We start from the raw sequence: 60,948 nt of genomic DNA, 5'->3' as shown, positions 1-60,948 counted from the left end.
GAGCACCGCTTACATTGTGCTTTTAAAAAATACTACTGCATTGTTCAAAAATTATTAATTGTGTCTCAAATTATTCTAGGGGGGTACAGCTTTATTGAAGGCGGAGTCATGTCCCCCCTGTCCCCCCCGGGATTTCCGCTCCTGCATCCAAGAGTAATGTGTGTGCAGAGCTGTATGAAAGCTCTGTTATACATCATTTTAGTGTAGGCTACCTTTATCATTTTTTTTTTTCACTGCAAAAACATTGGACTACCAACAAGTGCTTGGCCTTGTTGGAAAGCTACAATTCTGCTGTTTCGCATGATATGCGTGACTTCTTGCTATGACGCACAGTCGCGGAGAAAATCAGTAAAGAAGAACAGGTGTGAATTTGGACGAATTGGGGATTAAAGGTTCGTAATAATAATAATAATAACTAATAATAATAATAATAATAATAATAATAATAATAATAATAATAATAATGGGCGGCACGGTGGTGTGGTGGTTAGCACTCTCGCCTCACAGCAAGAGGGTTGCCGGTTTGATCCCGGGCGTGGGAGCCCTTCTGTGTGGAGTTTGCATGTTCTCCCCGTGTCAGCGTGGGTTCTCTCCGGGCACTCCGGCTTCATCCCACAGTCCAAAGACATGCAGATTGGGGACTAGGTTAATTGGTGACTCTAAATTGTCCGTAGGTGTGAATGTGAGCGTGAATGGTTGTTTGTCTCTATGTGTCAGCCCTGCGATAGTCTGGTGACCTGTCCAGGGTGTACCCTGCCTCTCGCCCGATGTCAGCTGGGATAGGCTCCAGCCCCCCCGCGACCCTCAAGAGGATGAAGCGGTTAGAAGATGAATGAATGAATGAATAATAATAAACAGCGCGATTACAATAGGGTCCTCATGGACGACTTCGTCATCGCTCGGGCCCTAATAAGAGCAACATTATGATAGTTAGAAGTAAAGAAGACAGAAAATTAGTATTTCCTGAATTCTTTTTATCTGGTGTTGCTCTTAAAGTGTGTAATGAGATTAAATATCTTTATCATTATATTGTAAATAATTTATCTGATCATAGAGATATCTACAGACAGTGTCGCAAGTTGTATGCACAAGCTAATGCTTCACGTAATGATTTACGTGTGTTTAGTTGATGTAAAGATCGCTGTTTTTAGAGCATTTTGCACTCCGCTGTATACTGCTCACTTTTGGCTCTCCTATAGGAAGAGTAATTTGCAAAGACTCAGCTTGGCCTATAATGATGGCATGAAACTGCAGTGCCAGCCAAATGTTTGTAAATGTTGGTGTGCTTACTTGTCCTGCTATAATACGTAATCTTATATATTGGTATATGTGCCGTCTCTCTGTATCAGAAAATAGTATCATCCAGGCCTTGGCCAACCTGGAGCTGAGCTCAGTCAGGTTTTAGTTAAGTTAATGCAAGTTGCTGTGTTATGGCAGACTGTTGACCTTTGCCATGCTGTCATGGCAACACCATTCGGTGAAATTTCACATTCTCCACAATATAACATAACCAAGGTCTTAAGAGCTTTCTGACAGGAGGAGCACATCAAGGTCTAAAAAATGGAATTTCCTGTCACCATTAGGTGGCCCTATGACAATTACAGAATATTGTCACATAGATGTGTTCAGGGTGGGTCTGTTATGAATCATGTAAAGTTGGTGGTGATCGGACCATTTACCCCAAAGTTATAGCAATATCAGATTTCATGGCGAGACATCAAAATTTGATGCTCCGCAGTGGGCGTGCCCTTTGATGCAAGGTAGATCTTTTAACAACTTTTGATACCAAAGTAGCCAAGCTCGCACAACCAATTTTGAAGTCAATCTGATGAATTCTGTAGGAGGAGTTCGTTAAAATACAACATGTGGGAAACGCCAAAAATGGCATCCTGTTGGGTTTAGGCAGTGGGTCCAAGAGACTTTTTTTTGTGCATCTGGGCATGATAGACATGTGTACTGATTTTCATGTATTTTGAAACATGTAGTCCCTGCTCATGTTGGGAAGGTGTGGGCAAGCCATTTTGTCCCATAAGTAAGTGTAAGTGACCTGTGGAAAACTTCCCCACATCTTATCAGTGCCCAGATCTTCCTGCTTGTCTCCCAGCAAAAATATGCTGTCTGTAGTGCTGGTGCCCAAACTATGATTGCACTTTCACATTTTTCCAGCCACCATGGACACAAAGAGATGGATTGGGAGAGAGAACCGCCCCTCTCTCTCAAACTCAAACCAGTTTTTACTCTCATGTGCTCCACTGTAAATAAATATAGTAATAATTAAAGCCTTGTGTTAACAAATTAATGTCCACAAAAACACTGGACAGCTTTTCATTTGAAATTGGATAAAAAAAGATGTTGATAATATTTATATATTTTTAATGTTAATTACATACTCTATATAAACATCTAAACTACAGTGAAAGCTGAGATGTTGCTGTGAAGACAATGGAGTAGAAGCACTGCTGGGTCTGTATGGTGATCACATATGGGTGCTCTTTGGATACTTAGGTCATACTGTGCTTATATCATATCGTGAAGAGCTTATTGCATGGCTGAAATATGGTCTCAGTAAAAATATATATAATGCATATGCAGTATTTTATTTACCATATGCCATAGATTTTTGTTTCAATGCAAGACAGTACAAAACACTAACAACAAGAAGAACCGTAAAAAAAAGTGAATACAGCCCATTAAATTAGGTGTTGTCAAGGGATAAGGGGACAAGGTCGTGTTAGCTGTTGTGCGTGTGTGTGTCTATACTATACAGGTTTGGTGAGGGAATGGCTGGCGGAATAGGAAAAAAGGGAAGAATGTATATTAAAACGAATCCTATCTTTACCTTGTTACCACCAATACCCAAACTTAAATAACAATTAATAATTATAAAGTCAGGGGGAGTGTCCCCCTGTCTGCCGGCAGTGAGGCAGTACTGGGGCATAATCAGACAATTCCAGAACAGGTCAGCAGGGAGAGTCCAGCAGGATCAACCAGATTATGTTGCATCTTATGGTTACTGATATGAAGTTTTTATATTGTTACAACTGTGATCTCCATAATATTTTGTCTACAGACAATTTATTTTTGTTATGACTGTAATTATTCCAGGTTGGTTGTTTTTCTTTATTATAGCCCCGTTTCCACCAAACACTTTCAGTATGATACCTTTGGAAACAAAAGTAACCCTTTAGACATGGTACCTTGACCCCAGGTCTGTTTAACGTTTACACCGCAAACAGTACTCTTAAATGTGGGCGAAGTTATCACTCACTGCTCCATCCAGCACTTGCTGTATTTCCTTATCACCGGTGACACAGATAGAAGTCTGCACCTAGTTTATCATCCACAGAATGAGGCTGCACGCCGACATTTTCAGAACAAAATAGAACAGGCTGCAGTGAGAGTCTCTCTCCGTTGGATAATTAGAAATAACAGGTTTGTGCATTTGGTCCTTCTCAGGCAAGCTTGGGGTTTTAGTGTTGCCATAGCCCACAGGAACGATGCTTTTTTTTCCTTCATGTGACAATTAGAATATATGAAGTTAACATAACCCGGTCGAAATTAATATATATAAACCATAGGTGTTTCTAGCCCATTTTTGGGGGTGCTGAAGCACCCCTAAACTGAATCCCAGCACCCCTAAAATTTGAGAGATTTTTAATTTTTTTTTACTGTATGTCCCTTTTTAACAAGCTAGAAAAGTGTCAAAACCATACAGTACTTGGTTGAAACGTAATATTTTAACAACAAAAATACAGCAGCAACACCCCCCGGCACCCTGCCTCAAAAATGGTTTGATCCACCCCATCTCTCCCACCTTTCCCCGACTTGGGCTAAGTACCTGGCTTAAACCAGGATATGTGGCACATTTCTTAACTTCTACCACACAATACCAACACATTAATATCATTACCAGTCCTCATTTTTGCTGCATTTAATCATAGGTCACTGTTTATGTTGTTAGGTAGGAGTTAGCTGACGTTTTTTCTAGCTAGGAAACGTTACAGGTGGTCAGTACCACTGTCTTCTGTTTGAATTGGAATGAGAGAAGCTAGCTGTTGTGTCATGTGCATGTGTTAATATTAAAGCCAGGGTGCTACTGACTAGCTAACTGACTGGATGCCCATTAACATTATAACTCCTGTTATATGTGTGTGTGTGTGTGTGTGTGTGTGTGTGTGTGTGTGTGTGTGTACAGACAGACAGACTCATCATGGATATAAGATTGTTTTTCCAAAAAAAGAGCCAGGTTCAGGTAAGAGTGTCAGATCAAATTGTCTGTCTATCTACAATGATGATGTAAATTGGATCAATGTATCAGTTTATCTCTTATTAGATATAAAACACATTGTTTGGTTATTTGCCTTTTGGTTGACAGTACAAAGAGAGAGAGAGGAGCAGAGAGAGGATTTCATTTATTAGTATTCTTATTAGTATTTTTTCATATTTATGTAATTTTTCATCTAGTTGAATACAATCTATTTGTGTATGATTGTCAGTCCAAAGAGGGAGAGATGAAAAAGGGGAAGGAGAGAAGAGAGTGCAAGATCAGGAAGAACCAGGTAAGAAAACAAACAGAGAATAGTGAAGGAGCTGCTGTATCAAAATGAGTTGTCTTCCCCCAGAAATTAGGGTTACGATATGTTTCTTTTATGATTCCAATCCATTCCTCTTTTGCTGTGGCTCAGCATTTAAATAACCTTTATCAGATTTGATGGTTTAGTCACAGACTTTCCCAAAAAGTGTTGTGCTTTTCTTTCACAAATGTGGGAATGAAACTGCGTTAAAATGTACAAAACAGTGAACTTTATCTTGCCTGGCCGGGCAGCTCTCTGGGCGCTCAGCACCCCTAAACCGCTGATCCTAGAATTGCCCCTGATATAAACGCTTGAAGATCCACTCATTACTAAAAGTGTATCTCATCCAAGAGAGACAATAAAAACTAATGGAACGACCAAAGTTGTCACACTGAAATTTAGGTGTGCTGATGGATTCACGCCGTCAACTCATGCATCGAGTAACATTACAAGTAAACATTCCACTTTAAAAGTTAGTGGCAGTCGGACCAGTGAATTAAGATATTTTTTCTCAGTCTACAGATGCTGCAAGAGGCAGCAAAACATCCTTTTATTTCATAGTTAGTGTTTACCAATATATGTAAAACTCTCCATGGTATAAACAGTGGTTACATAAGCTCCAAATCCAGCCACAACTCAGCCCTGAGCCGAGTGACCATCCCCTAATGACCAATCAACAGACTACACCGTTTCTAGCTCCACCTTTAAGTACCAGGTCAGTGTGCTAAGTACTCCAACAGAGGGACCAAAAGTAGTCCCAAAAATGGGGATGGTACAAAACAGTTCTATTGGTACCATCCACAACTTTCCATGGTGGAAATGGGGCTTATGTGTTAGACCCACCCCTCACTCATCCACAGCTCCACCCTCTCCTCCAAAATGATCTCTTCTGGCTCCATAAATCCAAAATGGCAAACTCTAGGCTTCAAAATAGGAGTCTACAAACCAATGGGTGATGTCCTGGTGACTACATCCATTATTTTGTACATTCTATGGTTTCACCACACTCACAACACATTTCATTTGATATCAATTACAGGAACTTTTTCACAGAATTCATACAGACTGAGGCTGGGCTCTGTCCAATCATCATCACAGTCTCCAGTTCAGAAGTGTCTCCACGCTTGTTATCAGAAGCCAGTTAAACAGTTAAATGGTTTTTCAACAGTACTACATTTTCAAATCACTGACAGGGACATTATCAGTTTTCAAAGAATGAAAACCTGACAGAGGGTCTCTGGTCTCCCAATCGTCAGCACTGACTTCAGTCTCAGAAGAGTCCAGAGAGTCATCTTCACTAACTGGTTGTAAATGTGTATCTGGATCTGAGTTCCTGGATGGTTCTGCTCCTCCACAGTCCTCTAAATCAGCTTCTGTTTCCATCTGGCCAGTAGAGCCACTGGCTGAAGGGTCTGCCTCTCTGTTGTCCTCAGTTTGACTCTGAAGGTGTGAGGACTGGTGGCCAACACATTTATGTGTTTTGACCTGTGGACGCCAGGCAAATCTTTTGTGACAAACACTGCAGCTGAATCGTTTCTCTCCTGTGTGGATGCACATGTGTTGTGTCAAATGTCCCTTTCGTGAAAATCTTTTATCACAAACTGAGCAGCTAAATGGTCTCTCTCCTGTGTGGACTGCCATGTGAAACTGTAAACTTCCTCTATGTGTAAAAGATTTATTACACACTGAGCAGCTGAATGGTTTCTCTCCCGTGTGGATGCTCATGTGTTGCCTCAGACTTGAGACTTGGGTGAAAGTATTACCACAAACTGAGCAACTAAACGGTTTCTCTCCTGTGTGATTCCTCATGTGTCTGTTCAAATGTCCACTTCCTATGAAACACTTACCACACACTGAGCAGCTGAAAGGTTTCTCTCCTGTGTGGATGCTCATGTGTTGTTTCAGACTTGATGCTTGTGTGAAAGCTTTCCCACAAACTGAGCAGCAGAAAGGTTTCTCTCCCGTGTGGATTTTCATGTGTGTCTGTAAACTCCCACTCTGTATGAAAGATCTCTTACAGACCAAGCAACTAAAAGGTTTTTCTCCTGTGTGGATTTTCTCATGAGTGTGTAAACTTCCACTGTGAGCAAAGGATTTCTTACAAAATGTGCAGCTAAAAGGTTTCTCTCCTGTATGAGATCTCATGTGTACCTTCAGATGTTCACTGGTACCGTATCTTTTGTCACACTCAGAGCAACCAAATGGTTTCTCACCAGCATTACATTTCAAACCACTGACAGTGACCTCATCACTTTTCAGAGAGTTTAAGCTTAACTGAGGTTCTCTGGTCTCCTTCCAGTCACCACTGTCATCGGTCTCGGGTTCGGAAGAGACTCCAGTCTTGTCTTCAGGATCTGGTTGTAAATATGTATCTGGATCTGAGTTCCTGGCTGGTTCTGGTCCTCCACAGTCCTCTCCATCAGCTCCTGTTTTCATCTGTTCAGTTTGTCTTTTATGAAGCTGTGAGGACTGAGCTTTCTCTTCATCATCTTCTTCACTCTTCACAGGGACAGAAGTAAATGTGAACTTGATATCAGCCTTCTCTAGGCCTTGAAGCTGCTCTCCCTCCTGACTGCTCCAGAGTTCCTCCTGTTCCTCTTTAATGTGTGGGGGCTCTGGGTCCTCCTGGTCCAGACTGGAACGGGACTTCTGCTGCTCTTCTTCACCAACAATTACTTTCTGGACATCTGAAGGTAAAGCTGAAACAAACAAATAGCCATTAATGTGAATCTTGAAGAGGACCTATTCTGCTTTTGGGTTTTTTCCCTCTTCCTTAGTGTATTATATAGTATTTTTTATGAATCTATAAGGTCTGCAAAGTAAGAAAAGAGTCCTCGCTAAAGGGAACTCTCTCTCCCCACAGACACACAGCTCTTCATCTGCCTGAAAGGCCTCATTTGCATTCCTGCCTTTACTTCAAAACACCTTGATAATGCACACAATGCCCGCCTGCAGGCCACAGAGCCACGCCCCCAAACAAACCTAAGTTGAGTTGAAGGTGTGAGAAAGAATAGTATCAGTAACATTGTTAACGCTCTGCTACATTACAAAGAAATACAAAACTGTACTAATGAACCTTCATTAATGTAGGCCTATATTTTATCTACAAGTGCACGTCACACACTGAGCGAGCTGCCTGTTAATGACGCTGTCGGCAAAGCAGTAATGATTGTGCTAAGTGGCTAATGGGCATATAGCTACTTCCATGTTTCACATGATACATCATGTTTGTAGTCGCCGAATGAAGATGAGTTTACATATCACCTTGGATTCGTCCTTCACCTTCTCAAAATGATCCCACACTTTGGATTTCCTGCCTGACATGTTATTAACTAGCCTGTGTAATAACCATAGGTACCAGCCCTGGAAATTAGGGTCTGTACTAGGGCCGTAAAGGTACATGTATTTGTGTCGAACCGTTCGGTATGCGACTTTTGGTTCGGCACGACCCTGTACCGAATTATTGGGCGCAGGATATTGTTTTATTTTATTTTATTTTGTTTCATTTTAATTCCGTTTTTGCGTGCCAAACCAATCTCCACTTTCACTTTGTGCAGCGCATTCTCGCATTTTGACAACATGGCAAGTGAGCCTGACGAACCTGAAGACCCACCCGCAAACCTTAAGTCCTCCGTTTGGGAACACTTTGGTTTCAGGGTAAAATTCGAAGATGGAAATAAACATGTTGACAAGACAAAAGCAGTGTGACGACACTGCAGAACAGCGGTTGGTTGGGTATGTACTTGGAAACACATCTAACTTGCTAACGCATCTAAAGCGACACCACCCGAGTTTGAACGTTAACCAGCACGACTAGAAAAAGCAGTCTGGTGCAAACTATGGTATCGTCGTCGTTTAAAAAGAAAGAGCGTTTCCCTGACCATTGCGCTAAAGAAATAACCAACGCCATTGGAGTTGAGTAAAATTGTTTAAGCTGCACTTTAGATATAAGCATGTTTTGTTTACTGCACTTTAACAAAGTGGGAAAGCTAAGTAAGTTCCTTGTAAAACTGAATCTGAGCAGGCTTTAAAGCTGACCAGCTGCACTACACTTTTTATTTTAATTGAGTAAAACTGTTAAAGCAGAAATGTATATTTATATTTTTCATTCAGAAAATGTGTTAAAAAAACAGCAGGATTTTATTTTTCACTTTTATATTTCTATTTTCATTCAAACAATGTGAAAAAGCAGGATTTTACATATATTTGTTTCATTCAAAAATTGTGTAAAAAGAGTTAACTGCTGTGGTGTTATGTTTTAATAAGGTTACCAATAAGTAAAAGATATTTAATAGTTGTCTATTTTTTTCATTACTGTACCGAAAAAAACCGAACCGTGACTTGTGTACCGAGGTACATACCGAACTGAGATTTTTGTGTACCGTTACACCCCTAGTCTGTACACATAATGTCTTTAACCGCCTGGAAAACATGAGGCTGGGTGCTACTCCTGTGCCTTTTTAGTACCAGCTTTCAAGAGCGCGGCAGCAGGTTGCGTCTGCGGTTGCTAAGCAACCTTAACAAGCATCTTATAGCCTATTTACCTGAAATCCTGAGTGCAGAGCTGATCTTCTTCTAGATGCTGTTTATAAGTGTGTAGGCCTATCGACTGTGGGACAGATGTAAAGCTTTGGGTAGCCCTGCACGTTCATTAAACCAAACTAGTTCATTACAGCCGCTCTCCTGCTGGTCTGGGGTCAGTTTAAACAGAAAAGAAGTAGTGAGGGTAACAAACCTGCTCTGTGTAACTGAAGCTGAGGGTTGAAAACAGCGTCCAGTAGTTTCCGTTGTCGCTCGTTCTCCTGTTTTGATCTAGAAAGCCCCTCCTCGTACTCTGCTATCGTTCTTTCAAACAGCCCAAATATCTCTTCAGCAGCCGCAGTTAGTCGCTGCTTCACCAACGCTCTCAGCATTTGGGCTTTAGACATTTCAACACAACGACAGAAACTTTGTCTCCACGTCAAAAAACACCGTTAGCCCTCCGTCATTCACTCTAACAGGATGCTGTGTTGCTAACTTCCGTCCCCGTCAGTCTTATTTCTAGCTAGCATGCTAAGCTGTCTTTAGTAGCTTTGTAGGCTACCGGGTAATGAGTCAGTCAGTCCGTTCAGACATACAGAGGCCCTGTGGATCACGACTGCTGAAGGTGACAAACACTTTGTCACTAACAACAAACTGACTCTCTTACGAGCTGAACAAGTCAGACACCATTTTGCTGAGCAACAGCAAATGAAATCACTTCCGGGTCCTCTCGCTTTTCAAAATAAAGATTTTTCTGACATGATTTAACCAACGAGCATGGATACCAAGAGGCGAAGCTCAATAGAACGCTCCATAGCAACAGACTCGCCCATGGTTTCGTCTTACCGCCGCCATTTTGGACTGTCAGCAGACCGCAGCAGACCCGCTTGCATACAAAAACACACAGACAAACTGAAGTATATCGCCATTAATTATGCTTACAATGCTACTCACCTCGTGATAGCTTGGTCACAGCTGCTTTTTCACGTTTTTGTAAAGCAAAATATATACTTTAAAAAAAAAAACAAAACGAAGAAAAACGGCTGAGATGGCATCTCTACATATTACATCCACTTATGAAAAGATTAACTTACTAACTTAATTACTCCTTCAAAATCACCCCATGAGTCAATCTACCAAAAAAATAAATAAATAATAATAATAAAAAAATCAATATTTTAACTAGAAACACATTAATGGAGACGTCACACAGTCAGGAATAAACATTTATTTACAGTTTGTACAGTAAGGGGACAGTAATAATAATAATAATAATAATAATAATAATAATATATAGGCTATTTTAATATATATTTTAATGCTAAAGCAGTAATCAGTTCTGATATAAATGGTCCAAGAGGCCTATGTATATATATATATATATATATATACACATACATACGGTGTTATCTTCCCTCCAAAACTGGCATATTAAATTGATATTAAAACACTTTAAAACTTACACCTCAGGAGTTCTTACCTGTCAGGATCCTTCGGGAAACGGTGGAAGGCCAGGTGCGGGGTGTTCTACTTATAGTTGTTGCAGTTAATTGCGCTACACTGTTTTCTTTTACTTTTTTCCTCCTTTCTTCTTGACATCTTGCATGTTGTCTGGGCGCAACAGTCCAAGCTCAACAGTCCAAAATGGCGGCAGCGCTACCGCAGCGCCCCTAGTGGCTGTTGGCAAAAATTCAACGGAGTTTCGCCTCTTGGTATCCATGCTCTTTGATTTAACACGTTGACAATAAATATTGCATTCTCACAGAATTTAATTGTCTTTTCAAGGCAATTTCTCGTCTTAGCCAGAACACATTATTGCATGCTCAGTCCCCATCTCATCTACCCGCACTTTTTATGAAGGGGTTTCATTTTCTTGAAAAAAGATGTTCAAACAAATTAATTCGATCCATCTTAACAAACGATTATACCAATCTCCCAGAAATAATATTTTGAATCTATAAACCAATCAACAGTATCCAAGAACAAAGTTCTTCAAATACTCAGTTCTAGGGGCGAAAATCCCATTTCATAGTTGGGGGGACAATAAACAGTAAAATTTTAGAGAATAATTCCAGGGGGGGAAGGGGAAAAAAAGTTGTAGCCTGTCTTTTATACAGCATCTTTTACCGCAATTTGACGCTTTAATCTTTTCTCTATCTCTCCAACAGGCAGGCACAGGACCTTTCTCAGCACTGGCTGAGTCCACCTGCACATGTCCAGATTTAAAACAAAACGACTGAAATCAAATTAACATGTACACATTGACAACAGTCAGGTGCACCTTGCTGTCCAAGGTGCTGAGTGTGTCTGGAACACTGTCTGGAGCACTGTTTCCCGTGCGCAGTAGTGTGAATATTTATGCTATTAAGTAAATGGAGAAAACATGTCTCTTATTGTTTAATAGCAGCAAAACAATAAGGCTTCATTCATCAAAGACCGAAACTCGATCTCTCTCCTTCTCTCCCTCTTTTTCATTGGACTCAGGTGTGTGGAATGGATCCTTCTCTCTGGCTGGCTGCAGCAGCAAACCATTTTGTTTGTTTTTTTCGTTTTTTTACCGGCAGTGAGATAAACATTTCCTGCAATTAAACTGGTGAACTGGTTTATAAACAGTGTGCTGTGGGATCTGCTGCTGCGCACCTCAAAACCGTGCGTAATAGTCGCGCGTAAGGACCGCTCCTCATCAGTTAAACTGCACGTCTGTCATGTTTGTCTCACTGACAGGTGGAGAGCCTACAGATATTAACTACGAGCTGCTCCGTCACTGACTGCTCTTGTCCTGTCCTCTCTGACTATCACTAAACTCTGGCTTTTGAACAATGCAGGAGAAATGTTGCAGACAGTTTATATTATCAGCCTGGGCCTGGGGCTTGTTGTAACAGTAAATGGGATGTGTTGTAACTTGTGTAAGTTAAACTGTCAACTGCCAAGTACTAACGGCTGCTAGCCCCGCCCGTTGAAAAGAGTGTGGGATATACCACTACTAGGAATGGGAGGGGGGGACTAAATCTTTTAAGATTTAAATAGCACATTATTGCGCGATTATAATGAGCACTGCTTACATTGTGCTTTTAATAAATACTACTGCATTGTTCAAAAATTATTAATTGTGTCTCAAATTATTCTAGGGGGTACAGCTTTACTGAAGGGGGAGTCATGTCCCCCCTGTCCCCCCCCCGGGATTTCCGCCCCCGCCCAGTTCCACCCAAAACAAAAGAAACCCACTCCAAAATCATGAATGATTTTTACCCTTCCAATGAATTTTTAAGACTAAGATTAAGTTTAAAGAACAATGTATGTGTTTTCTACAATGGTGATATCGAAGCCTTATTTAATCTTTTAATTTTTGTTTACATTATGTTCAATAATGTTTAATTTATGGTTAATTTAAAGTTTATTATGCTTAATTTATTCTATTTTGTGACTTTTTTTGTTTGTTGTCTTTTGTTTTGTATCTCTGCTGTTGGGTTCACAACAGATGATAAGTATTCAATATTTGCCCTGTTATGTCATACATAGTCTGGCTCACCAGACCTTTCTCAAGAAAAGAAAGGTCTGGCTGGGCTGACTCTCACTTTAAGATTGGAGAAAAAAAAACGCCCCCCGGCTGCTTGTATTTCTTTCAACCAATCACAATCGTTCTTGGCGGTGCCACAGCAACGGCGCTTGCAAAAATATTGCCGGGGGGAAACAGGTTTTGGTGTAACACGCCCACAAAAATATCGCCTACAGGACGCGAACCATGGCAGAAAAATGGCTACATCCCCGCAAGATCAAACACCGCAAAAGTTAGTAAAGGACGTATTAAACGGTTGAAAATTGCTACACAACCGGAGGTGGTAGGGCAGGACTTCAGCGGGTGGCTCGTTCCGCCCAATGAGAGGCTGATCTTTGCAGTGAATTTCCACCCACTCAGACTATGTCATACATTGCCGACTTCAAAGCTTTTTAGCTCTGCATAATCACCTCACGTTCAGTGAGAGATCCTGCTTGGCTTCAGCATGTAATGTTACTAAGCAGAGATTGTTGATTGTCTTATTATTACTTTTATCTGGTAACGTGCAACCTAACCCTGGCCCTGAGCTGCAGTGTATCCAGACACCATCTGATTTTAAATCCTTGTCTGGTCTTAAAATTGTTCATCTTAATGTGCGCAGCTTGTTAACTAAGATGGACATGGTCAGGATTTGGGTTAAATCAACAGATGCAGATATTGTTATTATTTCGGAAACTTGGCTATCCAAATCTATTGCTAATGAAGATATTAATGGTTGGATACAATGTTTATCGAACAGACAGGCCAAAGAAAGGTGGCGGTGTTGCCATCTATATCAAATCAAAATTTGATGCTTGCATAGTTCTGTCTGAATCCATCTGCAAACAACTGGAATTTTTGGCATTGAATGTGGAAATCATTAAGGGCCTTTGTATAACTGTTGTTGGTTGCTACAGACCTCCATCTGCCTCCAAGGAAGCGTTACAATCTTTGAAGCATCTTTTGTCAAGACTGAATTATAGTGAACTTGTTTTAGCTGGTGATTTGAATTGGGATTGGCTTAAGCCAACTTCTGATGATTTTAAATCTTTGTGTGACTCTATTAATTTCACTCAGTTGGTCAATTCACCCACTCGGCCAAACCTCAAAAGCCCTGAGAAGTCCACCCTGATTGATTTAATTTTGACAAATGTTCCTCATAAATTCTCTTCTCTGGGTGTGTTCTGCAATGACTTAAGCGATCACTGTGCTGTTGCTGCTATTAGAAACACTAAGATGCCCAAATCAAAGTCTCGTATCATTTATAAGAGGAACCTTAAACTTTTTAATGAGCAAGCCTATCATCACGATTTGTCTAATTTTGACGGGAAAAAAATAGGTTTGATCCCTGATGTAGAGTTAGCTTGGACATTCTTTAGGGATGGTTTTATGCAAATTGTGAATAAACATGCCCCTATTAGGAGATTTAGGGTAAAGGGGCAGAAAACCCTGGTTCTCTCCAGAGCTGGCAGAAAATATTTATGAGCGTAACCTGGCTTGGGCCAAGGCAAGGAAAACAGGTTCTCCTAATGATTGGCTTGTTTTCAGACAATTGAGAAACAAATGCTCTTCTTCTATCAAGAAAGCCAAATCTGAATATTATTTGTCTGTCACCACTGAGAACCTAAATGATCCACGGAAATTTTGGAAAACTTTCTGTGAGTAAAAGCACTCAAACTCTACCTACATATGTTTTAAAGGATTCTCTCCCTGTCTGTGACAAATTGGAGGTATTGAATTGTTTTAACCAGCATTTTATATCTTCCGGTTCTCTATTTGATTTTGTGGGATCTGTCTCTGAGAGACCCCCCACCAACCTTCCAATGTATAGTGGTCAGCCTTTCAACTTTGTACCCTTCTCTGTTCAAGAAGTTCATAAAGCCCTTAAAGATTTAGATCCCAGAAAATCCTCTGGACCTGATTTAACTGATCCTTACTTTTTGAACCTGGCAGCTGATTTTGTAGCAGAGCCTCTTGCATTCCTTTTTAATCTTACAGTGGAGAAGAATTATAGACCAATATCTAATTTATCAGTGCTGGCCAAAGTTCTTGAAGCTCTTGTGAGTGAGCAAGTTAAGGTGTTTTTACAGTCTAACAACATTTTATCGAAATATCAATCAGGCTTCAGGAAAAAGCATAGTACCATTACAGCTGCAATGAAGGTGGTAAATGACATTTCTGTTGCACTTGACAAGAAACAACATTGTGCATCTCTTTTTATTGATTTGTCGAAAGCGTTTGACACAGTTGACCACGATATTTTAAAACTTAGACTCTTGCAATCAGGACTCTCGGAGCAAGCAGTTACTTGGTTCACCAACTATCTCAGTAATAGGACTCAGTGCATTAAATATGATGGCCTGTGTTCTGATATTGTTACTGTCCACAAGGGGGTGCCGCAGGGTTCTGTATTAGGTCCCCTTTTATTCATTATTTATATCAATGATTTGGGTATAAATGTGACAAATGCTAATTTGCATTTCTATGCTGATGACACAATTATTTACTGCTGTGGATCAACTCTTGTTCAGGCCATTGAATCCCTGCAGAAAGCCTTTGTTGCTGTCCAGCACTCATTACTTCAGCTGAAACTTGTTCTCAATGCAGACAAGACTAAGCTTATGCTGTTCTCTAATTCTAGGAAGAGGCCACAAATTATCCCCTCAGTGACCACTCTCAAGGGAAATGAAATAGAGGTGGTTCATGAGTATAAATACATGGGTGTTGTGACTGATGCCTCCCTCACTTTCAAGCCGCATATAGAGAAATTAGTGAAGAAGCTGAGGATAAAATTGGGTTTTTACTTTCAAAATAAGCTATGTTTTTCTTTTAATGCAAAAAAGCGACTTGTTGCTGCTACCTTTTTACCAGTGTTGGATTATGGAGATCTTTTATATATGAATGCGTCTGCTAAATGTCTTCATATGGTTGACACTGTCTACCATACTTCTCTGAGGTTCATTACTAATTGTAAACCATTGACACACCACTGTGAGTTATACTCGGTTGGATGGGCTGCTCTGGCCAAGGCTCAGTCATTGGTATACTTTTATATATAAGGCATTACTTGGTCTACTGCCTTCCTACATTTGTTCCTTAACTGCACAGAGAAGGGCTGGTCCTTACTCCTTTCGTTCGCAAGACTACTTGTTGCTTTCTGTTCCATATGCCCGTACTGAATTGGGTAAAAAAGCTTTTGTCTACTCTGCACCTTCAGCATGGAATATGTTGCAAAATGACTGGAAACTAACAGGGTTAATTTCTTTGAGCAGCTTTAAATCCAAACTAAGAATACTTGAGGCCGACTCCACTACATGTACTTGTTTTTCATAATCTGCTTGTAATTCAGTACTATTTGTTTGTGTTTTATCTGTGTAATTTGTAACTGTGCTTCATACTTGCTGCTGCCTATCTTGGCCAGGTCTCCCTTGAAAAAGAGGTTGTTAATCTCAATGGGATCTTCCTGGTTAAATAAAGGTTAATAAATAAATAATTACCTGTGTGAATGGTTAAATAAAAAAGTAAGAAAAAAAGAAAAAAAAAAGTTGACAACAGATTAGGGGTGGGTAATATGACAGGCTTGTCCGAGATGAAATGCCCCCCACATGGAAAATAGATAAGATCAGGCAGCTGATCTTAGGAGGTGGTGACAAAAAACTGCAGTAAAGTTGGACAGTTTTCTGACCATTTCCAGCAGCCTTCAGTCCATACGGGAAGTCACAGAAACACTCACATCCTGTTAGATCTGAGCTCAATTTATTAAAATGTTATCAGACCCATATATCAGCTTGTTCACAGCCTCCAGTTGTTTTAATCATGACCGAGTGACCTATTATATATAATGCTTTACTGGTTCATGGTGCAACCTCCATTTTACATGTCATGTATAACAGCATCATATCAGTTTGCTGCTGTATGTAAATCTGCTGGGCAGACATGTTACCGTCCAACTACATAAATAAATGAAAAACATTAACCTTCTAATCAAACACAGAGGAATGTTACGTACAACAGACTACTATGTATAGTTTAAGATGAATGTATTTAGGCTGAATACGAAAAGGCACCATCAGTCATACAGCATGTTCTCTGTTAACACAATAAACCTTCAAATCAGACAAATCGAATCTAAATCTGACATTTAACAAAAGTGAAAAGTTTATCTAAAATGTCATATTGTTGAATCATCATCTAAACCAATCAACTGTTAGATCAAGTGACAGCCAGGCATTTCCCATCATGCTCTGGGTCTTGCAGTTCGTGGAAAGCAGCTGCAGTGCCTGGCTCTAAAACTTCGGCCGCCGCAATCTCGTGAGAATATCATTGTCATTATCATTTTGCTGACGTCAGAGCAAGTTGGAATCAAGTCAGACACAAATCTAACTGGCATGTTGTGGGGTGACTGAATGAGCCCATTGATTATACTCAATGGCTGCGGTCGAATAGTCCAAAAAAAAAAAAAAAAAAAATCTCTTTTCCTAACAACTTTTCCTTGATGTTGATGGAAAACGTCATGAGGTCAAGAGAATTCATAAGGACTTAGGAAAAGACAACCACAGTGTTAAAAGACTCCGACTGCACTTATCCTCAGCTCCGTAATCATGCGATGGCGGATGTTATTGATAGGCTTTTGTGATACATGCACGCAAATTTCTCACTCAAGCTGAAATTTCAACTTGCGAGACTACGACAAATTTCGTGTCTTCACATCTCCCAGCATGTTTGCATACACAGATTAGCCAAAACATTAAAACAACTGGCGAGTAAAGTGAATAACATTGATCATCTTGTTACAGTGCAATATTCGATTAGGAAACCTTGGATCGTGGCATTCGTGTAAATGCTACCTGATGCGCTCCACCCACACGAACACCGTTGCAGACCAAATAAACCCCCTTATGGCAATGGCACTTGTCGATGGCAAGTGGGTGGAGCGTGTCTGGTGGCATCCACATGAATGTCAGAACCCAAGGTTGCCCAACAGAATATTGCCTTGTAACAAGATGATCAATGTTGTTCACGTCACCTATCAGTGTTTTTTGGTGTTTTGGCTGATCGGTGTATATTCCAATCTTAGCACTGACTCTGTGTGTAATCTCGCCATGCAAGGCGCTCACATCATGTTTGATGTGAACGCACCATGACACTTTTATTTATGAATTATATTTTGTTTGTTTTCTATATCTTTATTTAAATAGCTTTTGACTTACTGGTATTAGTACAAAAACACTCATAATGTCAAAGGTCTTTTGCACAATTTAAGTGACCAGTCAGCAAATAGTATCATATTTCTCATATATATTGATACTGTCATGGACTGTGCTCATCTCCATACAGTAACAGAGGCTATCGCATCCACTTTCTCAGCTATTTCCACCTTTGCATGTCGAGTCAAACAAACTCTGAGCTGTTGGACTTTATGCTTTTTGATAACGCCCCGATCGGTTACGTCTTACAAGGCCAGCTGCAGCTCATCTCAAACAAGCCTTAAGAATTCAGGATGACATCACTAGAACTGTCCAATGAATGAGTTATATATCAGTCCATGTGACTAAAGAGCATCTGCATCTGAGTTCCTGGCTGGTTCTGGTCCTCCACAGTCCTCTCCATCTGTTTCCATCTGTTCAGTTTGTCTTTGATGAAGCTGTGAGGACTGAGCTTTCTGTCCACTGTCTTCACTCTTCATAGAAACTGGAGTCAAAGGAAACTTGGTGATCTCAGCCTCCTTCAGCCGTTGAAGCTGCTCTCCCTCCTGACTGCTCCAGAGTTCATGAAGCTGAGATGAGTCACTGCCACACTTGTGATTTTTGAACTGATAAAGCCATGTGAATCTTTCATCACAAATGCTGCAGTTGAATGGTTTCTCCCCTGTGTGGGTTCTCATGTGTAACTGTAAATGTTCACACCGTGAAAAACATTTATTACAGAGTGAGCAGCTGTAGGGTTTTTCTCCCGTGTGACATTTCAAATGGTTCTGCATGTGCGCCTTCTGACCGAATCTTTTACCACAAACTGGGCAGCTGAAAGGTTTCTCTCCTGTGTGAGTTCTCATGTGTGTCTTAAGATTTGAGTTTTGGTTAAATCGTTTACCACACTCAGAGCAGCAAAATGATCTCTCACAGGAATCCCGTCTGTCATTTTTCAGAAAGTTCAAACCTGACTGAAGTTCTCTGGTCTCCTTCCAGTCATCACTGACTTCAGATTGTTGTTGGTGATGCTGTGGGGTCTTCTCACTGCTATATAGCTGTAAATGTGTATCTGGATCTGGTCCTCCACAGTCCTCTCCATCAGCTCCTGTTTCCATCTGGTCAATTTGTCTTTGATGAAGCTGTGAGGACTGAGCATCATCTTCTTCATTCTTCACAGGGACAGAAGTGAGTGTGAACTTGATACCAGCCTCCTCCAGCCCTTGAAGCTGCTCTCCCTCCTGACTGCTCCAGAGTTCCTCCTGTTCCTCTTTAATGTGTGGGGGCTCTGGGTCCTCCTGGTCCAGACTGGAGCTCCACTCCTGCTGCTCAGGGGAAACCTCTTCTTTAACCACCAACAGCTGCTGGACCTCTGCAGGACAGAATGATGTACAGACACATTACTGGCCAACACTATACTTAAACCAATAATAATTAATGAGTGCAAACAATTTCAGTATGTTCTGGAAGTTCAGCTGATAAACAACTGAAATGTGAATAAACTACTTCTGCAGGTAACTGAAGGTTCAGATTGAAATGGATTCTGATTTGGTACGTTTATCTGATCTGATTTTTTTGTCTGAACATTGGACTTTCTGTTTAATGATGACATCTGTGTGAAGATTAAGGTAAGGTTAAAAAACGCACCCCTTTAGATTACTTGGCAATGAAAAAAACCCTTCAACCTAAGTGCCTTCAGGACTCGAACATCTACAGGAAGATTGTGACTGATCCCTCCTGTCTTGGACACAAACTCTTTGAAACACAAAAACTCTTGTCACGAAACAGTTCCCGACTACAGCTGGCCTCAACAAGGCCTGGGACCAGTGTTGATTTCTCTGACAAAACGTTTAATTTGTTTCCATGATGAAAATGAGATGATGACAAGCTTAGCATAGATCTTGATAATAAAAAATAAAACAAAATCAATGTTTCATTTTCGTTGACAAAATGAGACGCGATGAAAATGTTAATGGTGGACTTTCAGACACTGAATGCCGAGAACGGCCGTGTTTGTAATTATCTTCAAATGACGCATGAGCAACAGGCTGTAAAGTCCAGTAAATAGTCGGCACCAGGATGTTTTGCTAGCCAGCAAAAACACTCAGAGCTGAGCAGTGTCAGCTGTTGGTGCGAGTTGTGAGCTGTAATTCGGCAGTAAATAATCAGCCGTGTATGTCTGACAGTGGATGGCAGAGCTGCTGAATGGATCTGTGGAGGTTGTAAGTTACAGCTGTGGCTGTTAGCTGTTAGTGTTAGCTCTGCTCGTTAGCCTCTGAACAGCAGCAGGGCGAGCAGTAGAGCAACCTGTCACCTTGTTTCTAATTTCTGATACATGAATTAGCCTCACTGGATTAGTTTAGAGATAAAAAAAAAAATAATAATAATAACATAGAAAACATGATGACTAAAAGTTGACTAAAATGTCACGAATTTTTGTTGACTAAAACTGTGAAGAATAAAAATTACTAATATGTGACTAAAACTAACAAGCACTTTTGTCTCAAGACTAAGACTAAAGTTAAGATAGCTGTCAAAATTAACAAGGCCTGGGGTGTCGGTAGCTTAGTGGATAGTGCTGGTTCCCCATGTTTGACGCAGCCGCATACTCGACTCTAGCCCATGGCCCTTTGCTGCATGTCATCCCCCCAGTCTCTTTCTCCCCATTTCACACTGTCCTGTCCAATAATGGCAAAAGGCAAAAAACATAATCTTCAAAAAAAAAAAAAAAAAAAAAATAATAATAATAATCCACAAGGCCTGGGACTACAACTGACACAGACAGACTATTAAGGCTCATTCATGCTCAACGTTGGATATGTTCAGACTCAGCAGGGGGGAGGTCGAGAGCCAGACCGGACCTGATGGGGGAAATTCAGACACAGATTTACACGCTGAAGAGGCAGGGATGTAGAGTGGGGTTCTTCTGGGTCCCGGCCCATGTTAGGATAGAGGGAAACAAGGTAGCAGATAGGATGGTCAAGGCTGCACTAAGGTGGGACAGTATAGATGTCAGGGTTTCCATTGGCATGAGTGAGTGTGGTAATTTAATTAGAGAAAGAATCATTAAGCAATGGCAGGGAGAGTGGGAGGGGCAGCAAAAGAGCAGGCATCTTTTTTCAGCTCAGCCAAGTTAGTCTCTTACAAATATTGGTAGTTGCGAGTTGCGTTATTTTGGGCTTGTTTCTAAAGCAGAGTTGCTCATTTGGGCTTGCTCTCTAAACGTCGCCTTTCTCCTATATATATATATATATATATATATATCGCTTCTTTTGGGCTTGTTTCCATAGCCCTGGTTGCTTGTTTCTCTGGGCTCAGTCGGCGAGGGCTCGGTGGAGAAATCTTGTGGTGTGCACACACAGGTTGTAACGCAGTTGGCGAGACTCCAGATGACAGAAACACACGTCGCCAGGTATGAACACTCAAAAGATTACGATAGTCTCTGCGACGCAAAATCGGGGTGAAAATCGTGTAATGTGAACTAGCCTTAAGGCGTAATGTACAGTGTAAACAGAGTGAGGCAGCAATGCAACGAACGGTAGGGAAGGAACAGTAGAGGAAGTACAGAGATTATATTCAGCTTTTTACAGATGGGTCAAAGGATCCACTAACAGAGGCAACAGGGGCAGCAGTAGTGATTCCTAGTCACCAGACTGAGATCGGTAAAAGGTTATCAGAATATCTATGCCGCTGAGCTATTGGCAGTACTGTCAGTGTTAGGGTGGATGGAGGATTTAGCAACAAGTACAATTCTCATTTGCAGTGACTCAGTATCAGCACTGCCAAGTCTTAAATGAGAAACGAGGAGGGTGTGTCTGCAGACCTGGAGACCGCAGATTCAGACCTGCAGATCTGGACCCGCAGTTCTAGACCCCTTGTATTTCACGACAGCGCCCTCTATGTCATTGGAAGCCAACATACTATTACAACTATTGAATATGGCCAACGACGATCCGAGTGTGAGTATTGAATGTGAATCATATTATTTGTTTAAACTATTTTGTTGACTTGAATTAGAGAGCGAACTTCATGTTTTACAGTGATACGTTTAAAATGATATGACTGTCTTTACCACGATAGTCTGAAAGGCACGTCAAATATGGGTTAAAGTAGTAGGTAATAGTTTAGCTTGTTAGCAATGAACTGTTTGACCTGCACATTTTGTTTCATGAAACCGAAGCGTGATGACAAATAATTTTAGCATGTGCTTTAAATTAAACATGAATAAATGATTAAAGCAATGAAGTGGATGATATGAGAAAAACATCTACAGGCTTACGTTTTCATACAAGCATGAAACTGTTTACATATTGGCAATTAGTGTACTTTATGCTAAAATTTAATTTTGTATTCATGTATATCATGTAATACACCAACACACGTTTTTCCTTTATTATTCATAATATTATTATCACATGTGTTTATATCACTACATTGATATTACTCTATAGCATATATTTAGAGATTTTGTGGATAGAAATTAAGCTCATCCAGCGCAGATGATCAGAAATGTATTTTTGTCTATTATTAGGTTTTGGCCTTGTTTATGTGTATAAAACGGTTGAAAAATCTTAACTTTGAATAATTAGGGACTCTCTTTTTAAGGTGCACATAACAATCCAGAAAAGGGAAACCACAGTGAAGTGGAGGAGTTTTGTGGAGGATCAAAGGCAGATGAGGAAGGAAGGGGCACTATTGTTAATATGTTGATATAATAATGTATTTGCTATGCTCCAGAATCTTCAGTATTTCAGTGTGGACTGTGATAGGTGTTTAATTTTTTTTTAAGAGTTTCTGTTTTCAATTTTGTGATATGTTTGATTTCTTTTTTTTCTCTGCAGATCTCCCTGATGTGTGATGTAACCACTGCACACAATAAAACATTTCTAACCATTTCAGTATTTCACAGCCTTTGTTTCAAATTCCCACAACAAAAGTGAGCACTGGACACCCAAGACCAGACACTTCCTATTATATGCTGTAGCGGGTTTGATCAATGCAGTGCAAGTTTTTGGTGTGCTAGTCAGAGCAGTCTGATGAATATTAAGAAATAAAGAACTAAAATAGTTGGATCAAACCATACAGAACAACCAGCAAACAATAATGATGCAGAACAGCACCCAGGCATACATCAACAATTAAATATTGGTATTTTTATTCGGGTGTAATAAAATTTTAAAACTGTAAATTGTAGTAAAGCATTAAAAGTCCAACTTCTTTCAAACAGTGGTGTTTGGGTGAGATGCTGGTTTAGTTGCAGTTATACAGCCGTCCAGTAGGGGACGGAAAAACAAGGGGTCTAGAACTGCGGGTCCAGAACTGCGGGTCTGAATCTGCAGTCTCCGGGTCTGCAGAGACATACTATTGTCAGAAACAGCACCAAGACATCTAGTGTTTGAAAAACTTCTTACAAAGTCAAGGTTTAACCAATCAAGGGCCAGCACACACGCAGGATTCCTGGGTAATGAAAGAGTAGACAAGTTGGCAAAAGAGGCAGTTAAGAGAGGAAATGTGGAAAGTGATATCAAACTTTCAAAATCAGAGGGGAAAAACATTATTTTGAGCTGAATCATCAATCAGTGGCAGCAATATTGAGAAAGTGGGACAAAAGGAAGGCATTTACATGAAGCTCAAAACAAAGTAGATTGAGATTGAGAATAGGTCACAGTAACTTGAAGAGCACGCTTTTGTGATAGGGAAACACCCAATCGGTTATTGCAGTCGGTGTGTAAAGGAGTCAAGGGAGCATGTTCTCATTTATTGCAGGAAGTATGAGGAAGATAGAAGGGTGATGATGGCAGGATTACAGAAAGCAGACGAAGTGAGGCCAGGATTAAGGACGTGCTTCAGAGTGGAGAAAGGTGATTTTTAGGTTTCTGAGAGCGACAGAATTTATCAGAAGACTGTAGAATATTAGGATAGCAACGGTCGGATAAAACCATGAGGAGGCAGTACTACAACTTGAAAGATGCCAACTACTGTAAAACACCAAAGAAGAAGAAGAGGACTCGCTGAAGAAGTAGTGAGGGTAACAAACCTGCTATGTGTAACTGAAGCTGAGGGCTGAAAACAGCGTCCAGTAGTTTCCGTTGTCGCTCATTCTCCCGTTTTGATCTAGAAAGTTCCTCCTCGTACTCTGCTATCGTTCTTTCAAACAGCCCAAATATCTCTTCAGCAGCCGCAGTTAGTCGCTGCTTCACCAACGCTCTCAGCATTTGGGCTTTAGACATTTTAGACTTTGTCTCCACATCCAAACACTGTTTGCTCTCCATCAAACAGTCACTCTGACAGGCGCTTTGATGCTAACTTTCGTCCCCATCAGTGTGTTTCTAGCTAGCATGCTAAGCTAACTCCAATAGATTTGTAGGCTACCGGGTGATGAGTCAGAGGAAAAGCATTCAGGAAAAAGTTCAGTCAGACACATAGAGGTTCTGATGGATCACTACAGCTGGAGCTCACATACACTTTCTCACTTACAATGAAGGGCCTTGTTCACGACATAGCACGTAAAAATATTTCCGAGCTAAGTGTACCAGACGCTATTTTACTAAAACACTCGGGGCCAGCAAGAAAATCACTTCCGGGTCCCCTCGCCCTTCAAAATAAAGCCTCCAGAATTTTTTTTTATAGTGTCCACGCTTTGACCACAAAATGTAATGTGGGTCTTTAAATCAGTTATAGCGTAGAAAATGTAATACTGACCAACTTTTATCAAAAAATGTTCTTAAATGTTGAAGTTACGTTGCACATGAACAAGTTCCCATTTGAGTTCTTGAAAGTGTTTTTATGTGTTAACTATGGCCTATTTATTTATTTTTTATGTGATCTACTAAGATACAAGAATTTCCCCTATGGGAATGAATAACGTATCTATCTATCTATCTATCTATCTATCTTGAATGTTCATAGTTAATACAGTTAAAGCCAAATTTGCTGATCAAAAAATGGTCTTAATGATTAAAATGATGATTTAGTCTAGCAGCAACCAGCAGATTTTCAGGGGGTAGTCTCATCACCATTACTGTTTGCAGTTTTCTTGCATATTTGTGGACCTCTACTTTTTTTTCTATCATTAGTCTAAAAGAGTGTCAGAGTGGTTTTGCACATCTTAGCCAATTTAATCTGAATCTCATAATTTTCCTGACATGCTGTTGTGTCTTAGATTTATTTTTTTGTATGTCTATGAAGTTACAAATATTTTTTCCTTGAGCCTCCATGACTGATTTGGGGAAAATGCATGACCCTCCCTCCACCACAAATTAGTTAGGAGATTTAAAAACGTACACTTTGATGTTTAAACGTTAAAAGTTAAAAATGAAATCCTGGAGTTGAAAAAAGCCTCAGTTTTTCACTCTTGTCATGCGGCTGGTTAGTTCATTCAAGCAGTTTATGTTGGGCCAAATTTCAAATGAGATGTAGAATATCGTCATTTTGATAAAATATCATTATTTTAAGCTCAGCTTTTGTTGTTGTTTTTTTTTCTGACAAAAGCATTTGTGGGACATGATGTGTCCAAGGACCATTGGAAATTTGTGAAGCCAATGATAATTTCTGTTTTTACAGTTTCTGGCTATAAATATTTTAATTTTGATGGTTTTTAAACATACCTTCCAAACAGCATTTTTTCTTCTTTTCTTTAAAAATCTGCAGTTCAGTAAATACAAAATACAGCCATTTAAATTTGTATGCCCCTCCCCTGAGCCACAATAAAAAACACAAGTCTCTCCCCAGTGCTTTAAAAATTATTTGACAATTTGACATGCCTTCCCCTTTTTTTTGCATTGTGTCAGGATGTGGTAAATATGTGAAAGAAATGAGGGGGAAGCTCACACAACATAAGATACTGCACAGATTTTATCATACACCATTACGACTCTACAGAATTAAGTTGTTAAATAACAATAGCTGTTGGAAATGTAAAAGTGAAATAGGAGCTTTCCTGCACTGTATATGGGAATTTAGTTTGGTCAGACCACTCTGCATTAGAGTATTAAAAATTTTAAGTTGGTAGTTGGTTCAGAAATCCCTTGAAGTCCAAAGTTGTGTTTACTGGGGGTTGGTCGCAAATACCAATCGTGTCCAAGTGTGCATTTTCTGTTATTATTGTGGGTCTAATAACTGTCTGTCAAATTATTCTAAGACACTAAAGATAACAAAGGTCCCAGAATAGAAAAAGAAAAGGTTAATCTGGTGGTGGAAATAGCATCTTATTAATGTATGCTCAGTAGAATAAATGGCGATCAGGAGAAAGGAGTATCTCCTTGGGACTGGTTATGGACTCATATCAAAATGGAAAATAAGCCTATATAATTATGAACTTGCTCTGTGATTATGTGACTCCATATATATACCCTGACTATAGTTCCTTTACAACGTCCAACCACTGTCACAGACTTGGAGGGTCAAGTTTTAGCCAGTTCCTAGCGCCTTTTTGCATGCCACTATAAGGATTTTGAATAGATAAGTGTTCTTCTTATGAATAATGTCCTCGAGTATTAATCCTAAGTACACAATCCGTGGGTCCCTTGGGATCTTGTAACTCTCTCAAGGATCAGAATAGTCCTATCACAGAATGTTTGAAGTTTTATACATGACCAAAGTATATGTGAGTGACTGGCATTCACGTGCCCACAGAGTCTCCAGCAGTGCTGTTGTTCACCTGTTTGCTTGAATTTTGTACACGGCGTGATTAAAAAAATCTAATGATATTCTTCCAGCCAAATTCTCTCCATTTTTTGTGCTGGTGGAGGTTTACTGCGTGCTACAGATGGAGTGCCACTCATCTCCCAACAGATTAGCATTCAGTTCTGCTTTCCATTTCCATTTCACATACAAAGTATTCCTTCCATCACATTTTCGAAAACTCATATACATTTTGGAGACTGTTTTGGAGAGGATAAGTTTGTATCACTTAATAAAAAAGTTCAGCCAGTGTCACCACATTTTCTGCAGTTTAAGGTTGTACTTCAATAGACCGAATTAATTGGACATCACGTTAACAACAGTCACTCCCAGGTAGACAACCAGCAGTTGATTACAACTGCAGAGATATGTCAAACTGGTAAATGAGTTGATTTCTATTGTCATTTTCAGCCAAAATCAAAACTGTAACATTTAAAGAAACATAGGTAAACACTACAGTCCAACTCATCTGACGGTTCTGCTGTGCTTATTTTATGTACTTTGTTGCTTTGCTCTCATCTCCGATAAACCAAATCTACCAGCACAGAAGCTAAGCAATGTCAGTTGCAGCTGTGGACAGAGCCGCTGCAAATATGTATTTTAGTCACCTAAAACCTATATCAGTGTAAGTGTCCACTATATTTTAATATTTGTTCCACTTTACCTTACACACAAACTAACCATGTTCAATTTCTACTGTAAAGCAAGAACAAGGAGGTAATGACTTCAAACTGTAAAGAAAAAGCTACTGAATAATGATAAAGTTAAATATTTTACATCAGTTTCAGCACTGCTGATAATTTATCTCAAACCACAGAGCTGTCCAGGACATATGAAATACGTTTAGACAATGTTAAACAAGTTGAATCAGTTCAGACATGTAATACCAAAAAGCACAGTGCCCCAGAAAAATGTCAAAATAACGTAGACGCAAATTGACAAAAATTTAAATGTTTGTGTAACTTCATCTTCTTTTAAAAGACTTACTGTGGAGTCTGTATCAGCCTTAAGTCTCTCAGTTTTTAGCTGATTGGTGTTGAACCAGGTCTTGCCCTCAGGAACTCAATCCTGCTCTAAAAAATGTCTCAATTGCATCTCTGCCGCTTCATTTATTACTGCTGCTCTCACCAACACACGTTTTTTTTTAACATTATAGAATTGAGAGAATCTTTTGTCACAAACTGAACAACTAAATGGTTTCTCTGCTGTGTGAACTATAGTCTGCAGTGTTTCCCTTGTGGTCAAATCTTTTCCAGTTTTACAGTCCATGTCACTGACAGGTACTTCATTGTTTTTTAAGGAGCTTAAACCTGATTGAAGTTCTCTGTCCTTTTCCAGTCATCACTGCCATCAGTCTCAGAAGTCTTCAGTCTCGTCGATGGTGTCTGTTTGCAATTGTGTATCTGGATCAGAGTTCCTGGCTGGTTCGGGTCCTCCACAGTCCATCAGCTTCTCTTTCTATCTGTTCAGTTAAGCTGTCGGCTGGAGGCTCTGCCTCTCTGTTCTCATGAGTTTGACGACCAACACATTTATGTCTTGTGACCTGAGATGACCAGGCAAATCTTTTGTTACAAACACTGCAGCTGTACAGTTTCTCCCCTGTGTGATGCGTCATGTGCTGGGTCAGATTTATCTTTTGTCTAAAACTTTTATCACAAATGGAGCAGCTGTAAGGTTTCTCTCCTGTATGAGTTCTCATGTGTGCATGTATATTTTCACTCCACGCAAATGACTTCTTACAGACAGAGCAGCTGAAAGGTTTTTCTCCTGAATGAATTCTCATGTGTGTCACCTTTCGTGACTTGACTGAAAATCTTTTACCACAAACTGGGCAGCTGAAAGGTTTATCTCCTGTGTGGTTTTTCATGTGTTGCTTCAGACTTCCCTTTTTAAGAAATCTTCTCCCACACTCAGAGCATCTATATGGTTTCTGACCAGCGCTACTTCTTGAATCATTGACAGGAACTTGATTGTTTTTCAAAGAATGTAAACCTGACTGAGGGTCTCTGGTCTCATCAGCAGTGACTTCAGTCTCAGAAGAGTCCAGAGAATCATCTTCACTAACTGGTTGTAAATGTGTATCTGGATCTGAGTCCCTGGCTGGTTCTGGTCCTCCACAGTCCTCTCCATCAGCTCCTGTTTCCATCTGGTCAGTTTGTCTCTTATGAAACTGTGAAGACTGAGGTATCTCCTCACCCTCGTCTTCACTCTTCACACAAACAGGAGTGAATGTGAACTTGATATCAGCCTCCTCCAGCCCTTGAAGCTGCTCTCCCTCCTGACTGCTCCAGAGTTCCGCCTGTTCCTCTTTAATGTGTGGGGGCTCTGGGTCCTCCTGGTCCAGAATGGAGCTCCACTCCTGCTCAGGGGGAACCTCTTCTTTAACCACCAACAGCTGATGGCCTTCTGTGGAAAATAATGAGATATATAAATACACACTGAGAAAAAACTGTCATTTTCATAGTCTAGCAGGAGAAACAGTTTCCCATGTACTCACGTGGCATTTTTTTGTTACCTTGTTTTTTTATGCTCACGGTGAAGAGACTGATCTCCATTCTCACAAAATAACCCTCGTTGCTATGACTATACCAAATGTAAGAGCTTGCTGTAATGCAGGGAGAAGGATCAAAGAATAATCAGAACAGCCCAGTATTACAGTGAGAGAATCAGGGACTAACTGTTGGCTACATGTTACTATACAATTGAAGAATGTCCACCCAGAAATTCCTGAGTTTAGGGCAAGACCAGAGAAGGTGACCCAAAGTCCCCACACCTGATTTACACTTCACATGTGGCAGACAAAGTAGGGAATATTATGCTCAATTTGGCCTTGGAAAAATAACTGATAAGTTGGAGTCTAACAATAATGGAACATGTTTTAATCCTTTGTAACCCCCTCGCCCATAATTAATCTGAAATCGCTTCACCTGTATCCTTAGACCAAGCCTCTTTAATATGGAGAGAGGAGGTTGTCAAAGTAAAGAGATGGACAAAATAAGAGATCAAAGGTTTGGATTGCTGAACATTTTAAACTCAGTTTTCTGAAGGTTGAGGAGCGATGATTCCAACCTCCTTGTTATTATTAATAATAATAATAACAACAATAATAACAATAATAATACATTTTATTTAAAAAGGCGCATTTCAAAACACCCAAAGTCACCATACAGGAGGCCTACTCAGCAGATGAACAGTTTCCAGCCCTGGTTTAAACAGAGAAGAAGTGACAGTATCTCACCTGCTCTGTGTAACTGAAGCTGAGGGCTGAAAACAGCGTCCAGTAGTTTCCGTTGTCGCTCATTCTCCTGTTTTGATCTAGAGAGTTCCTCCTCGTACTCTGCTATCGTTCTTTCAAACAGCCCAAATATCTCTTCAGCAGCCGCAGTTAGTCGCTGCTTCACCAACGCTCTCAGCATTTGGGCTTTAGACATTTTAGACTTTGTCTCCACATCCAAACACTGTTTATTCTCCATCAGTCACTCTGACAGGCGCTTTGATGCTAACTTTCGTCCCCGTCAGTGTGTTAGTAGCTAGCATGCTAAGCTAACTCCAATAGATTTGTAGGCTACCGGGTGATGAGTCAGAGGAAAAACATTCAGGAAAAAGTTCATTCAGACACACAGAAGCCCTGATGGATCACTACAGCCGTAGCTCACACACACTTTCTGACAGAGACACATTTCTGCTCGACGTCATCTTGCTCAAACAGTGTGAAGACACAAATACACAGCTTCCGGGGCAGATCGGCTGCTGAACTTCAAAATAAAACTCCAAAAGTGCTAGAAGCTAACATTATTATTATTATTATTATTATTATTATTATTATTATTATTATTATTACCATCATTATTGTGATTATTATTATTATTATTATTATATTTTTACAGTCTATGACAAACGTGCAGAAAGATAAATTATTAAAAATGAATTTTCCAAAAGAATGGCATTAAATTCCACTTAAACTTCCACTGCTGAACTTGGAAACAAAAGCTTCAAAACATTTCACAACAGTACGAAATGATAGTAATAAAGCAATAATACAGTATGTGAAACTGTTGACAGTAGCAACTCCTCTTTACAGTATCACTGACAATTCTGCCTCCTGCTTCACAGACTAAATTTAAGAAACCAGACAAACTGTCAGTAGCTAATCGCTAACTTAGCATTTTCGTCAGGGCGTCAGCTTCCAGGCCAAGGGGCGACGGAGGCTGATTGTGTACTGACATAGTGAACCAGAAGAGAAACGGGAGTGAGGAAAGTAAACACACAACTAAAGTCAAGAAGACATGAGACTTTAAAAGACGTGTTATATTAGATGAGATCATTTTTTTAGCCACTGAGCTGTTAAGAAGAAACAGTTAGTTAATTGTGTGATTAGGTCGTGTTGTTAATGTGCTCATTGGCTAAGTGGTGTCTTGAACTCCTCTAGTTACCCTTTCTGAATGATGAGCACAGATTAGAGCCGCCTGCACGTAGATTGATACAGGCGCTAAATGTACGAGCAACTTTTTGTCAGGCACAGGCCTTTAGATTTCTACATAACTAAACTCCTTTAAATTTCTCATTAGTGTATTGTCTTATTTTCTGTTTTATTTGTTATGGCCCACATGAAACCTAGCAATGATGTTTCCTATGAACTTTTGTGATTGAAGTGTTAGGGTCAGGTTTAGTAGATGTGAATTAGTTTGGTTGCTAAGAGTTGCATGTTAGGCAATTTAAATAATTAGCATAATAAATAAATTGATCCCCCCCAAAACAGAAATGGCCATAATTTTGCTTCTGATTAACTTTTAAAGTTGAAATAACAAGTCTAACTCCATGTTTATGACTTCCAGAAATCCGTTTGTTAACACGGTGCAGTTATGCATCCTTTCCTCATTAGCATAAGGTATGTAAAAAAATGTTTCGGAAATAGCTATATTTTGGCTTTTAGACAACTAAGAAAGGTGATCTCCGAGTTTAAATGTATGTTTTGATGTCAAGAAATCCATCTTTTGCAATAACTAAATCATGCATTTTCTAATTCGCATAATTAGTCAGTGTGTAATGGCACACAAAGAAACGATGACATGAAAGATGAAACGGCGACATGAGACTGGACGTTTGTCAGAGCTGTTACACCCATAATAATCAGGTGTTTCTACCATTAGCTGATGTGTGAGATTTGCACCATAAATGTTCACAGGAAACAACATTACTGAGTCCAAGAAATTTCCAGTAATCTATCAATACAAGTCTAAATTATGCACCCCACACTGACATAAAAGCTACAACAGCAAAACATTAAATACAATGCAATGAGAGACATTAAAGATTCAGTACTCCATAAATGTATAGTCAGTTGTCACCTCTTGTGTAAACAGCAGTTTAATGAACCAGGAAACACTACGAATGATCCAATTTAAAGTTGTTTCGGAGATTCTTCTCATGTCAATCTATAAATACTAGGGATGTCCTGATCAAGTTTTATGCCACTAATCCCCATCAGAGTCATTTAATATTCTTGGGAACATAAATTCAGGGTGTCACACAGAGGCACCAATTTTGTTGGGAACAACAATATTAGGCCTCACCAAGGGGACACCATTAAAGTTGTAAACTGGCTATCGGAAATAATTAATATTATTAATAATAATTAATTACGTTAAATAACGTGACTTAATTAACATTAAATCCCCTCGTCGGGCACCATTCCTGGAAAGGGAAAATGATAGCCAGTTAAAGATCTCAGTCTCATAAAATATGCTAAACTATTAATTTTGAGTTTTGATTAATAATTACATTAATGATAATAACCAAAATTAACAGTAACGCCTCAAGAATTTCAGAGTTCTTGACGCAGCAGAGGTGGACTATTCATTCACTCTTGTGCAACATTAAATAGACAGCAGGTATGATTCCAAAGAATTATATTTATTCACAAAGTAAGCAAAGCAAAACCAAAAGACAAATTCTAACTAACTATATACAAGCTTGGTGTGTATGTGTGTGTGAGTGTGAGAGAGAGAGAGAGAGAGAGAGAGAGAGAGAGAGAGAGAAAGAAGAGAAAGAAGAGAAGAGAAGAGAAAGACAAAGGCGGGTGTGGTGATCAAAGAGCTGTTTGGCCTACAAAACAAGATGGCCGAATCAAAGCTGTCTTTGGATCGGGAGAGGTGTTTGTCTGACCGTGTGGTCAGGACAAAAACAAAGGAAAAGAAGCAGGAACTTTGAGATGCCTGTTTGGGTGTAGCTCTGTTGAAAAGAACTAAAAGAAAACCATAAACCCTCATAACAGATATCAGACTGTAAGTCTCCCTCCATCATTTTCAAGTTTAATCTGAGCCAACAGCATGGATGAAATTCTTAATACCCAGCAGAACACTTAACAAACAGCATGTGTTTGACTAAGAAAAGAGACATAACACAACATCTTGTCATTCTGTGAGTAAAAAGTACAATGAGATCTAGTGAGAGTATTCATGTAAGGTTCCCATAGCCTGTGGTGGGGCCTAATGTGATATCTTCTCATGGGGCCCAAAATCCCTGCCGTCGCCCCTGTATGTGATGTACCATGTGTTGTGTCAGTTGTATCTTTTGTATAAATCTTTCTCCACACACTGAGCAGCTGAATGGTTTCTCTCCTGTGTGGATTTTCATGTGTATTTTCAAATTCCCATTGTCACTGAAGGCTTTGCCACACACTGTGCAGCTGAACGGTTTCTCGCCTGTGTGGATCCTCATGTGTTTCCGTAAACTTCCACTCTGTGAAAAAGGTTTCCTACAAAATGAGCAGCTGAATGGTTTCTCTCCTGTGTGAATTCTCACGTGCATCTTCATATTTCCTCGCTCACTGAAAGCTTTGCCACACACTGAGCAGCTGTATGGTTTCTCTCCTGTGTGAATTTTCATGTGCATCTTCAGATTTCCACCATCACTGAAAGCTTTAGCACACACTGGGCAGGTGTATGGTTTCTCTCCTGTGTGGATCCTCATGTGTTTCTGTAAACTTCCACCTTGTGTAAAAGATTTCTTACAAACTGAGCAGCTATAAGGTCTCTCTCCTGTATGAGTTACCATGTGTGTCTTCATATTTGCCCTGCACAAAAATCTTTTACCACACACTGAGCAGCTGAACGGTTTCTCTCCTGTGTGAGATCTCATGTGTTGTTTCAGACTCTCCTTGTGGCCAAATCTTTTGTCACACTCAGAACAACTAAACGGTTTCTCACGAGTGGTACATCTTGAACCACTGACAGAGACTTTATCATTTTTCAGAGAGCTTAAGCCTGATGGAGGGTCTCTGGTCTCCCAATCATCAGTACTGACTTCAGTCTCATTAGAGTCCAAAGAATCATCTTCACTAACTGGTTGCAAATATGTATCTGGATCTGAGTTCCTGGATGGTTCTGCTCCTCCACAGTCCTCTCCATCAGCTCCTGTTCCCATCTGGTCAGTTTGTCTCTGATGAAGCTGTGAGGACTGAGGTATCTCCTCACCCTCGTCTTCATTCTTCGCCAGAGTGAATGTGAAATTGATATCAGCCTCCTCCAGCCCTTGAAGCTGCTCTCCCTCCTGACTGCTCCAGAGTTCCTCCTGTTCCTCTTTAATGTATGGGGGCTCTGGGTCCTCCTGGTCCAGACTGGAGTTCCACTCCTGCTGCTCAGGAGAAACCTCTTCTTTAACCACCAACAGCTGCTGGACGTCTGTGGAGAATAATGAGATACACAAATACACACTGAGAAAAACTGTGCTAACTAGGGGTCTAACAGATCCAAGGACAAGCTGACACATGCTGCACTGAAAAGAGTCCAATGAGAATAGTTTTGTGGATGGGCATGGCAAAATGGCTTAACCATGCCCTTTAAAGAGCAGCTCCATGGCATGTTTCATCGACATGCACAAAAATTGGTATGCACATGTATCACACACTGATGCACAAAAAAGCATCTTGGACTCACAGGCGAAACCCAACAAGAAGTCGGCAGTTTTGAATTTCCCGGTCAATTTTTGGAATTTCCATGCTACACATTTGAACAAATTCCTCCTATAGACATAATCCAATTGACTTCAAAACTGGTGTATACCCTCTAGACAACTTTGTGATCAAAGTTATTAAAAGATTTGGTCAGCATTGAACGGTGTGGTCTTGGCATGGCATCAAACATTTATGTCTCGCCATGACCACATAAAATTCCTATAACTTTCGCATAAATGTTTCAATCTGCACCACACTTCACAGGTTTGATAATAGTCCCGCCCTGAAAACATATATATGATTTTATTTTAGTCATACACATAGTGCCACCTACTGGCAACAGGAAGTACGTTTTTTCAGACACTTATCTTTTGATTTACCTGAAATTTACATGCTGTGGTCTATGTTTGATTTACAAAAACATGACGTATCATTAGTGCGTTCTCCAGTGCCCTCTAGTGGAAAGAAGAAGTGGTACAAAATGTGAAATAGCTCATTCCACTGCCTACACTACTGTGCACTCACACCAAAAGCGTCATGAGCGTCATAATTTTCAGCCATTCATTTTCAATGTACGCTTGCTACAAAGGGCGTCAGGAGCGTCGGCTGCAGCGAGCGGCGCGATGCCAGCGACCAGAGCGTCAAGTAGAAGTTGAGAGAAGCTGAACTTTATGCAAATGAGCAGCGCCGCTGCCGAAGCAGCAGCCAATTGCAGCAGCCAATTGCAGACTGGGATTCGGGTACAGAGGTCTGGGCTCTCCCAGAGCTGTACGAGCCGGTGAAATTCACCGTGGAGTTGCCGGGTTTGCAGAACTCTGTGGACCCAGATGGCCTGATGGCTCCGGGCCCTTGGTTTCCTCAGCAAATGCAATACAAAGGAGGCTTCCGAAAGTGCGATTAATGAGCTCCCGCTTATTTACCACCAATTACATTTCTCAGTGGTTCTACGTGCCAACAGGAGAGTAAAATCATAATTATAAAAGACTCATAAAGGCAATACTGACTGTGTTTATTAGCATTATTTTAATTGTGCAATGAAAGTCATGGATAATACAAAGTGAAGACATAAATGATATATTTGTTCATCCTTGTAAAGTGAACAGCTGTGTCAGCCTTGATGGACACATCTGCAGCAGCCGGCCCCGTCCCTTTGGCTGCTACAAGCGCCTGCTGGAGCTGCTGCCAAGCAGCGTGATGCCAGCGACATGATCGACCGCTGGCACTCATGACGCTTTTGGTGTGAATGCACAGCTTTGGCTATGCCACCTCAATCCTGTGTGCAGTGTTTGGTTTTCACAGAAATGAAATGAACTGCCACATCCGCCGGCATCCTGACAGCACCCCCGAGTTGTGCAGAGGTGTGAGGGCCCATTCATCGCTGCTTGCAGCTTTAATATCTGATCATCTTTGTTTACATTATGTTCACTAACGAGTAATTTCTGGTTAATTTAAAGTTTATTATGCTTAATCGATTCTATTTTGTGCCTTTTTTGTCTCGTTTGTTGTCTTTGTGTTTTTTTATCTGATAAGTATTTGATATTTGCCTTCTTATATTTGAACATCATCAATGGTAAAAAACCCCAAAACAAAACAAGACAGTGGACAAACAGTTCATTAATAGGCTCGTTCGAGATGAACTGCACCTCGCCTGGAAAGTAGAGGAGAAGCAGGTGAAGTCTGACAGTTTCCCAACAGTTTCCAGCAGCCTTCAGTCTGTACAGGAAGTTACAGACACACTAACATCCTGTCTGGAATGATGTCAATTCATTAAAAAAGTGATCAGACCCATATATCAGTTTGTTTTCAGTCTCCAGTTGTTTTAATTATGATAGATTGATTTATTAAAATGCTTTACAGGTGATCTGTAGTTTATGTTCATGGTTTATCCTCCATTTGATATGAATTCTCCTGTAAATCAGCACCATATCAGTTTGACCTGTCCCCTCAACTACACAGGCTGAATAAACTGTGTTTGACTATAAGGTTCATATTTTATACAAGACAACAGCTTTCATTAAACATCAGTCAGATACAGTCAGGGCTTCACATCTGTACACGTTAGTTTAAGAATCCTCACATCCCACTGACCACCAGTCTCTATGTTGCTAAATACTTCAATAATTTAAACCGTCCAATATTAATATACAGTAGACTCTAGTTTATGATTAATATATTCAGTCTCTGACAACTAAACTTCACCATCAGTCACACAACATGTTTTCTGTTCACAGAATAAACCTTCAGATCAGACAAATACAATCTTAATCTCTAAAATTCAACAAAAATGAATAGTTTATCTAAAACGTCATCTTGTTGAGTCGACATCTAAACCAATCAGCTGTTAGATCAGGTGAGAGCCAGGCGGTGCAGTCGGTGTAGAGCAACTGCAGTGCCTGGCTCTAAAAACTGTGGCCGCCTCGCTCTCGTGGTTTTATCGCCGTCCACTTTTGTAATACGTCAGAGCAAGTCGGGATGAAGTCGGACACAAAACTAACCAGCATGCATTGTGCTCCGATCGCCAGTGATCGAATCTGTGCAGGCCTGGCTCATCTTGAACGAACCTAGTATTTCCTGTCCTATACTATTAGATTAAAGAGTAACTAAACCCTAAAACCATTTTTTCAGCTGATAATTATTGTTACTGGTAGTATAGTAGTGTTACTGACTCATCCTGCTCAAAATCTTGACAGTTTAGTGCAAACTGTTGAAAATCTACATTTTATTTTAAAAATGTGCTATGGAGTGCCCTCTACAGCTTGCAACCTGGTTACTACATTTGAATTTACAATACATTACATTGGAGGCGAATGATTCTTTTTCGGGGCGAATGACGTCACTAACTGTCCACGCTAAAGCCTGCCCTCCTCCCTTTACTCCTCCCCTTACTATAAAACCATTCTGTCCACAGTTATCAAACTGATAGCGAGTAAGTTGGATCAGAGCAGAGAGAGTAGTAGAACAGAGAGAATAGCTAGTAATTTGTTGAACTGTATTGTTAGCATAGTGTATTTCAGTGTAGGTTTACAGTTAGCAGTGTGTGTATAGTATTTAGGTTAGTTGGTCAAGGAGAGGCGCCGAGGCTCGGGAGTATATGTGCGGGGCTGCGAGGGAGGGAGGGAGGGAGGGGTGGATGGATGTGGTGGGCTGCTGCGTAGTGAGCCCAGGCTCTCAGAGAGGGAGAAATAGAACCAAGTAGGATAAAATAAGTCAAAGTGTGGAGAAGGGGACCGGCTGAGCTCCGGCCGCCTTCCCTTCTGCCTGTGTGACACAGTAAGGGGGGGTTTTCCAAGCCACCATCGACACAATGAAAATAAGTAAGTGTGGAGGAGAGGGACCGGGTAAAAAGGCCGACCTCCGGGGAAGCCCTCTCCCCTCTCCCCGCAGCGAGGGACCGCTCTCCAAGGTACCAGTGCTGGGCTGGGTGAAAATAAGCCAAAGTGTGGAGGAGAGGGACCGGGTAAAGAGGCCTGACCTCCGGGGGAAGCCCTCTCCTCTCCCTCCCCCAGCTCCGCCTATCTTTTCCGAATTTTTTTGAAATCAAGCTGTGGGCGGAGTAATGCCCAGAGAGGGGGGTTTAGTTCCCCTTTAAATGATTAATCAGGTGTGTGCTGGGTATGCCGCACACCTGATTAATCACTTAACCCAATAGTATAGGACAGGAAATACTCATGCCTACTTCCTTACAGGAAGTAGTGGTGCTGGTGCACAATGTGAGACAAAAAGGAGCCAAGATGGCACCGCTGTAAGACACTTTTTCTGTGTGCTGCCAAAGCTTTTTTCGTTGAAGACTTGAATTTGCTTGCTTAAGGCCAAGAAACATGTAAATAGTTTTTAAGAATGTTAGAAAATCGCTGTGAGGTCTGTTGGTGAAACTTTGACCCGTTTTTGTTTTGTTTTTTGGGGACTTTTTCTGCCGGACTCTGCCTGCAACGAGCCGACGCTGTTGCTAACCATTGGAGTTGTCTGCTTGCTAGCTCGGTGTCACAAAAGCTGTCTTCAAAAAGGCTCCAACCGCTAATGACTGACTCCGGTGATATGTCAGCTACTTGGGAGGATATGGAAACGGCAGTGGAAGCAATGGAGGCCGCGGAGAGTCTTAAACGGTGCCATATCTACGCCAAACAACATCATGTGGAAGACTCTCCGAGTCCTAACGTTAGCCCACAAAGAAAAGCACCGCGTCGCGAGACGGAGCCCACCAACTCTGTCCTGCTGGCGGCAATTAACAAGCTCGCTGACTAGCAGAACGGTTTCAAGGAGAAGCTGGACTCCATAGAGAAGTCCATAGAAATTAACTTTAAGAGTATTCAAACTCTCTCTACTTCAGTGCAAGAAGAAGGTGGGGGAGCTGGCATCCAAAGTGGACCCCCTGGAGTTACAGATTAAAACTTTGTCTGCTGAAAATAAGAAGCTAGAGGAAAGAGTGAACGACATGGATGCATACTCCAGACGCTGGAACTTGAAGATCTCCGGGATTCCTGAGTCTGAGGGCGAAAATGTGAAAATGACGGTGATTGATCTCTTCTCCCGTGTCTCTCCTGGTCTCGCTGACTCTCTTCAAAAGATGGTGGATATGGCCCACAGACTGGGACCACGGATGAGAAAGGAAGGACAGCATCCACCACGCCGCATCATAGTTCGGCTTTCGTACCGAGCACACCGAGATCAAGTTTGGGCAGACGCTAAAAACTCTGAGGTCCTCAAGCAGAAGAAAGTGAAGATATCAGAAGACTTAACTCAGCAAGTGAGGGAGGCGAGAGCAAAGCTGTGGCCGCTGGTGGAGGAAGCGAGGAAGCACAACAAGAGAGCAGGCTTCAGCAGTCCTTTTGCTATATATATATTTTTTTTATATATCCCCGAGGGGAAATTCAATTTTTCACTCTGTTTGTCAATTACACACAGGTCCGAACACACACATGCACAAACTGGACCATAATGCACCAAGTGGAGAGACGTCAGAGTGGGCTGCCCATGACAGGCGCTCAGGGTGGTTGGGGGGTTCGGTGCCTTGCTCAGGGGCACCTCAGCAGTGCCCAGGAGGTGAACTGGCACCTCTCCAGCTACCAGTTCACACTCCATGTTTTGGTCCGGACGGGGACTTGAACAGGCGACCCTCCGGTTCCCAACCCAGGTCCCTGTGGACTGAGCTACTGCCGCCCCAACTATTATTGCTGGTAAGAAGATTTCAGCCGAGGACTTGACATGAAGGATTTGCATAAGTAGGTAGAATTAACTACCTGGAAAAAATTGATTGTGAAGTATGTAGGCTATATAATAAGCTGCATATTTTCTTTATCTTATTTGCTCTTCCTTATACAAGATGGTTTGAGGATATTTTTTTTGGTTCTGACTTTTTTATTTAAAAATAAAAGAAAAAGAAAAGAGGATAGCTCCTTAACCTGCCTTTGAGAGCAATTGCATTTTCGAAGGTTTACAGTATTTTGGGTTTAAAGAAAACTTTAGGAATATCATAAGTACTCTCTATACTAATATTAATAGCAGTGTATCTTTAGCACATGGTACCTCTCCGCGTTTTGATGTAAAACGTGGGATAAGACAAGGTTGTCCGATTTCGCCTTTCTTATTTTTGATAGCTGCTGAACTTCCTAATTTGTTTATTGTCAATTGTGTGAATGTAGAAGGTATTAAGATAGGTGACAACGTTCTCACCATCAGTCAGCTGGCTAATGATACCTGTCTGTTTCTTCAAAATGAACTTCAAGTCCCTATTGTTATGGATGCCTTTAAAATGTTTTCAGTTGCTTCTGGCCTCACTATTAATAAGAATAAGTGTGAGATAATGACTGTATATGATTCTGACATTCTGTTAATTGATGGTATAACGGTAAAAAAAGTGGTGAAATATCTGGGAATTACGATAAGCAAATCTACAGATGAAAGGATCTCTCAAAAACTTTCTGCCAAACATTGATAAATCTAAATCTATTTTTAATTGTTGGTTACAAAGAGACCTTACTGTTATGGGTCGTATTTACTTTCTAAGGCGGAAGGTTTATCTAAATTAGTGTATCCAGCTTTGTCTATATATTGATCGGAAAACATGTGCAGCTATTGATTCACTCTTATTTAAATTCATTTGGAAGCACAAGACTGTATATGTAAAGAGGAAAACACTTATTAGACAATACTCAGAGGGGGGTCTCAATGTCTTAGATTTCCAAACTATTAATAGTATATTTAAAATCAATTGTTTAGTACACAATAATGCCCCTTGGTTTTTTATCCCCAACTTTCTGTTTGATAAATGTGGTGGTTTAAAGTTTTTGCTTTCATGTAATTTTATCTCAGGTAAACTGCCTGTTAAGCTTGCCACTTTCCATAAACAAGCCCTGGACACATGGAAAATCGCTTTTAAGCACAACTTCTCTCCACACACGTTTATTATGGAATAATCAACATGCTGTATACAAAAATAAGACCATATTTTTTTAAAGACTGGTATGACCAAGGTATTATATTTATTTTTGAGCTTCTGAATGATACTAGGGACCTAGCTACCTATGAAGAATTCACCAACAAACAGGATTAGAAATTTCTCGCTCTTTGCATTTCAGAGTACTTAAAAGTATGCCTACTAACTTGCTATCTCTAATTAAAGCGTCTTGTCTGTATGAACCTTGCTCAGGAATGATTCCTGTCCTGTGGCTTGGTGGAAGGGCTTTTGAGGAACGTTCCTGTAATAATGCTTATATTAGGAGTGTTTTTACTTCTCTTTATAGTCAGTATCCCGACTCCTTTCAGTGGTGGAGAGTGATGTTTCCTAACATCAGTAGGAATGTCTGGACTGAATTTAACAAATTTCTTGTCCCCAGTAAAGTTAAAGAAGTTCATATCAAACTCTTGCATAGATACTATCCTTGCAATGAATTCATTAACAAGTTTAGACCTGATGTGTCACCTTTATGTTCCTTCTGCAAAGAAGTGGATGGATGGATTTATGGATGTCCACATTCTTCTAATTTTTGGAATCAAATATCTTTATTACTTTGGGAGTCTGAGAAGGTCTTGGTCACCATTACAGAAGGTATGGTCTTGTTTTTGAGTGTCGAGTCTAACAATAACAAAATTGATGTGTGATAAAATTGCTGTGTCTGTTGGGTAAATATCATATTCATAAAGCCAGATTTCTTTGGTTTATCCCAAATGAAATTTTGTTTCATGTTGAACTTAAGACTTTTTATGATTCTGTATGTAAAGTACCTAAAAACAAAAAAGCTTTCAAGACATTCTGCCTACTCAAAGATATTGTAGGCCATATTACCAGATAATATATTTTCCCTGCTATGTTTTCTTATTCATTTATTTATTTGTTTTATTTATTTATTTATATATTTACTTACTTACTCTGTTAGTTCTTTTTTATATAATTTGCACATTTTTTGTCTGCTTGTTTGTTTTTTTTATTTTTTTAATTTTTATTTTTTTATGTTTTTTTTTTTTTTTACTTCTCCTTAACAGTGTACTCCCTGTACTTTCATGTTGATACAGCTATTTGTATCGTATTGTACCTTGTCTTAAAGATTTGAATAAAGTTTATGAAAAAAAAAGTGAGACAAGAAACGAAATAAAGTCACAAACAGAAACATTCAACCGTTTGAACGCCGTTCATTTACCGTAACGTTCAGAATAAAGCCGTACTCCTGTTTTAATGGCGGCTGGTCTGAGGTCAGTTTATGCATTGTATGGTTTAAACAGAAGAAGTAGTGAGGGTAACAAACCTGCTCTGTGTAACTGAAGCTGAGGGGTAAAAACAGCGTCCAGTAGTTTCCGTTGTCGCTCGTTCTCCTCACTTGATCTAGAAAGTTCCTCCTCGTACTCTGCTATCGTTCTTTCAAACAGCCCAAATATCTCTTCAGCAGCCGCAGTTAGTCGCTGCTTCACCAACGCTCTCAGCATTTGGGCTTTAGACATTTTAGACTTTGTCTCCACGTCAAAACACCGCTTGCTCTCCATCAGTCACTCTGACAGGCGCTGTGTTGCTAACTTCCGTCCCCGTCAATCTGTTTCCAGCTAGCATGCTAAGCTGACTTAAATAGCTTTGTAGGCTACCGGGAGATGGAAAAACATTCAGGAAAACGATTCGGACATACAGCGGCTCTGATGGATCACTGCTGCTAGAGCTCACACACACTTTCTCTACAACAAATACAAGGGGGCAAAGACGCCATCTTGAGAGTGAGGACAACCTCTTCCGGCGCGATTGAATTTCTGAACTTCAAAATAAAAGTCCCCATATTTGTTTATCATAACAGACCTAAGACCTCATAGAAAGACAGTGACACAAATTCACCCACTATTGTTTCTAAAATCTAATCTTAGTGTTATGTATCTATACGCATTGCAATACAGAGGACCATCTCTTTGGAACAGCCTCCTTCCATCATACAATCATCATCATTATCCAAAAAACATCTGAGAAGGACTCTTAAGACTCTGAACACTTTGAGTTATTTGTAATTGGTTTATGTTTTGTTGTTGTTGTTGGAAATTGTACATCTCGAATCATTTTGTAGTACTTATTTATTAGTTTTATCCTTTTCTTTTTATGTATTATTGTTGTTATTTAATAGAGGAGGTGTCTTCATAAGCCATTTTTGGCTTCTAATCTCTCTTGCACAGTGTTTTAACTTTTCATTTAATTTGCTGTATTTTCGATACATGTATGTACAACTAAACTAAACGTGTCATCATCTTTAAATTATCTGACACACAGCAATACAATTTGATAATATAATTTGCATTTTATGCAGCATAATCTCTGTAAATGGATATCTACATATGTATGTATACAGAATTTGTAGGCAATGGGACAAGCGACAAGATTTTTTGTAAGCAGAAGCATTCTGGTTTTTGTTTGTAGTCTGAGTAGTACTGACCAATCAGGAGTGAGTGGCATATGAACAGTCCATGTTAAGAGCAGAGAAGGCAGAAAGTATTAAACAAATTGTAATTTCAGGACCCACTGGGTATGTCTGACGAGGATTTATCTTTTTTTTCCTTTTTCTTCTATCTGCATTCATATTCAAATATCTGTTAGAGATAGAGATTGGCAAAAATGCTATCTGGAAGTCTCATGTTGCTAATCGGACAGTAAACAATGAGCACTGAACAACAGAGGAACTCTTCGCACGGAAATTCACTGGCTAGACCAGAAAATCTGAAATATTTGCCCTGAGAGGCTAAATGGTTGTCAGATTATAGCCAAAGCATTCTGAGATTGATTTTTTGCACTACCAGCAATTGTCTACCTTTTCCCCTTTTTATATTTGATTGTGTGTCTTCTCAGAGCTGAATGACATCTATCCATTTTCATCCACTTTTCTAGGGCCGGGTCGAGGGTGATGCCCGAACCACCTCAAAGATACGATACAAACTTTATGCAATTATTTCTGTATATTTATATCCATTCACTGTGAACAGAACTGATTATTCAGTTATTACATATCAAACTCCACAGAAAAAAACTTCACTGTCTGAAAATTGTCTCTTTATTTTACTATGAAGTATCGCAGTAATTCATAATCCACTATAAAAGCATACAAAAATGTCCATTAACAAACCAAACAACAGGTCAGAGGTCATCCATTCAATAAACCATCTGTGAGCATTTAACTGTCAGATATGTGAACTTCTAGACAGCTGATAAATGAATCTTTTAACCAAAGTGACATTAAAAAACTTCCTGTACATTCTTGATGATTATTTCAAAAAATAAAACGTCTTCCAGATGCTGTTGACCACCGAGTGTCAGAAGGGAAACTTTCTGGATATTAACGTGTTTGTTTGGACTGGAAGTTTGATGTGTCTCAGATTTCCACTTCACAGCTTCTTCATCATCAGGCAGAAATCTAATTCTACTAGTTCATCCCAGACAAAGACTGTTTGCTCCTTACTCTGTCTCAAGTCTCAGCAGCATTTAAAGCACAAACAACTTATTCACAGTTGTTTCTCCGACATATTTAATGTTACACCATAAATCTTGTGATGTCGGACACTTTGCATGACAATGTTGTATTGCCTCTAACCTTCTTCATCACTGAGTGTAACATCAGTAGAAGAAGCAGCTAATCAGTCGTCCATGAAACCGTGAAACGACTCCTGTTCACCGTCACCATTAAACACCTGATGCAGAGCAGACGGGCTTTTTATCAACAGCTCCACCTCCTCAGGGTCCTGCACCACCTTTTCTGGGTCCTGCTCCATGTCCTCCTTCCTCTCTGCCTCCATCACCTCCTCCTCCATCACTAGCAGCAGCTCCAGCTGTGGTTCTGGTTGAGGTGGAGGTCCGGAGGTCTCAAGAGGCTGGACCAGAGCCTCAGTCAGGGCTGTGATCATCTTCATTGCATCCCGTCGATCCTCCACCTGCTGCAGGTTACACACTGAGGCAAACGACCTGTGGAGTTACCATGGCGACACAAACAGCTGTTAGTGCAGAGCCGGAGAAAAAATAAAATCTGCAGGAAGAGTCATCGCACAGCTGAAATCAGTGGTGTAGTTTTAATTGATGAGGTGGGTGTAGGGTGTATCTAGGTAGATAGGTAGGTTACTGATGAGGGAGTGGGCACACTCTCCTATATATTACAATGGCTTTTTATCTGATAGGTGGGTATATTGTACCTGGATAGAAAAAGAAGTGGTTATACCCTGTGTTGGGATTCCCAGGACCACAGATGATTTGCCATTTGTTAAAATCTAAACGGGTCATGTGAAGGCTTTTTCCTCTGCACGCTCTTTGTCTTCAAACAAAGAGAACTATGTGACACCCATCTCCACAGGAGGTCTCACCTCACACCTCAGTGAGACTCAAGTCTCAAAATGTGATTGGACAGCACTTTTACAGTGACATGTGACTCTGATGTCACAGGCATCTGTAGAAGGTCTGCTCCCTTCAGACAGATCTCCCTCTTACTCGGGAACTGCGGAGCAGCTCACACCTCTTTCCTGCTGGGCTTAGAACAGCCCAGATGCTCGGGCCCTTGCTCCTTGCCCTGAACTATCAAAGGCTGGGCAATTGCTCACAGACTCTCTTTTTCCTGGACCACAACTTGCCCACGCTCAAGGCTGAGGCAAACCTGAACCAGAGAAGTTAGACTTGCAAGCACAAGGTTTGCAACTAGCTTTCTGGCAACAAAAAGAACCAAGTGAGTTAGCACCCAGCGTCTAACTCTGTAAAGACCTCGAGCGACCAGTTTCCTCAGAGTTCCACCTTTGGAACAAAGGACACAACAAAGACTGCATCTGCAACCACAGCTCTTTCCAACCTTCCTCAGCCAGCTAACAAAGCAGCACACCACCAAAGCAACTCTTCTTCCCATCCATTCAAGGATCAGTAACGTAACAACTGGGCATAGCTTAATCACAGCTTTACAGGCTAAGCAAGACTGTTTAACTTGTTGTATGTGATTTAATGCTGTTTATTGAGTATTTGTCGTGATTGTTTGCAGTTAGGTCATTGATTAGTTGGCTTTGCCAAAGCTAAGTGTTAAGGTTGCTAATGCTGTTCACAGATTCTTGCACACAGCTAAACAGTCTCTGCACTAATCCAGACTGCAAAACAAATCACATCCACATAGACTCATTAACAAATAGGCTTTCAACAGAGCTACACCCAAACAGTAGGGCCATAACGGTACATGTATTTGTGTCGAACCGTTTGGTACGCGACTTTCGGTTCGGCACGACCCTGTATCGAATTATTGGGCTCAGGATATTATTTTATTTTATTTTGTTTTATTATAATTCTGTTTTTGCGAGCCAAACCATTAAAAATATCTAGTTCCCCGACGGACATAATTGAGTGACGGACCGAGTCTGACCGTAAAGCTACGCCTTCACTTTGTGCAGCGCATTCTCGCATTTTGACAACATGGCAAGTGAGCCTGATGAACCTGAAGACGCACCCGCAAACCTTAAAGGTAAATTTCGGTATATTTCAAACCCGTCTCCCATCATCCTAAATTTGTTTGAAGGGACTAGTGACACAGAAATAATAGTTAGCATGTTAGCCGTTAGCCTAGATACAGCCGGGGCGCATAGTATCGTCAGACCTGTTAAAACGTAAGTGAAAGGACATACCTTCAAGTGCAAAGTTAGTCCACTAAACAAGCTTTTTTTCCACAAAGACCGCCTCATATCGTTAGGATAAATGTCAGAGAACATATAGAAAATGACATGTAAACGTGTTGTCTTACCGGTGTGGTACTGTGCTTGTTTATCCCTCTAGCTCTGCTTTCCAAAGCGCGGCCGAAATATATCTCGCCAGCTCTAGATAAAGCCCAGCTGGATACTAACGTTAGTCCAGGTGGAGGTGTCTTGTCCTCGGTCACATCCAGACCTTGAAAATAAGGCTGCAACCAGTCCCATTCCTTGCAACAGAGGCATTCCTCACAGGTAACGTTACACCACCAATCTCCAGAGCTACGCAGTCTTGCAGCAGCCATTCATCCTCTACCTGTTGCGCCTCTCTCTCTCTCTCCTCCTCCGTTCTTCAATTTCACGAAGCTCTTCGTCAGTGTATCCTTCCAGCTGTTGCTGCTTGTTCAGGCACGCTATGAGATCGCTGCTTGTTCTCGCGATATTTCAGCCGCGCTTTGGAAAACAGAGCTAGATGATAAACAAACATGGCAGCACACCGGTAAGGTAAGACAACACATTTACATGTCAAGTAAGCTAAGTAAGTTCCTAGTAAAACTCAATCTGAGCAGGCTTTAAAACTGACCAGCTTCACTATATTTTTTATTTTAACTGAGTAAAATTGTTTAAGCAGAAATTTATATTTATGTTTTTCATTCAAAAAATGTGTTAGAAAAACAGAAGGATTTTATTTTTCACTTTTATATTTCTATTTTCATTCGAACAATGTGAAAAAGCAGGATTTTATATATATTTGTTTCATTCAAAAATTATGTAAAAAGAGTTAAGTGCTGTGGTGGTATGTTTTAATAAGGTTACCAATAAGTAAAAGATATTTAATAGTTGTCTGTTTTTTTCATTACTGTACCAAAAAAAAACAACAAAAAAAAAAAAAAACGAACCGTGACTTGTGTACCGAGGTACGTACCGAACCGTGATTTTTGTGTACCGTTACAGCCCTACCAAACAGGCATGTCAAAGTTCCTGCTTCTTTTCCTTTGTCTTTGTCCTGACCACACGGTCAGACAAACACCTCCCCCGATCTGAAGCCAGCTTTGATTCGGCCATCTGGTAGTTCTCTGTTATCAGCCATTTTGTTTTGTAGGCCAAACGACTCTTTGATCATCTCTCTCTCTCTCTCTCTCTCTCTCTCACTCTCTCTCACACACACACACACACACACACACACACACCAAGCTGGTATATAGTTAGTCAGAGTTTGTGTGTTTTTGTTTTGCTTTGCTTACTTTGTGAATAAATATAATTCTTTGGAATCATACCTGCTGTCTGTTTAATGTTGCACAAGAGTGAGTGAATAGTCAACCTCTGCTCCTTCAGGCTTTACTGTTAATTTTGGTTATTAACTGGCAGCCAGTTAAAGATATCGGTCTCATAAGATACGCTGAACTATTAATTTGAAGTTTTGATTAAATTAAATTAATGAAAATAACCAAAATTAACAATATTATGTTCTTTCTTAGATGTTGCACAAATTGTTTTTAAATGTTGTGTTTCTTTTTGTTTGGGGTATGCGGAATGTCATTTCGTTTTTGTGCTGTGCATAAAAATGACAAATAAAGAAGTTCAGTTCAGTTCATAACGTTATATATGATAACACAGCATCCCGTTGCTAATGGCTAATGTTAGCCTACTGTAGCGTAGCCTCTGAAACATTAATGTTATCTTCCTTGTGCATTTCCACTTACCAGAAACGTTAACACTACTATCTAATGTTAGCACTGTAACCTTATTCTAAGATGGCACCCCCGGTGCAGACGCCTGTTACAGCAGCTCCTGCTCACCGCTGAGCTTTTTTTCCAATTTCTTTTCATTTAACTTTCTCACTTTGAGTTTTTTAAGTTTGGCTAGCTAGCACTTATGTTCTGTTTTGTTATGGAGACGAAGATCACTATCTTTATAGCGGTCTTTCTCCCATTTTGCTATGGATACGATTGTGTGCGGGGACCCGGCGCCCAGCCGTGCCTCCATTGTTTACACCCGGGACCAGCTGTTAGCGCTGTGTCACACCGCGGTGTGGCCCGAGGAGAGGCACGACATTCCCGGCTACCTGCGGAGAAGGAGATGGGGATATCGCGCCGACAACAGAGGAGACGGTACAAACCTGTCCTCCCATCCGTCGTCATGGGGAACGTAAGATCGCTCCCCAACAAGATGGATGAGCTGTCGGCGCTGACTCGCCATCAGAGGGAGTACTGGCAGAGCAGCGTGCTGGTGTTACCGAGACATGGCTGAACGCGGAAGTACCGGACACAATCGCCGCGCTGGACGGATTCCAGCTCATCAGACACGACGGGACAGCGGACAGCGGTAAGAGGAAAGGAGGAAGGCTGGCTGTGTTTTTGAATGATAGATGGTGTAACTCTGGGCACATCACTATCAAGGAACAGCATTGCTGCAGGGACATTGAGCTGCTGGCTGTTGGCATGAGACCGTATTATCTACCCAGGGAGTCTTCTCATGTCATTGTGGTAGCAGTGTATGCCCCCCCCCCGTCTGCAAAGGCTGAGTCTGCTTGTGACATTCTCCACTCTGTTACAAGTAGGCTGCAGACACAGCACCCTCAGGCCCTCCTTCTGATCTCTGGGAACTTCAACCACGCCTGTCCATCCACCACCCTGCCCACCTTCACCCAGTATGTTTCCTGCCACACCAGAGACAATAAAACACTGGATTTATTTTATGCCAACACCAAGGAGGCATACCACTCATCCCCCTGCCCCCCCTGGGAAGAGCTGATCACAACTGGTTCATCTTCTGCCTGTCTACAGACCTCTGGTGCAGAGAGAACCAGCAACCACCCGCACTGTGAAAAGATGGTCTGAGGAGGCCCTGAAAGACTGCTTCGAGGCCACTGTGTGGGAGGTACTCAGTGATTCCCATGGAGAGGACATTGACAGTATGACATCATGCGTTACGGACTACATAAACTTCTGTGTGGAAAGCACCATACCCACCAGGACTGTACACTGCTTCTCCAACACCAAACCCTGGATTACTCCAGAGTTAAAAGCTCTCCTGTAGGAGAAGCGGAGAGCTTTTAACTCTGGAAATAAGGAGGAGCTGAAGGCCGTGCAGAAGGAGCTACGAAGAAACATCAGGTGGGGAAAGGAAGGATATAAAAAGAAGACGGAAGAACAGCTGCAGCAGAACAACATCAGCGGAGTCTGGAGAGGTCTGAAAACCATCTCAGGACACAAACAACCAGACTCCCAGGCCAGAGGCGACCAGAAGTGGGGGAATGATCTGAATCTGTTCAACAGATCAATAGATTTGATCAGTCTGCCCTTCCCCTGGCCCAGACATCACGGCTGCAACCCCCCTCATCCTCACCACCCCCCCTCCACCTACACTCCTGGCACACTCTGACACCTCCCCCACCCCCGCTCCCCCGGACATCTCACCATCCCCCCACCCCTCCCCCCACCTCATCACCTCCACCCTCCAGCACACAGGTCCCCTGCTCCAGCTTGTCCTTCACTACCTGTCGGGTGAGAGATCAGCTGAGGAAGATAAAGACGAGGAAGGCTGCGGGTCCAGACGGCATAAGCTCCAGGCTCCTGAAGTCCTGTGCAGACCAATTGTGCGGGATAGCTGAAACCATCTTCAACCTGAGGCTGAGGCTGGGGAGAATACCACAGCTGTGGAAGACATCCTGCGTGGTACCTGTGCCCAAGACTCCGCACCCTGAGGACTTCAGCAGCTTCAGACCGGTGGCATTAACATCGCACCTCATGAAGACTCTGGAGCGCCTGGTCCTGTCTTGTCTCTGCCCCGCTGTAGGCTCTTCAATGGACCTGCTGCAGTTTGCCTACCAGCCTGGCATTGGGGTGGACGACGCCGTCATCTTCCTCCTGCATAAAGCTCTTTCCCACCTGGAGAAGCCCGGAAGCTCTGTGAGAATCATTTCTCCAGCGCTTTCAACACCATACAGCCTGTGCTTCTGAGGGACAAACTGGAGCACATAGGGGTGGCTAATCACCTCACATCCTGGATCCTGGCCTACCTCACGGACTGGCCACAGTATGTCAGGACCCAGAATTGTGTATCGGACTTGGTTGTCAGCAGTACGGGGGCCCCGCAGGGGACGGTGCTGGCACCGTTCCTCTTCACCCTCTACACTGCAGACTTTTCATACCACACCCCTACCTGTCATCTGCAGAAGTTCTCTGACGACTCTGCCATCGTCGGCCTCATCACAGATGGGGACGACAGGGAGTACAGAGAACTGAACCAGGACTTTGTGGACTGGTGCCTGAGGAACCACCTTCAGATCAACGCAGGGAAAACCAAAGAGCTGATGGTGGATTTCCGTAGGCGCAGACTCCTCCCCCAACACCGGTGAACATCCAGGGAAAGGACATTGAGATGGTGACATCTTACAAGTACCTGGGTGTTCATCTTAACAATAAATTGGGCTGGACTAATCACATTAACGGCACTACACAAGAAAGGCCAAAGCAGACTCTACCTGCAGAGGCGGCTCAGGTCTTTCGGAGTGCAGGGAGCGCTCCTGAAGACCTTCTTTGACACTGTGGTGGCATCAGCCATCTTTTACGGAGTAGTCTGCTGGGGCAGCAGCGTCTCAGCTGCAGATAGGAAGAGACTGGACAAGATGATGAAGAAGGCCAGCTCTGTCCTGGGATGCTCTCTGGACTCTGTGCAGGTGGTGGGAGAAAGGAAGATGACAACCAAGCTGTCATCTCTGAGGACTAATGACTCCCATCCTCTGCAGGAGGAGATAAAAGCTCTGGAGAGCTCTTCAGCGATAGACTGATTCACCCAAAGTGTGTGAAGGAACGCTATTGCAGGTCCTTCCTGCCTGCTGCTGTCAGACTACATAACCAGCACCGCTCACAGTAGACTGGACCATGGACACTTTATTGACACTATGGACACTTTATGGACACCACAGCTGTCTGCTGTTTTGCACATACAATCACTTGCACTAGATGTGCTCCCTTTATCCACTGGTCATTTTCATTCACTGCTGCTCATTATTATCCACTTCCTATTATTATCATTATTATTATTATTATTGTTGTTATCGTTATTTATCGCCATCTCTTGTATTTTTGTACTTATTTGCATGCCTAGTTATCTTTCTCCTTGACTGCTGTAACACTGGAATTTCTCAATTATGGGATCAATAAAGGTGTATCTTATCTTATCAGTCATCACTGACTCCGGTTGAGTTTTAAAACTCTGAGGTCGCGTTTGACTGTCTTGGTTGTAACGTTATACTCGCTCTCCTCTTCCGTGTATCTATCACAGACGTAATGGAGGAAGGGGGAGTAGGCCTTTGGAGGGAGGTAGAGTTGCAGGAGGAGGAGGATGGGACTTTGGAGGGAGGCGGGAGTTGTGGATGTTCAAATTTTTTCTAAGTGCTGTGTGAAATGCAAGAAAGGTAAGAGTTCCTTTAAGTGTCCCAATGGCACTGTCAAAGCCATCCAAGAGGTTTTGTTGGCCAAATAAAATTATCTCAGTTTAATTTTTGTTCAAGGAGAGAACGTTTACTTCCATCCAGGACCGAATGTCATTGAGGCAGTCTAATAAAACCTGGACAGAGGCTTGATCATTTGTTTTTAATGCCAGATAGATTTGTACATCATCTGCAAAGCAATGAAACGAGATATTGTGCTTTCTAAAAATAGATCCCAAAGGTAGGATGTATATTGATGTAACGCCCATTCGTTACACACACGGTGTAATCCCCAATTTTTACAGCTTAACAATGTGTAGAGCTACTGCCTAGTAAGATTTCAGATGTAGTTGCTTATTTTCACCAGCAGGGTGCGCATTCATCCCACACAAATGCTGGCAGCGCCCCTAGTTTCCTTGTTTTTTTTCATATGCTGATGCAAACCAGAGCACTACACAACAGATGAATGAGCTTGATAAGGTTAATAACTGCCTGTAAAGTTGTTGAAACTACATTTTTTGTTCGAGTTATCAGTTCGGAGGACTTCCGTGCAAGGAAGAGAGGGTTTTCTTGCCAAACCTGATCGTGTGGATATTGAATTTTATCGAGCGAAAACTCCGGTGAGTAAATGCTAGTAACGATTAGCGTAGCATGCTAGTGATGCTGACCACAGCTAATTACCTGCTTATTTTCTTGAATATGTCTCCACTACGTATAGTTATGCTTCTGAGATAGTGTTTAAAAACCAACCGGAGACTGATAAAGATGTGTTGTGAGGTTGAAAATGTATTCTATTGTGTATTTCTGTGGACAAAAAAATGATGTATGTGTTAATTGAGCTAGCACATGCTATACAGCTAAGAAAGCTGGTTGTTGAAGTAGAACACATGCAGCCGTGTGCACTTGAGCTTACAGAAGTAAATTCATTTCATTTTCTTGGGTAAAAACATGATTTGAAGTCATTCATTTCATGATTTGTACACACTAAGCTGTGATGGGTTTAAAAAGCATTTAAAATTCATATAGACACACATAGTTGTGTGTTGGCTGTTAAAGTTTTGTGCAGCTGTATATGATACTTTGTCATTGAATAGTTCATGTTCACTGATTTAAGATAAGAGCGTTATTACTGTACAGTTAAGATAAATAGATAAAAAGATAAATGCAGGAAGAAGAAAGATTAAAGAGATAAATACGAATTTATTTAAAAGAGATACTACTACTGCTCTATGCAGGTTTTTTTTTTTTTTTTTATGAGTCGATTCTGACAGCGAGCCAGAGCCTAGATCAGTGGATCGTGGAGCAGGACGCAGGCCTACACGCATGGAGGGTGTGACGTCAGCGGGAGCTTCACTGTGCTTTGGAAAGAACATCTCCTCATACAGATAAGACATAGAACATAAAATCACACTACCCGGGTAGATAAAAAAAATTACACAAACACACTAAAGAAGGACAATTACACAAACACACTGAAGAAGGACAAACTGTGAACACTGACTTAATCCAGACTTGACTTTTTGGACTCTTTTTGGACTTTATATTATTTTTTTTTTATTATTTTCTTTCTTGTTTTGTTTATTATTTTGGGCCCATATTTACTAATTCATACTGTGAAGTGTTTTTTGTTCTATTAAGTGTTCTGAAACATTCAGTGCAATTTTCTGAGTGCTGCTAATTTCTGACACAAGGAAAAAAGTTCTCAGTCATATCTGAAAATATCTGTGTTTGCACTTAAAGGTGGCACTTTTGCCAATAAAGGCTATTTTGGATTCCTACTCTTTTCAAACCGTTGTTCTGCTCCATCAATCCTCCTTGAAAGTATCTATTTCTTCTGATTGGCCTAAATTTAGTGTGCATGACAGTACTTTTATTATATGCACATTAGACAGTGTTACATTGAAAAAAAAGGAGAGGGCCAAAAATGGAACCCTGAGGCATCCCACAGCTCGGGGGGAAGTAGCCGAAGAATACTGGACAGAAAAGCTTCTGTCTGAGAGGTAGGATCAAAACCACTTCAGAACAGTACCCCTAATGCCCACACAAGTATTTAAGCATGACAGGAGAATATTGTGATAAACTGTATCAAAAGCAGCTGTCAGATCCAGAAGGACCAGGACAGCAGAGTTACCAGTCAACTGTTAAAAGAAGGTCATCTTAAATTCTTAAAAGCACCGTTTCTGTGCTATGGCATAGTTTAAAATAATAATAGTTTAAAACCAGACTGGAACTTCTCAGAAATGCCATTTAGATCAATAATAGACTGCAGCTGTTTATATACCAGCTTCTCAAAGACCTTAGGAAAAAAGGGAAGCTTGGAGATGGGCCAAAAGTTGGATAAGACTGTGGGGTCAAGATTGTGTTTTTTAATGAGGGGCTGGACCACAGCATGTTTAAATGCAGCTGGAACACAGCCAGTCACCAAAGATGAATTAATCAGATCCTTAACACAGGGCCCAATGATATGGAAAACGTCCTTAAAAAGATGAGGCGGGATGCTGTCGAGAGGACAGTAGGAAGGTCTGAGGTGCTGAACAATGTTAGTTAAGACTTAGAGAGACATGCTCAAAACTCTAAAAAACAGCAGGACAGATGGGTGAGACAGCAGGATCTGATACAGACAGCAAAAGAGAAGACCTAATATCAAAGATCTTGTCAATAAAAAATCTTCACACAGTTGAAGTGAAGGAACAACACCATTGTGGTCATAGGTGTTTAAAAGAGTATTCAATGTATTAAAAAGAATCTGAGGTTTATGGCTAATAATTGACAAGATTGGAGAGAAACTGACTTTTAGCAGCTTTAACAGCTTTCTGATACTCCAATAGACTGTTTGGAGATGATCCCTCTTCCACTTTCTTTCGGCACATCTACATACACACCTTACAGTGGAGCAGCGCCATCAAAAACTCATCAGGAGTAAGACTCCTATAGTAATCATGCGTATGCAGCACAGATTGATTGAATGCTGTAGAAAACTCAGAGGCAGTTAAGGAGTTAATTGTGTGCACTTGGCGGTCCGTGGCGCACGGTTTGACATGGGAGTGAGGCAATAAAATGTTGAATAAAACAGCAAAGTGATCAGAAATATGTGTCACAAATCTCACTCACAAATATCGGCAAACCAAAGTAATATAAGGTCGAGAGTGTGTCCCTTCTCATGTGTCGGACCAGACACGGACTGAGTAAGATTAAAAGAGTCAATGAGATTCAGAAAGTCTTTCAACAACGGACGGGATTCACAGCAAACATGAATATTAAAGTCCCCAACAATTAAAAAACCAATCATAGTTCACTGTCAGTCCTGCTACAAAGTCTGTGAAGTCCTTTATAAAATCCTTATTGAGCTGAGGCAGACGGTAGACCACAGTGCACAGGACGGGTGCATTAGCGTTGAAGTTTAAAACAAATCATACATTAACTTTTCATCCAGTTTAAAGCCACATTTTAACAACACACTTTATAGATCTTGGTCATTTTTAACTCTGTTTTAAAAGGATGAAGGATTTTAGTCATCAGGCTTCTGAAGATTTCAGAGAAGCAAGCTGAGCAAATGTTAGCAGCAGCTCAGCCTCAGCCCCTGCCATACCAAGCAGCATCTGAGAAACACTCATTTTTTAATATGGAACTGCTTTGTGTAGTGCTTTTACTGGTTTAAATCACCTGGTCCATTTGTTCTGGAGAGGAAGAGACCTCTGCAGATAATTCGGCTCCCAGTAAAAATCTCCTGAATGATGAACACTGAAGGAATTCCAAACAACAGAAACTGACTGCAATGACATAATTGCAAAGACCCCTAGCGGCAGAAAATAACATTGTATGGTTAAGTTAACTGGTCTAGAGTTAACTCAAAAAGCAGAGAAAACATCAGCTTTTTATTTTCTTTTATCAGACAAGACTCTGCCTTTCCTGGAAGGAAATTATACTGAAACTATCCTAACATGATACTGACTTTACTCCAGCCTTTAATATGCCACCAGTTATTATTTAAGACTCTGACTCATTCGACAGTTCACAAAAACATCAAGATGTAAAGTAAAAAAAAATTATAATTGTTCTGTATATGAATATGTTATGTGGTGTACAGACCTGCGGAGGATGTGCTTCTCTGAGTTCAGTGTGGAGGAAACTTCACTGAGCCAACAGGCCACAGTCAGAGCCAGCTGATCAAGACCCAGACCATCCAGACCTCCTTCAGACACCAGCTGAGTCCACTGGGCCTGAAGGATAAGATGAGAGACTAAACATCAGTATCAGTACATCGCACTAACAGGTTCAGACAGGTGAGACAGGTACAGACAGGTGAGACAGATTCCAGTGTTTCCCATACATTGATGAGACTATGGCGGCCCGCCATATTCTCCAAAAATGCCTCTGGTAAATGAACGTCACTCTGCAGCGCACCAGCTGGGGCGCCTACTGGAACTACAGCGGCGTGCATGTGAGTGGCTGGAATTGGCGGATCGCGAGATCATAATGTCACGTGATAATCTGCGGAAATCTCCTCTGGGCCCCCCTTCATGTTTGACTTCAGGTCTGGGGCCACCCAGTTTTCATGAGTGTTTTATTTTGAAAATTGACCGGATACTCTAGTCTTTTCTGCGCCTGACTTCCTGTTTGATTCATTTGGTCTGTGCAAATTGACGCGCTGTCACGTGGCGTCCATCAAAAATAGACCCCACATGTATTTTAAGCGGAGCAGAGTGCCAAGCCACTTCTAGGCCGTGGCTAGGACGCACCGCGGTGCTTCTGGTGGAGCAGCTTACATTGACTTGAATGGCTGCAATTAGCTCCAGCACTTTCACCTTGGCTGGATTGCACCTGTGACAGATCTGGTGGGTTTCCATAAATGGGCCTGTCCCTGAGGCAAACTACCAGAGGGCTTTTGAAATCTTGTTTTCAAAGCTACGTAAAATTGAATGCTCTGATTCAGGGTGCTGTACTTGCAAATTGTGAGGGAGAAAGGGAAGGAAGAAAGCAGTAATTTGTGTCTGTTTGTGTGTAATTAAATTGAGTCTTACCTTTTGTTTTCTTTTTGTATTGTGTATTTTGTATTATTTTGCGTATCTGTAACTGTGTTTGTGACATGTGAGAGAGAGTTTTGAAAGAATATTTTGTCTGCAGATGATCTAACATAATAAAATAGACCTCCAGAGGCAGATCAGTACGTTGTCATTTTTCTTTTGATTACTGAAATGTTTAACCACTAATCCTTAGCCGTATTTTAAGTGTAACCCTTCACCATAACATACCACTAGTGTTTTTATCAGTAAAAATAGAACATTTTCACACATAAAAAGCACAAAGATGTTGAAATCTAGGCATATTCTGCCATCATAACTTGGCTCTCAGAATTCACCAGATTGATGCCTTTAAATCAAATATATACAAAACAGCATGCCCCCCAAGAGGGTTCAGGCAGGTGAGACAGATTCACACAGGTGAAACAGATCCAGACAGGTGAAACAAGTTCACACAAGTTCAGACAGGTGAGACAGATTCAGACAGATGAGACAGGGTCAAACAGGTTCAGACAAGTTCAGAGAGGTAAGACAAGTACAGACAAGTTTAGACAGGTGAGACAGGTACAGACAGGTGAGAAAGATTCACACAGGTGAAACAGATCCAGACAGGTACAGACAGGTCAGACACGTTCAGACAAGTTCAGACAAGTGAGACAGGTTCAGACAGGTCAGACAAGTTCAGACAGGTAAAGACAGGTGAGACAGATTTACACAGGTGAAACAGATCCAGACAGGTACAGACAGGTCAGACAGGTTCAGACAAGTTCAGACAGGTGAGACAGGCTCAGACAGGTCAGGCAAGTTCAGACAGGTAAAGACAGGTGAGACAGATTCACAAAGGTGAAACAGATCCAGACAGGTACAGACAGGTAAAGACAGGTGAGACAGATTTACACAGGTGAAACAGATCCAGACAGGTACAGACAGGTCAGACAGGTTCTGACAAATTCAGACAGGTGAGACAGATTCAGATAGGTGAAAAAGATTCACATTGGTGAAACAGTTCCAGACAGGTGAGACAGGTTCTGACAGGTGAGACAAGTTCACACAAGTTCAGACAGGTGAGACAGGTTCAGACAGGTGAGACAAATTCAGACAGGTGAGACAGATTCAGACAGGTGAGAAAGATTCACACTGGTGAAACAGTTCCAGACAGGTTCTGACAGGTGAGACGGGTCAGACAGGTGAGACAGATTCAGACCAATGAGACAGATGCAGACAGGTTCAGACAGTTGAGACAGGTTCAGGCCAATGAGACAGGAATAGACAGGTCAGACAGGTACAGACAGGTTCAGACAGGTGAGACAGATTCAGACAGTTGAGACATGTACCTGTAGGAAGTCTCTGAGCACAGGCATCACACAGACGTCAATTGGCTGCAGACGACAGGAGCAACCTGACGGGATGAAGGCAACGCCTGTGGACACGGAGGTCAAACTGCGCCTGAACTCGTCTGTCAGGTGACCATGATGGATGTCCACCATCAACAAAGACTCACTGTTACTCTGTGAGGCCAAATGGGGGCGCCACACCTACAAAGCGATAAACATGATGTCATGTGACCAACAGGAAAGAGATGAAACTCACAATGATGGATGGATGTAGCAGACGCTTCTCAGACCTTGTCGATCCAGATGTCGAGGCGTTCCTGGTCAGTGAATCCTTCCTGTCGAGCCTCCAGCAGAATGTTCTCTGGGAACCCTTCAGGAATGTGTGATGGGGTTCCTCTGAAGAACAGCAGGGGTGGCAGGAACGTCCCCTCGAACAGACCGGAGAGGATGATGTCAAACACGGGTTCTTGCTCAGGTGAGCCGAAGAGCTGGAGGGCCAGGGGGTTCTGCTTTAAAAAGCACTCTGAGTCAATGAAGATGGAGAACTCGTCCATGGAACCCACACGTTGAGGAGGAATACGTCTGCTCTGGATCTGAAGACCAATTGGTAAAAATCACTTGTACATGTAATTTTCTGCTGGGAGAGGTCTCTCAATCAAAACAATCATCTCGGTTCATGTTGCAACGTCAGTATTTCTTTCTACTGCAGACAGCCCAGTTTTTGGAAAAGGCCATTTTTTTCAGCGGTGAAATACTTCTCTAAAGTTGTAAATAAAAATTTTAGTCCACTCGTATCAAAAATTAAGTCTTTAAAAACAAAAAGATTAATCTTGTTGCGCAAAATGATAATTTGAAATATATATACTTGTAACAAAGTATTTCTAAACTGTGGTATTAGTACTTTTAAGCCCTTGCCACACAGGTGGCGCCGTAGAGCCACTACTGTACCTTCTTTATGTCTCCTGTGCATTTTCACACAGAGCCATACAGCTGCACCATTCTGCTCCAGTGTGTGATGTTACACAGCATGCTGCCATCGTGGAATCAAAAGAGGCATGACGGTTGAGAGACTAGAATAATACAAGTGTAGTCCATTTACATAATCTTTCTTATATGGCTGCTGATGGCAGCTGTTACTCTTCTAGGAGTCAGCTGCTATAACTGCTTACATCCAACCACCTATCCATTTTCATCCGCTTATCCGGGGCCGGGTCGCGGGGGCAGCAGGCCGAGCAAAGCACCCCAGATGTCCCTCTCCCCAGCAACACTTTCCACTCCTCCTGGGGGATCCCAAGGCGTGCCCAGGCCAGACGAGATACGTAATCCCTCCAGCATGTTCTGTGTCTGCCCCGGGGCCTCCTACCAGTGGGACTCACGCTCCATTCTGCCCTCACTCATGAACAAGACACCAAGATACTTGAACTCCCTCTCATGAGGCAGTAACTCTCCCCCAACCCGGAGAGGGCAATCCACTGGTTTCCGACAGAGAACCATGGCCTCAGACTTGGAGGTGCTGACTCTCATCCCAACTGCTTCACACTTGGCTGCAAAACGCTCCAGTGCATGCTGGAGGTCACGGTGTGATGGAGCCAACAGAACCACATCATCTGCAAAAAGCAGGGATGCAATTCTGAGGTCCCCAGAACGGACCCCTTCCTCTCCCTGGCTGCGCCTCGAGATCCTGTCCATGAAGATCATTAACAGGATTGGTGACAAGGGACAACCTTGGCGGAGGCCAACACCCACCGAGAATGAGTATGCGGACACAGCTCTTACTTTGGTCATACAGTGACCGGATGGTTTGTAGCAGCGAGCCTGGAACCCCATACTCCCACAGTACCCCCCACAAGACCCTCCGAGGGACGCGGTCGTAAGCTTTCTCCAGGTCCACAAAGCACATGTAGACTGGATAAGCAAACTCCCACACCCCCTCCAGCACCCCCGCTAGGGTAAAGAGCTGGTCCACTGTTCCACGGCCAGGACGGAATCCGCATTGCTCCTCCTTAATCTGAGGTTTGACAGTCGGTTGGAGCCTCCTTTCCAGCACCCAAGAGGAAACTTTACCCGGGAGGCTGAGCAGTGTGATACCCCGATAGTTGGAGCACACCCTCCGGTCCCCTTTTTTGAAAATGGGGACCAACACCCCGGTCTGCTACTCTGCAGGCACCGTACCCGACCACCATGTGACACTGAACAGGCATGTCAGCCAAGACAGCCCAACAGTGCCCAGAGCCTTCAGCATCTCAGGGCGAATCTCATCCACACCCGGCACCTTACCACTGGGGAGCTTTTTAACTACCTCAGCAAGCTCCGCCAGGGATATGGGCGAGAGTTTCTCCGAGTCTTCAGGCTCTGCCTCGTTCTCAGTGTATGTGATGGCCAGGTTCAGAAGGTCCTCAAAGTGCTCCTTCCACCGCCCGACAATGTCCCCAGTTCGGGTCAGCAGTTCTCCCTCTCTGCTGAGCACAGCCTGAGACAAGCCCTGCTTTCCCTTCCTGAGTTGGCTAACAGTCTGCCAGAACTTCCTTGAGGCCAACCGAAAGTCCTT

General features: G+C 41.6%; 3 protein-coding genes across 4 annotated transcripts; all 3 read right to left on the bottom strand.

Moving 5' to 3' along the window:
• Positions 1 to 4,100: 4,100 nt before the first annotated feature.
• LOC125904266 (zinc finger protein ZFP2-like) lies at positions 4,101 to 9,792 on the bottom strand. 2 transcript variants are annotated; one of them, XM_049601579.1, is made up of 3 exons: positions 9,310 to 9,792; positions 6,806 to 7,273; positions 4,101 to 6,406 (listed from the first exon to the last, which is right to left on the bottom strand). In XM_049601579.1, the coding sequence occupies exons 1-3, from the start codon at positions 9,500 to 9,502 to the stop codon at positions 5,745 to 5,747; spliced, it is 1,323 nt and encodes a 440-aa protein (XP_049457536.1). In that variant the 5' UTR covers positions 9,503 to 9,792; the 3' UTR covers positions 4,101 to 5,744. The 2 variants fall into 2 exon arrangements, with proteins under 2 accessions (XP_049457536.1, XP_049457535.1); XM_049601578.1 differs by having other exon boundaries at positions 4,101 to 7,273.
• A 6,528-nt stretch (positions 9,793 to 16,320) lies between these two features.
• Positions 16,321 to 30,205, bottom strand: LOC125905194 (zinc finger protein 135-like). The gene is made up of 4 exons (XM_049603085.1): positions 29,737 to 30,205; positions 27,910 to 28,904; positions 23,854 to 24,100; positions 16,321 to 19,188 (listed from the first exon to the last, which is right to left on the bottom strand). The coding sequence occupies exons 1-4, from the start codon at positions 29,969 to 29,971 to the stop codon at positions 18,182 to 18,184; spliced, it is 2,484 nt and encodes an 827-aa protein (XP_049459042.1). The 5' UTR covers positions 29,972 to 30,205; the 3' UTR covers positions 16,321 to 18,181.
• Positions 30,206 to 32,390: 2,185 nt separating this feature from the next.
• On the bottom strand, positions 32,391 to 42,701 carry LOC125904273 (zinc finger protein 32-like). Its single transcript, XM_049601591.1, has 2 exons — positions 42,192 to 42,701; positions 32,391 to 34,180 (listed from the first exon to the last, which is right to left on the bottom strand). The coding sequence occupies exons 1-2, from the start codon at positions 42,424 to 42,426 to the stop codon at positions 33,003 to 33,005; spliced, it is 1,413 nt and encodes a 470-aa protein (XP_049457548.1). The 5' UTR covers positions 42,427 to 42,701; the 3' UTR covers positions 32,391 to 33,002.
• Positions 42,702 to 60,948: the final 18,247 nt, after the last annotated feature.

This window comes from Epinephelus fuscoguttatus, linkage group LG17 (genome assembly GCF_011397635.1).
Source record: "Epinephelus fuscoguttatus linkage group LG17, E.fuscoguttatus.final_Chr_v1".
NCBI lineage: Eukaryota > Metazoa > Chordata > Actinopteri > Perciformes > Serranidae > Epinephelus > Epinephelus fuscoguttatus.
The sequence above is the reverse complement of the archived record's forward strand: the minus strand, read 5'-3'. Positions and strand labels throughout refer to the sequence as shown.

What these genes read in the sequence shown, in the direction of transcription:
- LOC125904266 (XM_049601578.1), bottom strand. Translation starts at nt 9,502, where the DNA reads ATGTCTAAAGCCCAAATGCTGAGAGCGTTGGTGAAGCAGCGACTAACT. An exon ending in GCTTCAGTTACACAGAGCAG is followed by an intron (nt 7,274 to 9,309) that starts GTTTGTTACCCT and finishes TGTTTGTTTCAG; the next exon opens with CTTTACCTTCAGATGTCCAG.
- LOC125905194 (XM_049603085.1), bottom strand. Translation starts at nt 29,971, where the DNA reads ATGGAGAATAAACAGTGTTTGGATGTGGAGACAAAGTCTAAAATGTCT. An exon ending in CCCGAACCAGCCAGGAACTC is followed by an intron (nt 24,101 to 27,909) that starts TGATCCAGATAC and finishes AGCGCCTGTCAG; the next exon opens with AGTGACTGTTTGATGGAGAG. An exon ending in GCTTCAGTTACACATAGCAG is followed by an intron (nt 19,189 to 23,853) that starts GTTTGTTACCCT and finishes TCTGTCCTGCAG; the next exon opens with AGGTCCAGCAGCTGTTGGTG.
- LOC125904273 (XM_049601591.1), bottom strand. Translation starts at nt 42,426, where the DNA reads ATGGAGAGCAAGCGGTGTTTTGACGTGGAGACAAAGTCTAAAATGTCT. An exon ending in GCTTCAGTTACACAGAGCAG is followed by an intron (nt 34,181 to 42,191) that starts GTTTGTTACCCT and finishes TATTCTCCACAG; the next exon opens with ACGTCCAGCAGCTGTTGGTG.